Source organism: Humulus lupulus, chromosome 6, assembly GCF_963169125.1.
Source record: "Humulus lupulus chromosome 6, drHumLupu1.1, whole genome shotgun sequence".
In the NCBI taxonomy this organism is placed as follows: Eukaryota; Viridiplantae; Streptophyta; class Magnoliopsida; order Rosales; family Cannabaceae; genus Humulus; species Humulus lupulus.
In genome coordinates this window covers 191,033,801-191,105,889 of record NC_084798.1, presented here as the reverse complement: position 1 = coordinate 191,105,889, position 72,089 = coordinate 191,033,801, and the positions used below count along the sequence as shown (strand labels likewise).

General features: G+C 34.5%; 1 protein-coding gene across 1 annotated transcript; it reads right to left on the bottom strand.

Annotated features, from left to right (window-relative positions):
• Window positions 1-50,158: 50,158 nt before the first annotated feature.
• LOC133782867 (disease resistance protein RPM1-like) lies at window positions 50,159-53,799 on the bottom strand. Its single transcript, XM_062222288.1, has 2 exons — window positions 53,515-53,799; window positions 50,159-53,380 (listed from the first exon to the last, which is right to left on the bottom strand). Exon 2 carries the CDS (start codon window positions 52,761-52,763, stop codon window positions 50,631-50,633), a length of 2,133 nt encoding a protein of 710 aa, XP_062078272.1. The 5' UTR covers window positions 52,764-53,380; window positions 53,515-53,799; the 3' UTR covers window positions 50,159-50,630.
• Between the last annotated feature and the right edge of the window lie 18,290 nt (window positions 53,800-72,089).

Below are 72,089 nucleotides of genomic sequence, written 5' to 3'. Positions count from 1 at the left end.
CTCCATGGAAATTCAAATTGTTAAGGCTAATTTACCTAAGTTGGACTTAATTTTATTATGTTAATCTTTTTAGTTGAGCCTAATAATTGATTAGAAAAAATTAATTCTAATTTTTGGATTAATTTTCAATAGGTAATTTTAGAATTAATGGGAAAATTATAAACTATGGTTTATTGATTATTTTAATAATTTGGCAAACCTAAGTTGGTAATTTTCAAAAGAATAAAATACTAAATCGAGAAAAATTAAATAATGAGTTTTAAAAATTTGAATTCGATCTCCACCGTTGATTTAACAAGGTTAGAGTTCAGTGGGGCCAAATGGCACTTTCGTCTTCCTACGGAAGGTGTTCACTGAACTTTTAAACATGGTTAAATTTCTTAGTATAGATGGTTATAGATGGACCTTGTAACGCCCTACTACCTTAGAGTCATTACTAAGTGAGTTATAAATGTGTCATTAGCTCGCTAATCGAGGTTTTAGGTTGAAAGTGTGACTAAATAGAAATTAAACTTGTTTAACGACATAAATGAAAAATATTTAGGCATTCATTGAAATCATAAAAGTTATATAGTTGGGATCCCAATAAAAATAATGTTTAGAAAATGTATTACAACTCAAAATATACATACGGTCGACCTAAGCGACATAACAAACCAACACAGGACTTTTCCCAAAAATAACCCTGGTCGGGCAGCCAGGTAGGCCGAGCATGTACCGTCGCTCCACGCTCTCCGTACTCATGGTTGGTCGACCTTCCCTTTTCCCTTACTTGCACTATAGAGCACCCGTGAGCCGAAGCCCAGCAAGAAAACTCAACATATAGCATATAACATAACAATTCACAGTATTCAACAAAACAACCAACGAGCTAAACACATAGCGACCTACACTATCCCAGGCACTTTACCAGGCCTTGGTTCGTGGTCTTCACCGAGCGGGTGGATTCAACACCCTAGGAGGGTCTCGCCCTAGCGACCTACACTCATCGTGCTCAACACCGATCCCGGCCCCTTGCTGTACCCGGCTTCTTGTCGTTCCCGGCATTCATCGTTCACAAACAAACATGAATAACATAGCATAATAATCATAAATATCCACAAGTATATTAAGCATAAAAAATAGGGTTGCGCCCTGAAACACAAACAATAGGATCATGCCCCGCTCTACGAGTACAACCGTTTTCTTACTTGTGTCCCGAGCTATCTGAGTACCGTGATCCCGAGCACAGTCTTTTAGCCCGAGCCTCATTGAAAACCTACTCACAATGCATCATTAATAACCATCCATCAAGTCCTAAACCAATAAATAACTTCGGAATTTTAATCTAGCCTCCGAGACCTTGGATTCTACTAAACTGGGTAATAGAATCCTTCCGGAGCCTTAACATTCGAGTTCCCAACCTAAAAACCTCCATTTCCCCTTTCTTTCCATCTAGGGTCGCGGCATGCCCTTTAGGGCCGCGACTCGCTACTAGTCAGAGGGAAAAGCCTTCCTTCCTGGAGGACACGGGCCGCGACATGCCCTCTAGAGCCGAGACTCGCCTAGGCAACTTAGAGGCTTCTCCAGCCTCTTCGAGCACATGGGTCGTGGCCCGAGCCCCCAAACCCATAAATTCAACCTCTTTTTTGCATTTTTCCTCGAGCCTAAACCCCTAATTCACTCCCCAAACACCAATTAAACCCATAATTGAGCTTAGATTCCCTATCCATGCAGCCTAGGTACCATAACAAACCAGAAACACTTCCATAATATCATCAAACACCCAAAATCAACTAGACCTAAACCTAACCAATCATACCAAAAATTATAGCAGAAACTCAAACAATTCAGTACAAGATTTCTTACCTCTATTATAAATCTGGCCTGAGCTAATTCCCCAAGTTTTCAAGCTTTAATCCTCACAAATTTTAGCCTTGAATCCTCAAGTTTCTTCACCAAACTCCAAGCACCCAAATAGAGAGGAAGTGAGCCGAGTATGAGAGAGAGATCTGGGAATTTCCTTTTGTTTCCTTCTAACTCATTCTAGAGTTTCATCATCCTAAGCCATGTTTATCCCATTGCCAAAAATTCCAAAATACCCTTAAGCCCATTATAAATCCTTTAATGCCTCCAAGGGTAATCCCATCATTTTCCATGTCCCACTAATTCCTCGAGTGTTCCTATAAATCCCCACTTAATCCCAACATGCTCAAATAATTGTTAAATTACTACCCGTTACCTGTAATTCCTGAACACATTATATTCCCAAAATACCCCCAGGCTCCTCCCGAGCTGGGTATTCAACATCGTTGTGACTATTTAGCCAAACTGCTCCCTAGGACCGTCTCGGATCGTGCATCACAAATATATCACCATTCACTCGTAGTATCAATCACAATGTACACATATATCACATTTATCCCCTCAACAGGCTAAAATTATAGATATACTGTAATGACCCAACTACTCTAGACTTTTGGACCATTAACGAAAACTATACATACTAATCCTTAGTAAAACTTACAAGTAAAAATACCATAACTTTATTAAGAAACTTGTAAAAATAAGTGTTAAACTTACATAAAATTTAGGTTAGGATATGGGATCCCATTGTTTTAAAAACAAAACAAAACATAATTTAAAATAAAAAGGGATTACATAACAAGTGCGAAAAAATACATGTAAAACCATAAAAACAAGACTACGTCCTCGAATCGTAACGCTCGGCTCTTGAATCCATTCGACCTCAATACACATTCTCCAACCTTCCAAGAACCTTTCCCGCCACTAAGACTACTTTCCTACACATATAAACAAAAAGGAATGAGCCTAATGCCCAGCAAGGAAAATCTACCACATAGTTCATATACATAAATTTCATAAGAAACATAAAAACATAACATAACATACATTACACTTATATCATACACATACTATAATGGCCATTATTACTTGGGGTCCCATAGACTAAACAAGTCATATGCCCATTAGATTAGTGGGGTCCTACTAGCTAAGTAGGTCATATGCCCATAATCTATTTGGGGCTTGTTAGTCATATGGGTCATATGCCCAAGCCTACAAACATACATATCATAACACTTATCATAACATAAGAAACATAAGATAACATATAAAACATATAACATATGAATTTCTATCCTATTTTCCTTACCAAAATACCGGGATAAGAGGACAAAGGTGGGACTTTGGAACACTCCTAAGAAACATTTGAAAAAGAGTGAGTATAGAGAAGAAGAGAATTGAAAGGAATGGAAGGACTAAACCATTGAGGAAATACTTACCAAAAACCTTTTTGCTCAAGAACTTAGATTTCCTAACCAAAATAAAGATTAAGGTTAGAGGCTGAGTAGAAGACTATGAGAACTTAAAATAAAATAATACCAATGAACTAAGGTGTAGAAATACCTTGAAGACTTGTAGACCAATCTAAACCTCGAACCGAAATACTATGAAACCTTACTTCCCCAAGTGTTTGATAAGCTTATGATGATCAAGCTTATGATTTCCCCACCCAAGTGTTTACACTCTCACACTCACCTAGCAACTTGCAGCCTCTGAACTTAGAGTAAAAGGTGAATAGTGGCTAGGTACTAGGTCCTATTTATAGAGTTTAGGAATGAAAGGATCTTAATTTAACTTGAATAAAAATAATGGCTTTTTAGGTGAAAATGATTTGAATAATCGTTCAGCAGAGGCTGAAGACTCGTTCAGAAAGGTGCTGGACTTATCAAGAGGTTGAATGGTTGAATGGAAAACGAATTCAAAAGCATTCAAAATATGTTGAAGGAGGCAATATATCACCCCTTGTAGGCGATATATTGCCTGGGCCAGTATGCCCGAGGCAGTCGTGCATCGTTTCGTGTTTTCCGTATCTACGTGTTGCGATATATCGCCCCCTATAGCTGCGATATATCGGCATTCGCTGATTATTTAAACACAAAATTACACATTTTTAGCTTAATTCAAATTGAGTAAACAGCCTTGACTAAGCCCTTAAACGTATTCAAAGCTGCTGACTGACCTTAGAGCATTCAAACTTTACTCTTATTAAATTTAATCCTCAAAATACTTAATCCTTAATCACCCATACATAACATGTGCTTAAAATCCTATTGGTCCTTATCTAAACCTTATAGTATAATAAATATTATCCTTAATATCAGTCATATTAATCAAACCTTAAGTTAAAATTAATATTCTTCAACTATAGGTTAAACTTAGAAAATCTACAAGTACTACTATGAGTGTCCAAATAATTCCCGGTCTGAACCAAAAATCCACAGTCATAAAGATAATACTATAATTACTATAATACTACTATCTAACTAGCTAAGTAAAGTTCTTGGACTCTACATATACCCCTAACAACCAAATGGAGCCCACATGCATATTTAATTTACCTAAACATGCATTCTAATCACATAATCATTAAACTCACATATTAGCATAATTAAATCAATTATTGCCCTCCCGGCACACTAATCAAGGCCCTAAGCCTTATTAGCAAATTTGGGACACTACAGACCTTCTATAGAATCATCCCTAGGAGACTATACGAATTAAGTGTATAATAATCGAAACTGTGGGTCAAACTCATAAAGTAAGAAATATTTGTGACTCTCGCCTACCGAGACACGTGGGTTTTCATTACTTTGATTGGATGGATCGATAATTAATAAAAGTCTAGGATTTTTTATTAATTGAGTTGTTTCTATATTTAACTAAGTGAATATTTGTGACTCTCGCCTACCGGGACACATGGTAGTTAAAGTGTCTAAGAAATAGAACATAAGTGTTTTAGTATTTTGGTTATCTCAAAACATTTTATATGTTATGTTATTTCTAAAATTTTGATGAATAAATGTTTGTCAAACAACGCGTTAATTTATACTTCGTTGACAATCATAGCTCTAGGTATCCCACTCCATGCTCTCTCTAATCTCTAAAAAGTTACTCTATGGTGAGAACCTCACGAAATTTTTGTCCAACATCAACATGGTGTTGATTATGGACAACATCGAGTTTGTGATGATCAAAGATAATCCTATCTTTCCTATGCAACGATCACCAAATCGTTCAAAGAGGATTGTTGATGGTGGACTGAGCAAAAGAGTGAAGGCTAATACTACCATACATGCTCAAGGAGAAGTTGCCTTAAGTTTCTTCTTCGAAGAAAAAATGAGGAAGAAATTCAAACAAAAAGAATAAGAATTCCACTAGCAAGGCACCAAATGCTGCAAAACATCTTGGAGCAAGGCCTGATTATAAGTACACTAAAGGGGAGTGTTTCCAACTACAAGGAGACTAGGAATTGGCACAAGATTTCTCGGTACTCAAGGCATATGGAAACCAAGATAATAAAATATTTTTATTGGATGCATGTGATTTTAGAGGATGATTCTTTGGTTTTAGATCGATGAATCAGGATCTACTAAACATGCATGTATTTTTTTTACAACTCTTTAGCATTAAGAAAGCCATAAAGGATGAAAAAACTAAAGCTTGGAATCCGACTATGGTTGTTCGTATCAAACAAGACAAAATGATATGTTTGAATGAATTTTGGAAATAAATATATTGTTTTAAAACAGTGTTTATTTGATTCCGATTTTCAGTGGAAATTTTAATTTCAGTTTTCCTTATTACATCAACAACAATTTGTAGTTACTTTCATAAGTAATAAAATTTTGTTTCTCTAAATGGATGCGAATTGTGGGGTGGATGTATGGAAAACGGGCTACACCTATTGCAACCAAACGAACCCTATGTATTAAATAATGAATTTTTTTGTTTAACGTTAGAAATGACGTACCTTTGACATCTTCGCTTTTGTCATATTTGTTATGATAGGATTCAAAGACTAACAAAGGCTAGGCCTTTGAGGGAACTCACCTAGGGTGACCTGCCTGTTTGTGAATCTAGTCTCTTTGGCAAAATAACAAAGCGTCCATTCTCTCTGATAAGAGAAAGGGCCAAAGAACCACTAAGGCTAGTATATTCAGATGTCTGAGGACAAATGAATGTTCAAGTGAGGGATGGTTATGAGTATTTCGTCACCTTTATTGATGATTGCTCTAGAGACTCATGTAAGTACCTAAAGCATAGGAATTCTAAGAATTTGTTAAGAAGTTCAAAGAATTCATTGCTATGGATTTAAAACCAAATTAGGTAAAACATTAAAGATCTTGTGATCTAATAGGGGTGGAGGATATTTGGATAATCAAACTAGATCATTTAATTGAACTTGGAGAATTATCTAAAGCAACTTCCCTAGGGACTCCGCAACATAATGATGTTGTTGAGCGGCGTGAATCGAGCGTTTATGAATATATGTTTTCTATGATAAGCTATTCAACTCTACAGACTTCTTACCTAGATCTATTCTGGAGACATATTACCTAAAATGCATGTGACATTTTTTAAATGTTGTGTCGTCTCAAAGTTGTCTCCAAGACACCACTAGAATTATGGAATGGTTGTGAACCTAGTTTACGTCATTATGGAATTTGGGGGTGTCCTGCTTATGTCCTGAGGAAAAAGGTAGGAAATCTAGAACAAAAAACTAAGGGCTTCCTGTTTGTTGGCTATCCTATAGGTACTCAAGGTGATTTGTTTTATAGTCTAGTAGACAAGAAAGTGTTAGATGAATTTCAAGCCTCATAGAAAAATAGTGTTAGATGGAAAAAGGATAAACTTTTGTTCCATCCTCCCCGATGCATGAACATGGTAAAATTGAATTATTTGATGCGTTGAGTAGTTGGATGGATTTCATGTTTTTTTATGAAGCATATATAATTTTTATGTGATTATTAGAAAATTTGGGTTATTTTGTTGTGTTTTCTATGCAATTAATTTTTATAAATGCTTTATTTGGTGTAAAACATTGTAAAAATGATTTAGAAAACGTTTTTGGTTTGAAAAATTACACAAAAAAATTTGGCTGCAAGGGCCACAGAGAAGCTTGGTGGTCGCATCACACCGTTGGCGGTGGAGCTTCTACAAAGCATAAGCATGTCATTGTGCGAGATGACCTCTCACAGCTATGGGCACCTAGGGGAGACAATGAGGTTTCCCTCCTCGCCTCTTGCTACTACAACAGCGCCAAGTTAAGCCTTTGACTCTATATTAGTCTCTAGGAACACTTATGACTTTGGTATTAACTTAGTGTTCTTTGTTTTTAGGCTGATGCCCTGTGCAAATGCTTGAGGGATGTTGTGACAACATGGTCCTTTGAGCTGAGGCAGACTTAGGACGAGCTAGCTACGCTGAGGGCCCGTCAAGGGGTATCTCTCGAGGAGCTTGAGCATGTGAACGAAACCTTGGGCGATGAGAAGGCTTGCTCTCAAGAGCTAGAGAGGTCAGCAACAGAAGAGCGAACTCGGGTCCGAGCACAACATGAGACTTTGACCTTGGTGGTCGAAGACGAGAAGGCCTGCGCCCAAGCGGCTGAGGAGGCCTCAGCCAAAGTGGCTGAAAAAGCTAAGGTTGCTCGAGAAGAAACCAGAGTAGTTCGGGAGAAGGCCAGAGCAGCTTGGGAGGAGGCAGGTAATGCCTTGGGGACGCTTTATATTCGGCGGATGAGGCCGCTAGGGCCCAGGGGAAGGCCACCGAGGCAGCCGAGAAGGTTCAAGCAATTGCGTCTGAGGTGGAGACCTTGCAGCTTAAAGTGGATGAGTTCAATAAGAAGGTCGATATTTTGGCTAAGGACACCCTCTATGTTGCCTAGTTGAGCAACCAAGAGATGGACTTGGCCTTCACTGATGATCCCAACACGAGGGTGTTCTTCAAGGAGCGCCTTCGCACTGAGGAAGTTGCTACTGCCGCCACCAGATCCACCAAGGAGGTAGGCCAATTTTCAGAGGCCGACCCCATCATTGAGGTCATTGAGGAGGTTCCCTCTGGAAAAATCTGAGCTATTTTTGTAATTTTCTATTCTTTTTTTTGTTGTCTAAGTAAATAGGCATGCATGCTATCTTTTTTCCTTCTTTATTTAAGGTACAAACAATTGAATGTTGAGGCCCCCGAGCATAGTTTTGTATAATTATTTCATAATGGCTTTTGCTTGCACTAACTACTTGCCTTCTTTGCTTTTTCACTTGACATGTTTTGAACACTGTTTAGTAATTTCAAATTGGACTTAAAATGTACAAGATTTTTATCAAACTTTTAGCACAATGTTGTATCATGAGTTAATTAATTTATACAACCTTGTTTTATCCACCATGCGTGGACCTTAGTCTTAAGAGACTCAGGTCTTGAATGGCCCGAGTTAAGGCTTGGACCCGAGTACAAGAGACTCAAGTTTTATACCTCTTACCATTTTGGAAGTCGGGAATCCAGTCTTGCTTCGCGGGCACCTAGTCCACGGGAAGTAACTTGAGTTATTCGCGCTGAGGATAATTAGGTTTGTTCATGACACTAGGTTTACTCTTCCGTTTCTCGTTCAATCCTCTAAAATTGACTTCCCTAGGTCATTTCTCGTGAATTCTCGCAAGCCTTTGTTCAGAATTGTGCCCCTAAAACAATTGGAGTTGACAATGGTTTTAATGAAATAAATGAATGAATTGAATTATTGTATATATGTAGCTTATGTAATATATTATTGTTAATAATATTAAGTTAACATTAGAAAATTTCCAAGTTGAGCTATGTGGTCTCAATCTTATATTGGTATGAGAGGATCAAGATTGTGATAATGGACTTAAATAGTTCGCAGTAAAATAAAGTTATGGAATCTTTAGACTAATTACTGCTAGTACGGTCCACTGGTATTATGAATACATGTGACCTAGATCCGGGTTACTAGTGTAGTAGGACAATTTAGTGGAGGTACTTTGCAATAGGAGAGTATGTAGAACCGGACCAGATGTGATTTAATAATACTTGTTTGAATATCATTTCATAGTATTATAAAACACATCAACTAATGATCATATACAAACTGATCTTAATCCTGAAGTTACTATGAACTCTGTTGACCCTGATTTTAGCCAACTGACATGGAGTCAAATATGCTTGATATGGACAAACACGTTGGAAAGAATATGATGTCGAAACAATAAAGAACACAAGAATTTATAGTGGTTCGACCCCATAATCTGGTAATAACCTACGTCCACTTGAATTGTTATTGATATAGGATTCAAAGGAGTTATCAAAGAACTAGGGTTCAATGGGTTTCACAAACCTCTGAAGAACAAGACAATATATCAAATAGAATAACCCTAATCTCAAGTGATCAGAAAGCGTAAAAAAGAAGATCCCTTCCCTTGAGCTATCTTTCTCTATTTATAGGCTCAAGGAGGATTTACATTAATTTGTTACAGATATTATTTCCTAAATAATTGGATACTCAGGAAATCATGGGAGATAATTTCAGATACTATCATAACTGCATAAGATCTTTTCCACGTATAGCATTCGTACGACCAGGCTGGTCGTATGAAGAGATCGAACGTTGTGACAATAGATGCCTTCCTGGTCGATAGTCGAGCACGAATTCTGCCAGATGTCAGCCACATGTACTAAATTTTTGCCATGTCATTCATGCCTGTTTTTTGGATAACAAACTCCTATATATGTCATTTGATTTATGCATTACGGTTTGTCAGAATAATCAGGCTATGAACTATTGTTTTGGGGACTCAATGATGTATATGGCTAGGGGCATAACATAATAGATATGGAAACATATATGTGGCATTTGAGATTGGTTGGTCTAGGCAGAATTAACAGATTAACAAAGGACGATCCTTTAAGAGAACTATCTATTGGTTCTCTCCCAGTCTGTGAATACTGCCTAGAAGGCAAAATGACCAAGAGACCTTTCTCTGCTAAAGGTTCAAGAGCCACAGAACTAATTTAGCTTGTACAAACGGATGTCCATTGAATTTCCATGCTAGAGGAGGTTATGAATATTTCGTTACTTTCATTGATGATTATTCAAGATATGGTTACCTATACTTAATGCAAAGGAAATATGAAAATTTTGGTAAGTTTAAAGAATTATGAGCAGAAGCTGAAAAGCAATTAGGTAAATCACTAAAAGTACTTCGATCAGATCGAGGTGGAGAGTACTTAGATTATGAATTTGAGGACCATTTGCATGAGTATGGAATTCAATCCCAACTCACTATACCTGGAACGCCACAACAAAATGGTGTTTCTAAAAAATGGAATAGAACCTTATTGGATATGGTTATATTGATGAGTAGTTTCTCATCATTGCCTTTGACATTCTGGGGTTATGCAATAAAATGTGCTCTATACATACTCAATGTTGTTCCATCTAATTCTATTCAGAAAACACCATTAGAATTATGGAATGGTACTAAACCTAGTTTACGCCAATTCCATATATGGGTTTGTCCTGCACACGTGCTTAAAGGAAAGACTGGAAAGTTGGAATCACACACTAAAGTGTGCATGTTAGTAGGATATTCCAATGAAACAAAAGGTGTTATATTTTATAGTCCTAAAGATAACAAAATGTTTGTATCTACAAATGATACTTTTATAGAGCATGACTATATAAATAACAACAAAACTCAAATAAAGTCATACTTGAGGAAATTGTCTCAAATAAACAAGACCAATCACCAGCAGTGGCAAATGAAAAACGGCCAGAGGATATCACTAGTTTTAGTCAGAACAATGAAGAGCTTTGTCGTAGTGGGAAGTTTTGTAAACAACCAGTTTGCTATGAACATGAAGTTCAGATGCTTGTGTCTGACATAAACAAAGATGAAACATTTAATGAAACATTTACATATAGAGATGCAATGGAAGATTCTGACAAAGAAAAATGGCTAAACGCCATGGACCTTGAAATGGAATCGATGTATTCAAATTTTTTCTGGACTCTTGAAGATCCACCTGAGAATGTTAAACCTATTGGTTGCAAATGGATATTCAAGAAGAGAGGAGCAAATGGGAAAGTAGAGACTTTCAAAGCAAGGCTAGTGGCAAAAGGCTACACACAGAAAGAAGGAGTTGATTATGAAGAAACTTTTCCACTTGTGGCCAAGCTTAAATCTATCCGCATACTCTTATCCATAGCTGCTTGCATGGATTACGGGATTTGTTAAATGGATGTTAAAATAACTTTTCTGAATGACTATCTTGACGAAGCCATTTACATGTCTCAACCAGAAAGGTTCAAAGTTAAAGGTCAGGAGCAAAATGTTTGCAAGCTTCTTAAGTCGATTTATGGACTTAAACAAGCTTCGAGATCTTGGAATCTTAGATTTGATGAAACAATCAAAATGTTTGGTTTTGAACAAAACGTTGATGAACCTTGTGTTTACAAACAAATCAAAGATAAGATTGTGGTATTCCTCGTTCTTTACGTTGATGATATTCTACTCATTGGGAATGGCATAGAAACATTATCAAAAGTAAAGAAATGGTTAGTTGAAGGATTTGGGAGAAGCTAAATATTTTCTGGGAATTCAGATTTTTAGAGATCGAAAGAACAAAGTTTTGGCACTATCTCAAGCAACTTATATTGATAAAGCTCTTGAATTCTTTGGCATGAAAAACTCCAAGAAATGCACTAGGCCTACCCAGTCAGGAGTTAAATTTTCTAAAGAACAATGTCCACAAACACCTCAGGATGAGGAGGACATGAGACAATATCCCTATGCCTCTACGGTAAGTAGTCTAATGTATGCAATGTTATGCACTAGACCTAACATCTGTTATGAAGTAGGAATATTCATCCATTATCAATCCAATCCTGGATTGAGTCACTGGACAGTAGTAAAGAACATTCTCAAGTATCTGTGTATTCAGGTGGAGACCTGAACCCTAGTGGATATACTAATTCTAATTTTCAATTAGATAAAGATAGTCGAAAGTCGACATCTGGATCAGTTTTCACACTTAGAGGAGGTGTTGTAGTTAGGAGAAGTATTAAACAATCCAGTATTGCAGAATCCACCATGGAAGTCGAATACATTACAACTTGTGAAGCAACTAAGAGGTTGTGTGGCTTAGGAGGTTCTATATTGATCTAGAATTTGTTCCAGGCATGGATCAACCACTTGTTCTATACTGTGATAACGGTGGGGCAGTAGCTAATTCAAAGGAACCCAGAAGTCACAAGAGGGGAAAGTACATCGAGAGGAAATATCACTTGATCTGAGAGATAGTAAACCAAGGAGATGTTACTTTCTTAAAGATTGCCTCTGAAGATAATCTTGCAGATCCATTCACAAATACTTTATCTATCAAATATTTTCAGGGTCATGTAAGAAGCATGGGTTTAAGGGAAATGCCTCATTTGCTTTAGGGCAAGTGGGAGATTGTTGGGAATTGTGCCCTTAAAACAATTGTAGTTGACAATGGTTTTAATGAAATAAATGAATGAATTGAATTATTGTATATATGTAACTTATGTACTATATTATTGTTAATAATATTAAGTAAATATCATAAAATTCTCAAGTTCATCTATGTGGTCTCAATCTCATATTGGTATGAGAGGATCAAGATTGAGATAATGGACTTAAATAGTTCGCTGTAAAATAAATTTATGGAATCTTTAGATTAATTACTGCTAGTACGATCCACTAGTATTATAAATACATGTGACCTAGATCTAGGTTACTAGTGTAGTAGGACACTTTAGTGGAGGTACTTTGCATATTGAGAGTATATAGAACTGGACCAGATGTGATTTAATAATACTTGTATGAATACCGTTTCATAGTATTATAAAACACATCAAATGATGATCATATACAAACTAATCTTAATCCTGAAGTTACTATGAACTTTTATATATGTCATTTGATCATTTGATTCCTGTGTTACAGTTTGTCAGAATGATAAGGCTAAGAACTATTGTTTTGGGGACTCAAAGATGTATATGGCTGGGGACATAGCTTAACAGATATGAAATCTATACCTTCTTATAGATTGAATGATGGTTCCCTATTGGGTTGGCTTTTGGAACGGAAAAGGTTATTGACGTCAACTTCATAATCAGATTATGAATTAACCTTCACTAGTAAAATCAATGGTACACTAGGAATCAAGATATAATTAAAATGGTAAAATGATAATTGTATTCCCATTTAATTATGAATCATCAATAGAGGATTAATTTGTATGTAATGATTATATCAATGGACACTTTATGGTTACAATAAAGTACTTAATAAATATATGCCTTTAATTCTCAAGAGTGCAGTCTCATATTTATAGTGGAGTAATCATGAGACTAATAAATATGATTACTTTATTTATTGGAGCTTGGTATTATTGGTCCATAGGTCCCTAGGGCGGCTCTATCAACATTATTCAAAGTAAGAGTTTATACAAGGGTCAAACTGTGAATGGGCTATTTGAGAGAATATTTATTCTTCAGAATAAATATGTAATTATGTGATAATTGAAGTTACACAATTTATTGTTGCATTTATGCAATTTTAGAAATTGTGTAGAAGTAAAAGAAGTTGATTTTAATCAATTATTTTATTTATGTGTGGAATGATAAATATGGATAGTTAAAATTGGTTTTGAATATTATATTTATTCAATTAATAATATGATGATAATGGAAATTAAAATTTTGAATTTTGAAATTTAAGTTGCCATCTTTTCCTTACAAAGATGATACCTTATTTGAATTTCTAATTATTAATTAATTAAAATAAAAATGCATGAAAAATCAAATCCCCTTATTTTAGGGAAGTGTTACACGCATTGTAACGCCCTGCTAATTAGGGTATGTTACCCAGTGTGTTTAAAATTAGTGCAGGACTCACTAAACGAGTCATTTTGACTAAAACATGTGAATAAGCCACTATGGGTTCACGTATTTAAAATTTTGGTCAAGCCATAAACATTTTCATTAAACAAAACTTTAGTCTTTACATGGGATCCCAAAATACAAGTTTAAAAAGTCTGTTACAACTATGGGGTTACAAAACAAGTCAGCCTAAGTGGCAAAACAGGGTCAAACCCTAGTTCTCCTGCGATATCTCGGTCGTGGTGGCCAAGCGGGCTGCATATGTACACATCACCGCTATCGCTCTCCAACTCAAGGCTGGACAAACTTCTCCTTACCCTTAACTGCACCACAAAGAACACGTGACCCAAAAGACTCAGCAAGAAAACATATTGAAAAATCTAGATAGCTCACAAGACATAATAGCATGCTAAACAGTAATAACTGGGATTAAGCATATATTCAGTACAACTAAGTGTCAATCGCAGCTCATAAGTTGAGCCTTACAGATCCTCGACTTATAAGTCGAGCCTTACTGACCCTCGAGTTATAAGTTGCGACTTGGAGACCCTCTACTTATAAGTCGAGCCTTTTTAAAGCAAGTATATTCTCGACTAGCAAGTCGAGCCTTAATCAGGTGCAACCGATAGATTCTCGGCTTATAAACTGAGCTTCTTGGTCATAATGAACAATCACATAAGACATTCATCAAACACACAGATACAATGCATTATAGTATACTAAAACAGATATACACAGGCATAATCATAATCATGCGCATTTACCGGGGCCAGTGCCTAATCAAGACTACATTCAGCATTTGGGCCAAGCCTAATCATGTACATCACATAATGGGTGCAACTTTCTTACCTCAAGTCCGAGTGTACTATAAAATATGAACGACCCTTGAGCACGATCCTGATCTCGAGCCCCTAGCGATATCCAAGTCACAACCAAATAGGGAATCTCGTTAAAACGAGTAAATAAAGGCTTCCGGACCAAGTCCTAGCCTCCTGGACGACAAATCCTACTAAACTGGGTAATAGGATCGACCCCAAGCCCTTAGGTTTGAGTCCCCGTCATTAAAACCTCATTTTGGCAAATTTTCTATTTTGAGTCATAGCCTCAAGCTCTTGAGACGCGACCCCCTCAAGTCAAGGGCCTAAGACCCTCTTTGACTGCACTTAGCGTCACGACGCTCCTAATTGACGTCGTGGCTCAAATAGCTCAGCAGCCCCAGTTGCTTCTCCTTCGTCCAACCTGAGCCGCGGCACCCAAGAACGGGGTCGCGACTCGACCTGAAACCCATAATTTTCTCCAAATCCAACCCTTCCAAAATCATCCCAAGGCTTCCCCAAAGCCCCAATTAAGTCCCAAAAGCATTAACACACACCATATACATCACAAACAACCCAATAACCAACTTAAATTCAAACCAAAACTCAAAATCCATCAAAGCCTAAAATTCTAAAAAAACTTCAACTACAAGAAATTAAACTGAAAACAGAACGAATTATTTCCTCCAATGGCTGAATTATTGTCCCAAGTTGCTCCTAGTTTAATCCTAGACACCAAATCACAAAATCCGCAAGTCACCAAGGAGGGAGAGAGAGAGTTACGGAAGAGAAAGATAGTTTGGGAGTGTTCCTTTTGTTTTTCTGAATGTTTTCCTAATTCTCTACAGCCTCCCATATTGGCTAAGTGAAGCCAAAGCCTACCAAAAGACCCAATTGCCCTCAAACCCAAACTTGCCTCTCCAATACTCACAAGGGCACTTTTGTCAATTACCACCATCCCGTCTAGTTCCTAATAAATTCCACATATCCAAACGCATCCCAACTATTTTCAAGCAATAATCATTTAGTCTCCCATTACCCGACAAACCCTGATAATGTGCTAAATTACCAAAATACCCCTACGCTCACCATGAGCCGGGTATTTGACCCCGTTGTGACTTTTTTGTTAAACTACTCACTAGGATCGCCTCGTGCCGAATAACCCAAATATATCCACATAATAATGGGGTCTCAATCATAAAAAACACATATTTACAATTATACCCTCAATGAGTCAAAATTACAAAAATGTCATTCTAATAAGAAATGGGCCCACAAGCATATTTAATACTTCTAAACATGCAAGCATAATTATATTATATTATAATTCACATAATGACATGCTCATAACACATAAGCACACAATTAATACAATTATTGCCTCTTGGCCCCCTAATCCAGGCACTAAGCCACATTAGGGAATTTGGGGCTTTACAGTTATCCCCTCCTTACAGGAATTTCATCCTCGAAATTTTACCTGTACAGCTCGGGATACTAGTCCCGCATGGTTGATTCCAACTCCCAGGTTGCCTCCTTGACCTTACTGTTCCTCTATAATACCTTAACTAAAGGTATAGTTTTATTCCTCATGCATTGTCCTTCCTGTCTAATATTTGGATTGGTTGCTCCTCAAAGGATAAGTCTGTCTGCAACTCCAAATCTTCATAGCTCAGTACATGAGTCTCATCAGATACATTCTTCTGCATCATCGAGATATGGAACACATTATGCACGGCCGACAATGTCGGAGGTAAGGCCCATCTATAGGCCACTTGACCGATCCGCTCAAGGATCTCTAAAGGTCCTACAAACCTAGGGCTCATCTTGCCCTTCTTCCCAAACCTCCTCACCCCCTTCAGTGAGGAGACTCTAAGGAAGACATAGTCTCCCACTTGGAACTCCACGTTCCTACGCTTCAAATCCGCATAACTCCTCTGTCTACTCTGTGACGTGAGCATTCAAGCTCTAATCTTCTCGATAGCCTCATTGGTCCTCTGAACCGCCTTAGGACCCAAGTATCTATGTTCACCCATCTCATTCCAATCAATAGGTGATCTGCATTTCCTACCATACATCATCTCATAAGGAGCCACTCCTATGGTCGCCTAGTAGCAGTTTTTGTAAGAAAACTCTATCAGAGGCAAATATTTACTCCATGACCCCTCAAAGCCCAGTACACATGCTCTTAGCATGTCCTCCAATATATGGATAGTCCTCTCAGACTGACCATCGGTCTGAGGATGATAAATTGTACTAAACTTCAGCTGCGTACCCATTGCCTTCTGCAAACTTCCCCAAAACTTGGAAGTAAATGTGGGATCCTGATCTGACATGAATGACGCTCCATGAAGACGTACTATCTCTTTTACATAGAGATCTGCATATTGGTCAATAGTATAAGTTGTCTTCACTGGTAAAAAGTGAGCTGATTTGGGTACCTATCTACAATCACCACACCGAATCGTGCTGACCCACCATCCTGGGCAACCCCACCACAAAATCCATTGTGATGTCTTCCCATTTCCACTCAGCGATGTCTAAGGGTTGTTGCAGCCCCGCTGGTCTTTTATGTTCAACCTTGATTTGCTGACATGTTAGACACCTGACCACATACTCGGTTATATCCCTCTTCATCCCCGGCCACCAATATAAAGTTCTTAGGTCCTGGTACATCTTCGTGGTTCCGGGATGCAGTGAGTACGGGTTAGTATGAGATTCATCCAGAATCTACCATCTGATAACAGTATCAATCGGAACACAGATCCGAACTTTATATCTCAGCAAACCCATATCTGATACTATATAGTCCCTAGCCACTCTAGCTAGGACGTCCTCTCTAATCTTCACCATTTGTGGCTCTTATAGCTGTCTCTCCTTTATCCTTTCTAGAAGAGTAGAATGCAGGGCAATGTTGGCTAACTGGCCCACTACTAGCTCATTCCATGCCCTGGTCATATCCTCTACCAACTCCTTGGATATCTACCTCGAAATGTACAATTGCTCCGGACCTCTCCGACTTAGAGCATCTGCCACCACGTTGGCTTTCCCTGGATGATAAAGAATGTCATAATCATAGTCCTTCACCAATTCCAACCAACGCCTTTGTCTCATATTCAAATCCTTCTGTGTAATGAAGTACTTGAGGCTCTTGTGGTTAGTATATATTTCACACTTCTCTCCATAAAGGTGATGCCTCCATACCTTTAATGAAAATACAACTGCTACCAATTCCAGATCATGGGTAGGATACCTCTGCTCATAATCCTTCAACTGGCGTGATGCATAAGCAATCACCTTCTCTGCTTGCATAAGGACACAGCCTAACCTTTGTCTCGAAGCATCACAATAAACCATAAAATTCTCCTGATCTGTGGAAAGACTTAAGACTGGGGCAGTAATCAAACGCCACTTCAACTCCTGGAAGTTGTTTTTGCATCTGTCTGACCATGCAAACTTCTAACTCTTGCGTGTTAGTTCTGTCAGTGGAGTAGCTATCCTTGAGAACCCTTCCACAAACTTTCTATAATAACTTGCCAGCCTAAGGAAGCTTTTAATATCAAAGGCATTCCTTGGCCTCGGCCAATTCCTGATAGCCTCAATCTTAGCTAGGTCTACATTGATTCCATCTCTACTAACAATATGACCCAAGAAAGTCACCTGAGGTAACCAGAATGCACACTTCTTGAACTTCGCAAATAATTTGTGCTCTCTAAGCCTCTGTAAAACCAACCTGAGGTATTGCTCATGCTCTTCCTTTAACAGTGAAAATACTAGGATATCATCGATAAAGATGATCACAAATCAATCTAGATAGTCCTTGAACACCCTGTTCATTAAATCCATGAATGTTTTCGAGGCGTTAGTCAAACCAAATGACATTATGAGGAACTCATAGTGCCCATATCTGGTACGAAAGGCTGTCTTTGGTATGTCTTCCTCCTTGATCCTCAATTGGTGATAACCAGATCAAGATTTATCTTCAAGAACACCATTTTACCTTGCAATTGGTCAAATAAGTCATCTATCCTTGGTAGAGGCTACCTGTTCTTAATGGTCAGCTTATTCAGTTCCCTGTAGTCTATGCACATCCTTAGAGAACCGTCCTCTTCTTCTTCACAAATAGGACTGGCGAACCCCATGGCGAAAAATTGGGTCTGATAAAACCCAAGTCTAACAACTTCTGTAATTGTACCTTCAGTTCCCTCAACTCTGCTGGGGCCATTCTATAAGGTGCCCTAGACACTGGCTCTGTCCCTGGTGCCAGCTCAATAAAAAATTTTGTCTCCCTGTACGGCGACAACCCTGGTAACTCCTTTGGGAACACATCTAGGAATTCACAGACTAACCTAGTCTCTTTTAGTCCCACTGGCATGACCTGCGTGGTATTCACCACGCTAGCCAAGAATCCTATGCAACCTCCTCGCAATAGATCTCTAGCCCTCAATGCTGAAATCATAGGTACTCGGCGTCCAGGCACAGTGCCAACGAATACAGAGGGGTCCTCAGCCTCAGCCTCAAAGCTTACCATCTTCTTCTTACAATCAATGGTTTCCCCATATCTAGTTAGCCACTCCATCCCTAAAATCATATCAAATTCGGCATAACCAACTTTATCAAGTCAATTGACAACTCCCTGCCATCCACCATCACTGGCAGTGATCTGACCCATTTCCTAGAAACCACTAACTCCCCAGTGGGTAATAACGCCTCAAACCCCACAACATAGTAATCACATGGCCTACATAGTCTATCAATTATCCTACTAGAAACATAAGAATGTGTAGCACCATAGTCAATCAGCACAATATAAGAAATGTCAGCACTAAAAAGCTGACTTATGACCACTGAGGGCCTAGTCTCAGCCTCAGCCTCAGCCTCAACCTACGTCAATGCAAACACCCAAGCTGAAGTCGAGTTGTTTGCCTTCTTCGGTTCCTCCTTCTTCATTCTTCGGAAATTCTTCTTGAGATGCCTCACAATCCCACATAAGAAGCAAGCCTTCGCTCGACACTCTCTCAAATGACATCTTCTACATCTGGCACACTCTGGATATGTCCTCCAGTTCTCATTGCCACCCTGGCGGCCAATCTGTACACCTCGTGGCCTTCTATCAGTGGCCTCCTATAAGGACCGGAAGCCAAAATAGTATCTGGGGTTTTTCTTTTCTGGTCACTGGGGCCTCCACCCCTACTTGATCCTGTGTAGGGAGGTCCCGTCCTCATCATATCCCTTCTGGTCGTGTTCTCGCGCTAGATCTTGTTCTCAGCGCCTTCTGCAGTAAGGTCTCTCTCTACTACCTGAGCGTATGTCGTCACTCCAGATACTGTGGTAATTCTGACATCCTGGGCTATCATAGGTTGTAGCCCCTAAAGGAACCTTTCCTTCCTCCTCCCATCAGTGGGTACCAAGTCTGCAGCAAACTTGGCTAATCTGTCGAACTTCAGAGTGTATTATGTCACTGACATACTCCCTTGCAACAGTCTACTAAATTCTTCCTCGGCATTCACAGCTTTAATGGCCTCATTATAATACTTCTCATTGAATAGAGTTCTAAACTCTTCCCAGTTCATTGTGGTTACATCCTAAGTCTAGGACACCACCTCCCACCAAATTCGGGCATCCTCCTAAAACATGTATGTGGCACAGGCCACTCTCTCATTGCCCACCACCCTCATAAATTCTAGGATGGATGTAATCATAGCCATCAAATGCTCTGCCTTGAGTGGATCTACGCTACCCTCGAAAACCAGAGGGATCTGTTTCCTGAACCATTCATACACTAACTCCCAACGGTTCTCTAACTCTGTCTGCTGCTGTACGACCGATACTTGAGCAGCAGATGGGGCCTCTGATGTAGCGTTCCCTGCCAGAACCTACTGTTGCCTCAACTGGCGAATCTCTTCATCCTATCTCTGCAGCCTAGCTTTCATATCAGCAAGCATCTATTGCTAGTTTTTAGGAGCTGGCAGAGGATTCTGACCCTGGTCATAACTTCCGACCTGATTCTTAGCGCCGGCTGGCTCATTAGATTGCCCTGGAAGCATACTTCCAAGTTTATCTGCAATCAATGACTCGGCTTATCAGGCAGTAATAACAATATCCCATGTCAATCCATGGTTCAAAACCGATCAAATAAGCATTCACATGCATTGACAATGCTTATAAGAATCCCACTAATTCACACATATGCAATCATGCTATTAAGCATAGTGATTCATGATCATACCCAAACAAGATGCTGATAAACATGTTCTTAACATTTACAAACATTAGAAATGCTAATAAGCACGTTCTTGGCGTGCATATACATAACATAATGTTATTAAGCATTTCTAACATCCAAGGGCAAGAAGGATGCTAATAAGCATTTTCTAGCACGCATAGACAATTGGCAATGTTAAGCATTCCTTTTAACATTCAACGGTGCTAATAAGCTTCTCCTGGCATACATGCACATATAGTAGTGCTAATAAGCATTTCTGACATAAAAAAAAACAATAACGATGCTTATAAGCAATCCTACTGTATTTACAAGCAAATATTTTGCTAATAAGCACATCCTTAACATACATACAACAGTCAAGGGCCAAGCCCTATCAGAATAGCTCATGCTTTCTATTTAAACAAGCACGTAAGGCATATATATTCCATTTAAGCAATTGCACATATAACTATATTAGTAGTTACCCAACCCTGAGTCGAGCTTGTCTTTAGCAGTAAGTGTACATGCCCAATCCATCATCAGGAACCCTTAAACCTTGGCAGCTTTGATACCAAGTTATAACGCCCTGCTAATTAGGTTCCATCACCCAGTGTGTTTAAAATTAGTGCAGGACTCGCTAAACGAGTCATTTGGATTAAAACATGTGAATAAGCCACTAAGGGTTCAATTATTTAAAATTTTGGTCAAGACATAAACATTTTCATTAAACAAAACTTTTGTCTTTACATGGGATCCCAAAATACAAGTTTAAAAAGTCTGTTACAACTCAGGGATTACAAAACGAGTCGACCTAAGAGACAAAACAGGGTCCAACCCTAGTTCCCGTGCAATATCTCGGCCGTGGTGGCCGAGCAGACTGCATATGTACACATCACTGCTATCGCTCTCCAAGTCATGGCTGGCCAAGCTTCTCCTTACCCTTACCTGCATCACAAAGCACCTGTGAGCCAAGAGACTCAACAAGAAAACATATTGACAAATTCAGATAGCTCACAAGACATGAAAGCATGATAAACAGTAATAACTAGGATCAAGCATATATTATGTACAAGTAAGTGACCATAGGGTCACACGAGTGCATGTTGCACTCCCATTTATTCATATGGCATCTGAGCTAGTCAAGTGCATAGCGCACTCCTGGGGTGGCCTAGCCATAGCGGCATGCGCTCAACGTGCACAATGCCAATCACAACTCATAAGTCCAGCCTTATTGACCCTCGACTTATAAGTCGAGCCTTGGAGACCCTCAACTTATAAGTCGGGCCTTTTTAAACCAAATATATTCTCGACTAGCAGGTCGAGCCTTAATCAGGTGCAGCCGATAGATTCTTGGCTTATAAACTGAGCTTCTTGGTCATAATAAACAATCACATTATACATTCATCATACACACAGATATAGTGCATTATAGTATACTAAAACAGATATACACATGCATAATCATAATCATGTGCATTTACCGGGGCCAATGCCCAATTAAGACTACATTCAGCATTCGAGCCAAGCCCTAATCATGTACATCACATAATGGGTGAAACTTTCTTACCTAAAGTCCAAGCGTACTGTAAAATAAGAACGACCCTCGAGCACGATCCTGATCCCGAGCCCCTCGTGATAACCTAGTCACAACCAAATAGGGAATCCCATCAAAATGTGTAAATAAAGGCTTCTAGACCGAGTCCTAGCCTCCGGGATGTTGAATCCTACTAAACCAGGTAGTAGGATCGACCTCGAGCCCTTAGGTTTGAGTCCTCGTCATTAAAACCATGTTTTGACCAATTTTCTATTTTGAGACACGGCCCCAAGCTCTTGAGCTGTGGCCCCCCTCAAGTCAGGGGCCTAAAACCCTCTCTGACTGCACTTAGCATCGCAATGCTCCTAACTGGCATCCCGGCTCAAATACCCGAGTTTCTTCTCCTTCGTCCAACCTAAGCCGCGACACCCGAGAGTAGGGCCGCGACTCGACCTAAAACCTAGATTTTTCTCAGAATCCAACCCTTCCAAAATCATCCTAAGGCTTTCCCAAAGCCCCAATTAAGTCCCAAAAACATTACCGCACACCATATATAATACAAACAACCCAATAACCAACTTAAATTCAAACCAAAACTCAAAATCCATCAAAGCCTAAAATTCTAAAAAAAACCTTCAACCACAGGAAATCAAACTCAAAACAGAACAAATTCTTACCTGCAATGGATGAATTATGGTCCCAAGTTTCTCCTAGCTTAATCCTAGACACCAAACCTTCAATCCCCAAGCTTGTTTCCTCAAAAATCACAAAATCCACAAGTCACCAAGGAGGGAGAAAAAGAGTTTCGGGAGAGAGAGAGAGATTTAGGGAGTGGTCCTTCTGTTTTTCTGAGTGTTTTCCTAATTCTCTACAACCTTCCAAATTGGCTAATTGAAGCCAAAGCCTACCAAAAGACCCAATTGCCCTTAAACCTAAACTTACCTCTCCAATATTCACAAGGGCACTTTCGTCAATTACCACCATTTCCTCTAGTTCCTAATAAATTCCACATATACAAATAAATCCCAACTATTTTCAAGTAATAATAATTCAATCTCCCGTTAACCCCAATTATGTGCTAAATTACCAAAATACCCCTGGGCTCACCACCCCGAGCCGGGTATTTGATCCCATTGTGACTTTTTCGTTAACTTGCTCACAAGGATCGCCTCGTGCTGAATAACCCAAATATATCCACATAATAATGTGGTCTCAATCATAAAACACACATATTTACAATTATACCCTCAACGAGTCAAAATTACAAAAATACCCTTCTAATAAGAAATGGGCCCACATGTATAATTAATACTTCTAAAAATGCAAGCATAATTATATTGTATTATAAATCACATAATTCACATAATGACATGCTCATAACACATAAGCACACAATTAATACAATTATTGCCTCCCGGCTCCCTAATCCAAGGACTAAGCCACATTAGGGAATTTGGGGCGTTACATGCATAGGGCTTCCTGGATTGCCCTATGTGTATACCACTACTGATAGTGATCAATTATTGGTTTTTTATTTTATTTAATTTATTAATAAAATATTTTGAAAATGGTTTTTAAAATGGAATGTAAAACTTTGTCTTTAATTAGCATTTATTTATTATTATTATTAAGATGATCAATTTTATTTATTTATTATGATAATGATATCTATATATTCTACATAATAGAAAATAGAGAAATAACAGTTTTTACAAGAGAAATCAGAAAAATTGATCACCTTTTTCTTACAAAAGATAAACCTTTCTCTCTAGCCTATAATCAAGAGTTTCATGTGTTGAGAATACTTTTGATTAAGAAATTTGATTCTTGTTTTCTATGTGCCCACCTACATCTTGAGGTGTAGAGAACATCTTGGATGATCTTGGTGTGAATACTCTGGTGGGGATAGGAAGATCGAAATATATATGAAAAGATTCAAGGATTCTTGATAGGCTACAAGAGGTAAATCATATCATGTTATTTTTACATATACATATTATGTTGATTAACATATTGCATTGTAATGACCCACTAATCTAGACTATTTGGACCATTAATGAAACTATACATAAACTTACATTTTTACGAAAATACCATAATTTTATTGAGTAACTTTTAAAATAAGAGTTACTTTCAAATAAATAAAATACTAAGAAGGATATGGGATCCCATTGTCTTTAAAAACAAAACATGATTTAAAATAAAAGGACATTACATAAGAAATGCGGAAAATACATAGAAAACCATAAAAAGGTAAAATGAGACTACATCCTCGAATCGAATAACGCTCGGCCCCTTGACTCCATTCACCATCGATACACATCCTCTAAGCGTCACGAATCTTTCCGCCTCTAAAGCTTATTTCCTGCACATAAACAGAAAGGAATGAGCCTAATGCCCAGCAAGGAAAAATCTAACACATAGTCATAAACATAATTTCATAAGAAACATAAAGACATATCATAACACATAATACACTTATTATAATGGCCATTATTACTTGGGGTCCCATAAACTAAACAAGCTTATGCCCATGAGATTAGTGGGGTCCTACCAGCTAAATAGGCATATGCCCACAATCTGTTTGGGGTCTTGTTAGTCAAATAGGGCATAAGCCCAAGCCTACAAACAAACACATTTATAACATATTCATAACATATTATAACATAACACATAAGATAACATAAACATAAACATATAGATTCTAGCCTATTTTCCTTACCAAAGTTACCGGGATATGTGGACTGAGTTGGGACTTTTTGGAACACTCCTAAAACCATAATGAACAAGAGTGAGTTGAAAGAAGAAAGGAGATGAAATGAAAGGGATGGAAAGACTAAACCATTTGAGAAACATGCTTACCGAAACTTATGTGCTCAAGAACTTAGATTCCCTAACCAAAATGAAGATTAAGGTTAGAGATTGAGTAGAAGACTATGAGAAAGAAAATAACATAATACAGAAAGGAACTAGAGTTTTGGTTACCTCAAAGACTTGAAAGACCAATCTACACCTCAACCGAAATACTATAGAACCTCACTTCCCAAAGTGTTTGATAAGCTTATGATTTTCCCAAACCAGATGTTTACACTCTCACACTCACTTAACACTAGCAGCTTCTGAACTTAGAGCAAAAGGTGAATAATGGCTGGGTACTAGGTCCTATTTATAGAGTTTGGAGATGAAAGGATCTTGATTTTACTTGAATAAAAATAATGGCTTTTTAGGACAAAATTATTTGAATAATCGTTCAGCAGAGGCTGAAGACTCGTTCAAAAGATGATGGACTGTTGAAGGAGTTGAATGGCTGAAAGGAAATGAATTCAAAAGAGTTTGAATTTATGCTGAAGGAGGCGATATATCGCCCCCTGTAGGCGATATATCGCCTGGGCCAGTATGCCCGAGGCGACCGTGCATCGTCTCGTGTTTTTCGTATCTACGTGTTGCGATATATCGGCACACGCTGAATATTTAAACACGAAATTACACATTTTTAGCTAAGTTTGAATGGAGTAAACAGCCTTGACTAAGCCTTCAACGTATTCAAAGCTGCTGACTGACCCTACATCATTCAAACTTTACCCTTATTTAATTTAATCCTCAAAAATACTTAATCCTTAATTACCATTCATAACATGTGCTTAAAATCCTATTGGTTGATATCTAAACCTTATAATATAACAAATACTATCCTTAATATCAGTCATATAATCAAACCTTAGGTTATACTTAATATTCTTAAACTATAGGTTAAACTTAGAAAATCTATAAGTACTACTATGAGTGTCCAAATAATTCCCGGTCTAAACCAAAAATCCATAGTAACAAAGATAATACTATACATACTATAATACTACTAAACAATTAGCTAAGTAAAGTTCTTGGACTCTACATGCATATTAAAGGATCCACATATAAAGTTGTTTATATGATTTTTTTTATATATATACAATGCTACTATTACCGCAATTTCCACTACGCACTAGGAACTATTTCTAACAACCTTGACACTAGGTTTACTCTGCTCTAAATAGGCTTAGCTCCCTAGGTCATGCTTTTTGAGCGAATACCTCTCAAGTTGACCCAGCTATGCCCCCAAGTGATCGGATACTAGTATGCGCTCACTTGTCTAAGCCAGCGAGTGGATACTCATCGGGTAGTAAAATGTAACTAAATAAAAAACTTTAAAATACAAGAAAATTCTTTGAATTTTATCTATTGTGTTTTGTACACACGATTTCCATTAAGGTTTCTAGAGGCTACATAATATACAAAATTTAGAAAATATAAATGCTCACCTCACTGGTAATACCGGCAAAAAAGAAGCTCAGCATTCCAGACATGAGGCACCAGCTCCATGTTCAGTCAAGCATATTTGTATGTTTCGGGACACACGATGCTCTCGACTTGGTATGGGCATTCTCAGTTAGGGCCTAACACTCCAGCACTTGGGTCTCGGGTTTCCAGGAAGACTATTCGCAACACCAAGTCTCTGACCCCGAACATTCTATCCCTTACTTAGGAATTGAAGTATTTGGATGCTTTCTATTGGTAGGATGCAACACATAGCTATGAAGCTTCTCGGAGCTACTCAAAAAGGTCCAGTGATCCTTGGAGTAAAGCATGATTCGTGGTCAGGTCATAAGTATCTCATCGGTGCGTGGAGATTGCTGCCTTAACTGGGAGCATGGCGTTATACCCGTAGGCCATGGAGAATGGCGAATGGCTAGTGGAAGTCCTAACAGTGAGTTCTTTGAGTTCTCCGCCTTTAGGCACTACCTGTATGGGAAGAAGTGTGAGATATACACTGACCTTAAGAGTTTGAAGTACTTTTCCACACCCAAAGATCTAAATATGAGACAGAGACATTGGTTGGAACTTGTAAAAGATTATGACTGTGAAATCCTCTACCATCCAGAAAAGGTCAACGTGGTGGCGGATGCCTTGAGTTGAAAAGGTTCGGGGCAATTGTTTGGTTCAATAAAGACGTTAGGGAAGTTGGTAGATGATATGACAAGAGCGGTGATAGAATTTTCGGTGGGCCAATTAGCCAATATTATTCTGCAATCTACACTTCTTGAGAGGATAAATGAGGCTTAGATGGGTGATTCACAATTAGTGAAGCATAGGGAGGACGTCCTAGCTAGAGTGGCTAAGGACTTTATAGTTTTTTAGATGGGTATACTGAGGTACAAGGATCAGATTTGTATTTTGATGGATGATAGTATCAGGCAAGAGATTCTGGATGAGTCACATACCACTCCATACTCATTACACCCAGGAACCACGAAGATGTATCATGATTTGAAATCTTTATACTGGTGGCCAGGGATGAAGAAAGATGTGGTTGAGTACGTGGCTAAGTGCCTGACCTATCAGCAAGTGAAGGCTGAACACCAGAGGCCAGCAGGGTTATTACAGGCGTTGAGTATTCCTGAGTGGAAATGGGAGGACATCACCATGGACTTTGTGGTTGGGTTGCCTAGGATGGTGGGACAACACGACTCGGTATGGGTGATCGTGGATCAATATACTAAGTTAGCTCACTTCTTGCACGTGAGAATGAATTTCACCATGGATAAATATGTTGAATTGTATGTGAGAGAGATTGTATGTCTCTATGGGGCTCCGAAGTCTATATTGTTAGATCGAGATCCCACTTTTATCTCCATGTTTTGGGGAGGATTACAAAGGGCTATGGCTACATAGTTGAAATTCAGTACAACCTATCATCCTCAGATAGATGGGAAATCTAAGAGGAAGATTCAAATATTGGAGGATATGTTACGGGCTTGTGTAATGGATTTTGAGGGATCCTGAAGTAAGTATTTACCTTTGATTGAGTTTTCCTACAACAACAATTACCAGTCAACAATTGGAATGGCTCCATATAAGATGTTGTATGGTAGGAAGTGCAGATTATCCATCCATTGAGATTAAATGGGTGAAAATAAGTATCTTGGTCCTAAGGAAGTTCAGAGGACTAGTGAGGCCATTGAGAAGATTAGAGCTTGAATGCTCACCTCACAAAGTAAACAGAGAAGATACGCTAATCCTAAGCGTAGGAACCGTGGAGTTCCAAGATGGAGACTACATTTTTCTCTAAGTTTCACCATTAAAAGGAGTAAAACAGTTGGGAAGGAAGGTGTAACACCCTACTACCTTAGATCCGTTACTAAGTGATTTTAAAATGTGCAATTAACTCGCTAAGCGAGGTTTTTAGAACAAAAGTGTGATTAAACAAAAAGTCAAGGCTGTAATCTTTAAAAAGTACTCTATTTCATTAAAAGTTCAAGAGTTTAACATTCGAGATCCCAAAATGAGGTTTATAAAATATTTACAATTCAAAATAGGTTTACAAATGACTAATTATCAAAAACATAGTTTAATACAGCCATTTCTCAAAATGCCCCCAACCAAAGCAGTCGAGCAGGCCAAACATGTACGTGTAATGACCCAACTACTCTAGACTTTGGACCATTAACGAAAACTATACATAGACCCTAATCTTTAATAGAACTTACAAGTGAAAAAGATCATACTTTATTAAAAACTTGTAAAAACCAATGTTTAAACTTACATAAACTCAAAGCAGGATATGGGATCCCATTGTTTTAAAAAGAAAACATATCTTAATTGAAATGAAAAGAGATTACATAAATAGGTGCGAAAAAATACACATAAACGATAAATAAAGACTACATCCTCGAAACCGAACTCTCGACTCCTTGAATCCATTCATCACCGATACACATTCCCCAAGCATCCACGAATCTTACCCGCCACTATAGCTATTTTCCTGCACATATAAACAAAAAGGAATGAGCCTAATGCCCAGCAAGGAAAATCTACCACATAGTTCATATACATAAATTCCATAAGAAACATAAAAAAACATAACATAACACTTATATCATACAGATACTATAATGGCCATCATTACTTGGGGTCCCATAGACTAAACAAGTCATATGCCCATTAGATTACTGGGGTCCTACTAGCTAAGTAGGTCATATGCCCATAATCTGTTTGGGGCTTGTTAGTCATATGGGTCATATGCTCAAGCCTACATACATACATATCATAACACATTTCATAACATAAAAACATAAGATAACACATATAAAACATATAACATATGAATTCTATCCTATTTTCCTTACCAAAATATCAGGATAAGAGGACAGAGGTGGGACTTTGGAGCACTCCTAAGAACCATTTGAAAAAGAGTGAGTATAGTGAAGAAGAGAAATGAAAGGAATGGAAGGACTAAACCATTGAGAAAATACTTACCAAAAACTTATGTGCAAGTTCTTAGATTTCCTAACCAAAATAAAGATTAAGGTTAGAAGGCTGAGTAGAAGACTATGAGAACTTAAAATAAAATAATACCAATGAACTAAAGTGTGGAAATACCTTGAAGACTTGTAAGACCAATCTAATCCTCGAACCGAAATACTATAAAACCTTACTTCCCCAAGTGTTTGATAAGCTTATGATGATCAAGCTTATCATTTCCAACCCAAGTGTTTACACTCTCACACTCACCTAGCAACTTGTAGCCTCTGAACTTAGAGCAAAAGATGAATAATGGCTGGGTACTAGGTCCTATTTATAGAGTTTAGGAATGAAAGGATCTTAATTTTTCTTGAATAAAAATAATGGCTTTTTAGGTGAAAATAATTTGAATTGTTGTTCAGCAGAGGCTGAAGACTCGTTCAGAAAGGTGCTGGACTTATCAAGAGGTTGAAGGGTTGAATGGAAAATGATTTCAAAAACATTCAAAATATGCTGAAGGAGGCGATATATCGCCCCCTATAGGTGATATATCGCCTGGACCATTATGCCTGAGGCAAACGTGCATCGTTTCGTGTTTTCCGTATCTACGTGCTGCGATATATCGCCCCCTATAGCTGTGATAAATCGGCATACGCTGATTATTTAAACACGAAATTACACATTTTTAGCTTAATTTAAATGGAGTAAACAGCCTTGACTAAGCCCTCAAACGTATTCAAAGCTGCTGACTGACCTTAGAGCATTCAAATTTTACCCTTATTAAATTTAATCCTCTAAATACTTAATCCTTAATCACCCATACATAACATGTGCTTAAAATCCTATTGGTTCTTATCTAAACCTTATAGTATAATAAATATTATCCTCAATATCAGCCATATTAATCAAACCTTAGGTTAACATCAATATTCTTAAACTATAGGTTAAACTTAGAAAATCTACAAGTACTACTATGAGTGTCTAAATAAATCCCGGTCTGAACCAAAAATCCACAGTCATAAAGATAATATTATTACTAATATTATACTACTATCTAACCTAGCTAAGTAAAGTTCTTGGACTCTACAGTACGTGCTGATGGTTGGTTGACTTTCTCCTTGCCCTTACCTGTAACACAGAGCACCCGTGACCCGAAGCCCAGCAAGAAAACTTAAACAGCACATAACATATGCATATCATACAATCACTATAGCAGATAACTCACAGATAAACAGACAGTCCATAAGATTTAAACACATGTACGGCCATGCCGTCCCAGAAGCGTTACCAAAGCCTGTGTTCACGGTCCACACCGTAAGGATATCCCATGTATCCATTGGGGTCTCACCCTAACCATAAGCAGTCCATGTGATAAGTGGTATTCCCAGCCCCACTGCCGTTCGAGGCCTTCGCCGTTCGAGGCCCCTCGCTGCTCGAGGCTCCTTTGCCGTTCATTCTACTATATCCACACATATAGCATACTTAAACAGCATTCAAGCATATAACAATTCATTCAAGCTACACCCTAACAATAATGCAATATAGGTCTGTGCCCTGCAACAACACTATGGGCCCAAGCCCTGCTCTACGAGTGCTACAGTTTTCTTACCTGTATCCCGAGCTTCACAATGCACCAAAGTCACGAGTACGGTCCTCTATCCCGAGCCTCTCCGAAGACCTAGTCACAACACATATAAAACATCCTTTAATACTAACCAATCCAAAACCACTTCCCGGGACCAATCCCACACCCTCGGAATCCCCAAATTCCTAAAACAATGCATCGGAAACATCCCCCGAACCCCCGGAGCAAAAGCCCAAAAATGCAAAATTCCTTGTTCTGAAAATAGCCTAGCGCCGCAGCGCTGCCCTTGAGGGCCGCGGCGCCCAGCAATTCATAGAGTATCCCCCAGCCCTGAAGCAACCTCGCGCTGCGGCTCCAAAGAACAGGGCCGCGGCGCCCCTTCGCGAACCCAGAAATCTGGGTTTTCCCCTGCGTTTTTCCCGAGCCAAAACACCTCCAACTCAACTCAAACACATACCTAAACCCCAAAATCAATTTAAAACCCCCAAATAAACCATCTAACAACCTTTAAACACCATCCACAAGTATAGATACATAATCACTTCCATAAATCACACTTTGATTCCAAATCTTAGTGGTTCAAACCAGTAAGTTAGAAACTTAGACCAATGCCTACAAAAACCCAAACCATACTTCAAATTCCTTAAACCACTAGAGAATTAAACCCCATAATTGCACAGAATCCTTACCTCAAGTGGAGAATTCAACCTTAAACTCCCTTGATTCCAACTCCAAGCTAAGCCCTCTGATTTCACAAGCTGAATTCCCAAGCAAACCAGCCACAAACCATCTTTCAATTCCAACCTAAATTCTATAGAAACTTGCTAAAACACAGAAATTTCAGAGATACAACTTACCTCTGACCAATCTTGACTTCTTCTTGGCTTTAATTTCTTCAAACCACCTTGATTCCTCCTCCTAGGTTTCAAATTCAGCTTTCTTCTTTTTCTTCTCTTTTCTTCTAGCTTTCACTTCCAAATTCCAGTATAAACCATCTATGACCAAGTGTAATACGTAATTCCCTTTTCCTTCAGCTGAAGCTTATCTACCCTTAGCCAAATGACCATTCTACCCTTTCATAAAAATTCTTTCCTAACTAACCTCAAGTGCACTTTTGTCATTTCATCTCTAATACTATTCTACCATTTTCCCATCACAACTTGTTACTCCCAGCAGTTACTAATGGTTACTCAGGTTACTCAATCACCAATAACCATTAACCACTAATTCTCAACTCAACTTACGAAATTCCCAAAGTACCCCTAGGCTCCTCCCCAGCCGGGTATAAAATCCCGTTGTGACTTTTAAGTTAACTAGCTCCCTAGGACCGTCTCGGCACGTGCATCACATAAATATCACCACACTCACGTGGTACAAATCACATAATACAATTATCACATTTATGCCCTCAGAGGGCTAAAATTACCAGTTTACCCCTAACATACAAACGGGGCCCACATGCATATTTATACCACCTAAACATGCATTATAATTACATATTCATCAAATTCATATATTATCATGTTAGTTCACTTATTGCCCTCTAGGCACGCTAATCAAGGTCCTAAACCTTATTAGCAACTTGGGGTGTTACAAAAGGCAAGTTGAGCCCTAGGTTTATGGGACCTTTTGAGATCGTGGAGAGGACTGGGCAGGTAGCTTACAAGTTGGCTCTGCCTCCAGATCTATCGGGAGTTCATGACGTGTTTCATGTATCGATGCTTCGTGTAATGACCCAACTATTTCTAAGACCTTGGACCATTAAAACTATTAGACGTAGCTATTATTATTTTGATACAAACATATGAAATAACATAACTTTATTAAAAACCCAAAACATATATTATATCAATAGCATAAAAGTATAAAATAAAATATGATATGGTATGGTATGGGATCCCATTGTTTATAAAACATAAACTGTAATTCAATTGTTTAAATACTATTTGTGGAATTACAAAAGAAACATAATTCAAAAGACTAAATGACGTTGTCCTTGATCAACATGCAGTCCATTCATTCCATTCATCCTCAACACACAAGCCAAGCTACCAAGAATCCTTCCGCCTTCCATAATCATTTTCTTGCATCACACTAAAAATAAAGGAGTGAGCCTAATGCCCAGCAAGGAAAATCTACTAACACAATAATCATAAGCATAAAACTATATCATAAACATATGCTAGAAAACATATATCGTATAGGACTACAATATTAATGGCCATCATAAATTCTTGGGGCTTGTTAGCTAAGCAAGTCATATGCCCATAAATTTGTGGGGCTTGCTAGCTAAGCAAGTCATATGCCCATAAACTCTTGGGGCTTGCTAGCTAAACAAGTCATATGCCAAAGGACTATAAAACATATAACATAACATATATCATATCATAGCATAAAACATATCATAACATATAAACGCATATATCTAGCCTATTTTCCTTACCAAAAGCCAGGATATTTGGGAACAAGAACGGGATTAGAATACTTCTATAAACCAATAGTAAAAATGGTGAGAATCTAAAGAAAAAGAGATGAAAAGAACACTAAACCATCCAAGAAGAACCTTAAGTTTCAAGAACTTAAATACCTAATCAAGAATCATAAACAAGAGTTAGGTGTCGAATAAAAGAAAACTAAAGAACTGAACTTAGGGTAAATAATACCTTGAATGATCTTATGGGTTGATCTAAACCTCAATACCGAAATCACACTAAATCTCACTTCCCAAGTGTTTAGAAAAGCTTAGAATAATAAAGCTTTTATCCCAAACCCAAGTGTATCTCTCTATAGTAACACTAGCACATTGGAGGCTTTGATCAAATGCTTGAAGAATGAAGAAAATGGCTGAGTACTAGGTCCTATTTATAGAGTTCAAGTAGTGAAACTCCCCTTTTAATTTGAATAAATAAATGAATATAAAATGAAAAAGATTTGAATTTTCGTTCAAATGACGCCGAATTCTCGGTCAAAATCGTTCAAAGGCAGGTCTAAGTGGTTAAGGCTATTTTTAAAATTGAAAAACCAAACTTTTTAAAAAACTCACATGGAGGCGATACCCCATAGGCAATATATCGCCTCCCCCTGTATTCCCAAGCCTCGATTGATCGTTCGTGCAAATTCGACGTATTTTCCGTATCTTCCGTAGGCGATATATCGGCCCCTACAGCTGCGATATATCGGCATACGTTGATATATCAAACAAGTATTTGCACTTTTTTAGCATATTTTTAATTGAGTAAACAGCTTTGACTGAGTCATAATACGATCCTAACAGTTTCTGGAAGGTTCTAGAGCTTCTAGATCTTTCTTTTATTAAAACTATCCATCAAAAATACTTAATTCCTCAATAATCATGATTATGACAAGTGTCATGCTCTTAGTGGCTCTATCTAAACCTTAGGTTATAATAAATAAATATATATATTTATGACCAGCAATATTAATCAAACCTTATGTTATAATTAATATTTTTGAACTATAGGTTAAACTTATAAAATCCATAACTGTTGCTATGAGTGTCCAACTAATTCCCGGCTTGAACCAAAATCCACGGAATCTAACATACTACAAACTACTACTATCTAAATAGCTAATTAAATATTCTTGAACACTACAATTCGGAAGTATGTATCGGATCCAACACACGTGCTGATTCATGAGAACCTAGAGCTACAACATGACTTGTCTTATGAGGAGAAACAGGTTCAGATTCTAGATAGGAAGGACAAAGTCTTGAGGAACAAGACTATTCCTTTCATCAAGGTGTTATGAAGGAACAACAAAGTTGAAGAAACGACTTAGGAGTTAGAGTCGAACATGTGGGATCAATATCCCGAGCTATTCAGATAAATTTCGATGACGAAATTTCCATTAGGAAGGGATAGTTGAAGAGTCCTAAAACTCCTAAATGTAATTAAGTATCTTGGTTAGCATGTAGGGAGGGCACGTGGGACAAGTATGTGATTTATTATGTGAATTAATTGATTTATATTATTATATGAGTGAGTATGCATGATTAGGTGTCTTAAATGTGTTTAAAACCTCGCTTATGATAAAAAAGGGAGCATTTTCATAAATTTGACACGTTGAGGGTATATTTGTAATTTTTATGTGTTATGTGCTTGGGAACACATTATTATATGGATATTTGTAATTTTCGGCATGAGTGGATCCCTTCGAGCGGTTTAAGCGAAAAAGTCACAATGAGAAAAAATACCAGGCTCGGGTCGAGCCTAGGGGTATTTTGAGAATTTTCACACCTCGAGGATATTGGTGAAATGAAATTTAATTAGTGCAATAATTATGTTTGATGGATTAGTTGATAAGTTTGGGGATTAGTGGTATAATTATGTGCTTAGGCAAAAGACTGAAATTCCCTTGAAGTTAGCTTTGAGGTTAAGTAAAGACAAAAGGCAAAATGGTCATTTGACCAATTATTAGACAATATGACTAAGTCTTGGGCAGCATCCTTCCTTACACATGAAGGTCTCTCTCTCTCTCTCTCTCTCTCTCTCTCTCTCTCTCTCTCTCTCTCTCTCTCTCTCTCTCTCTCTCTCTCTCTCTCTCTCTCTCTCTCTCTCTCTCTCTCTCTCTCTCTCTCTCTCTCTCTCCTTGTTTTCTTTTTCAAACTTATCACACACACACATTTAAGTGACAAACTAGATAACCATCTTTTGGATTTTGGAGGATTCTAGGAAAGGATTAGGATTTAGAGAAGGATTGGCAGCAGTGAGGACAACCTTCAGCTTGAGGAAATTTGAATTTGCAAGCAGAGGTAAGCTTACTTTCTTGCTCTTTCTTTTAGTTCATAGTGTTTCTTTGGAAATTTGGGGGCTTAGTTCTCAAATTTAAAATTTGATGGTGATGGATTGTTTGAATGCTAGATTAAGATTTGGAACAATTGTATCATTGTTTTAACCTTGGATGTTTGCTACTGAAATGTGTAATTTAGGATTGAATTGTGGAAATTGGGGTTATTTGGGTGTTAGAACCCTAAATCCCCAATTCATGTCCATAAAGGAGTAATTTGGTGTTTTAATGATGTTATATTATGGATATGAAGTGTTATGTTAAGTTTGGGGCATGAATATGAGTTTGGTACTTGTTTGGGATTGATTTTGGGTCACTTTGGGTCGAAATGGGGTTGAGAAATCGCAAGAAAACGCATAAAATTTTGGGTTTTTTCGCAGTGGCACCGCGACTTAAGTGGGTGAGCGCCACAGCGCAAATGTGCCTCATTTAGGCTTAGAAAAGCTCTCTAACTTCAGTGGTGCCGCAGTCCTTTGGGAGGGCATCACGGCTCAAAATAGGTTTTCTTTAGGTTGCGATTTTTTGGTTTCGTATTTTGACCATAACTTTTGACCCCAATGTCAGATTTGGATGTTCTTTATATGGTTGGAAAGCTTGTGAAAATATCTACAGTCTTAGAGCCTAAGACAAGTTTAAATGTGATTATTTAGGAGTCATAATTATGAACTAAACTTGGTGTTAATTGATTTCGATCGATTTTGTTTAGGTTTGACTAAAGATGCTTGAAGGGGATCACACTTGGGTCGTTTAGGCGCTAATACTGGAATCTAGGTAACAAAACTGGCACACGCACCAAGAGTAGGTCATTGGCCTCGACCTATGAACGCGGTTACAACCGTGCAAGGAATATATTTAGGGTTATGAACCCATGCTTCATAATTATATCTGTTTCATCTATTGCATTATGAATTTGTCTCTGATTGATCGGAATGGACCGTACTCAGCGATAATCATGCAAAATGTAGGCCGTGTTGGCAAGGCCACTATGAGAGTGTTGTACACATCGCTCAACATAAGTCGTGTGAATGATTTACTTGTTGAATGAACTATTTATTATTTGTGAAGCCTGTAGTTTGTTGTTTATGTTCTACTTGATATTTATTATGCCAGGAGGTTTCAGGACAAGGTGCCAAATGGAGTTGTGCTGAAGAGCTTGTAGTTCATGTACCATGGCCAATTTCCAATGAGGATGCAAAAGAGCTTACTTGTAACTTTTAGGTGGCAGGTGAGGATCAGAAACCTGCTTAGAAATAAAAGCTTTGGGCTTATGAATGCCACATTTAGCTTTGGTTAGCATAGGATGAGTATTAGCAAGTTGATTGTCATGCACAATAACAATGTTAGTAACTTCTTAATTCATAGTAGGCTTAGGAATAAGTGACTCAGGAATAGAGGGTGGCGAAAATGAGGCTTGTGGGGAGGGGGATAAACTATGTATGGGTGGTGAAATGGAGTACGGATTAGCGAAAGCTATGGGAGATGGCAATGAGGGTGAATTGATTAGAAAGTGGACAAGTAGAATGGCTGGAGTGCAAAATTAATTAAAGTTGGAGTGAGAGGGACTTATAGTAGAAAAAGAAGGAAAAACACTCTCATCAAAGATAACATGCCTTGTAGTGTATATGTGATGAGAAGAGGTGTCCAAGCACAAGTAACCTTTATGACAGGTGTTGTAACCAATGAAGATGCAGAGAAAGGACTTGCACTGAAGTTTATTGGCATTATAGGGTCTTAAACAAGGAAAACATAGACAACCAAACACACACATAAGAGAGTTATCAAGTGCTTTGTTATATAAAACTTGAAAGGGTGATTTGGAGTGAAGGACTTTGGTAGGAAGTCTGTTGATGGTGTACACGGCTGCACGAAAGACACATAGTCAGTAGTGCATGGAGAAAGTTTCATGAGCTTAAAGAGCTAGACCGATCTCAACAACGTGTCTATGCTTGCGTTTAACTCTCCCATGTTGAGCAAAGGTGTAAGGACATGAGAACTTATGGTGTATGCCTCAAGAGTTGAGGTATGGTGTATGAATTGCTAATGTTGTACAGTGAGAGCTGAGAAGGAGGATGTGACTGAGCAGACGAAGTGGTGGAATCATCAAAGGTGGGGATGCCATTGTAAAGAAAGTATCGAACTAAAGAAAGTAAAGAACTAAAGATAGTGAAGAACCTTGAATCTTTGATCTTGAAGGCCTGATACCATGTGTAAACAATCACAGAATTTGAGAGAAAATACTCAGACGAAGTTAATGATTGAGCTGAGTAACACTATTATTTATATCAGTAACCAAGATACAACATAAGCCACGTGTTACAATCAAGAGTCTAAAGAGACTATTACAATTGAATATAACAAACTTAACTAACATAGCTAAGAACCTAACAGAGTGACAAGTGTGAAGTCTAATATTGTAGACTTCCAACGTCGCTGCCATTGCCTCCATCGACACCAACTAAAGCCATTGTCGTTCGTCGCTACAAGCCTTTCATATTTATACTTCAAGTGTTGGTCTTTCTTTATTTTGGGTTTCTTCAATTTTGGCTATTTCACATCATTTTCGTACTTTGGGTGTTTGGTCAATTGGGTCGAGATAATGTACATGGCAACACTTGGCTTCAAGATAATATACTGACAACTTTCATTTCAGGTGACCACTTATTGTTCTTCTGTGGGGATGGTTTTGGTCGAGAAGAAGAATAATCTCCTGGACTGGTTTTTGGTAGTGGAGAAGATCAAAGAATTGGAGGCTTTCAAAAGATGTTTAAAGTTTTTCCATTTATTTAGAGAGACTAATCGTGGCTCATTCCTTATCTAAATTTGTTTGAATTTCTATAATCTTTGTTAGTTGGGTCTCCTCATTTTAGCATAGTTACCTAAAATTAGACCACGAGACAATTCATATGATGGAAACAACAAATACAAAAACTGTGAAAGCGTTCACCCAAAATCAGCTATCTTTGCAAAGAGATACTTTCCAAATGTATCCACCGCAACATGTTGAGAGAGTAGATCAGGAATGAATAAATAAATGTAGAGATATGCTGCAACACAATTGGAATGCTATGTAAATAATTAGAGAGTAACGATATGGGTACTCAAAATACGTACCTAAATATTACATGTATTGACGTGACAATTTAGGTTAGTCAATCACATTTATCAAAAATAGAACTCATCATTTTCAAAAGCTGTGACACTGTGTATAATGATTTATAGTATATTTTGGTTACACATATTTTGGATACACATATCATCACTTAAAATTAAATACAAAGAACTAATAATATAGTTATTGTTAACAAATGATATAAATGCATATGGCTTTCTTAAAGATTCTTTTGACAACCTTTGATTTAAATAAAAGAAAGAAAAAAAAAAGACAAATTTAGACAATAAACAAAGAAATGAAATTAACAAGGAAAACATTTGCAGCAGTCTTTGTACTTTTCCAGAGAAAAAACTTGTATTTTTCTAAACAGAGTAAAGAAAAGAACAAAATCAAAGACGATTGTTAGGGTGGATGAAGGCAGGGATTATAGGTGACAATGACGGAGGTGTTAGCGGCGGTGATGAAAATCCAAAGACGGCGGCAGGTCTATGTGTCATTGACGACAAATGAGAATCCGGAGGCAGAGTTGATGAAGATGGTAGAACATAAATAAGGATGGCAAAATGGGGCGGCGGGGCGGGGCGAGGCGGGGCGGGGCTCCGACCCGACGGGGCAGAATTCGGGGTGGGGCGCCGCCCCGCCCCGCTATGAATTTAAGCTGGGCGGGGCAGCCCCGACCCGCTAGGAATTTGAACGGGGCGGGGCCGCCCCGCCTCAATTTTTTTTTTTTTTTTATACTCTAACTCAATTCTCTCATGCTACTTATATACATAGTACGTAAAATTGACATTTTATATGTGGTTTAGAATATTTTAATTCTATATAGACTAGAAAGAATTATAAATATTGAAAAATATGTTTTATATAATTCATCCTTATTCTTGTATTTATTTTGTAAATGTTAAAATAAAAAAACAAAATATAATATTTGATGGTGTAGTTGATACCAAGTGTAAAATATAAAGATTACAATAAAAAATAATATTTAGACTTGGGGAAAATTCTAAAATTATAATTTAATGTTTCTTAAAAAAAAAAAAAGTTAAATGAGGCGGGGCGGGGCAAAATTTTCGCGGGGTGGGGCGGGGCAGACCCGCCCCATTTACATCGTAGTGTTTTTTAATTTATGTTTTCTTTTATTTATGTTCTAATTGTGATCATTGGATTTTATTTAATCTAAGGACCTAAAATTAACATAAAATATAATGTATAAAATGATGTCTAGGGAACATGTCTCTAAAAACATTAACAAGTTGAAATTCCCATTAAAATAATAAAATGGCTAAGCCGTAAGGAATATAATTTATACTAAATTTTAAGTTAATTAATACCTTAATATAGTATATATTATCTTTAAGGTTTTTTTTATACTATTTTTTTTACAATAATCATCTCATAGTTTGATGCACCACATATTAGGGGTATTCGTGGTGCAGGTGGTGCAGTTTTTCTCTAATTTTTGGATCGCACCGCATATGCGGTTTGAACAATTTTCCAAACCGCAACTCACACCACAAAAATGCAGTATGGTGTGGTGCGGTGTGGGCGATTTATACCTATCGCCAAATAATTTAACAATTAAATATTATAATTAAGAAAGATTCATAATAAATCTCATAACCATACATAAAGTGTTTAACAAAATAATTAAATGTACAACAAGCTAATAAACTTTAAGCAAAACAATAAAAATATAACAGACTAATAACAAAGAAAAAATGTAATATAAAAGTAAATATTATTTTAATTAAGGAGGAACATCTTTATATTAAAGTAGAATATGTGTTAACATCTTATGAAACATTGTATATTTTTTCTATACATTGTGTATATTATATTATACTATATAAATATTTATGCATTAACTTAAATGTAGTAAAATTGAAAAAAATAATATAAAAAATTAATATATATATATATAATGATGTGGTGCGGTGTGATTTGAACAGCATTTATAAAATTTAAAATCGCAAACCACACCGCACTGATCGGTTTGACAAAAATACAAACCGCAACCGTACCTCGAAGAGTTCTAAACCGCAAATTACGGTGCGGTGCAGGCGGTTTGTGCGATATGGGCGGTTTTATGAACACCCCTGCCACATATGATTTACTCATTAGCTTTTTATATTATATTTTTATATGTTTTTTCCCTATGATTTATTTACTCAACCACCATCGTTCTGTTTATACTTTTTAATTTATAATATATGATTTTATTATCATATATTTTATTAATATATGCATTTTTTTTTTGGGTTATTAATATATGCATTTGATATATCTTATGGGAAATTTTAGTGTATATCCCTGAAAAGAAGTGCATCAGTATACTCCCTCATTTTTTCAGTATTCGGGTAGTTATAATCTTACTTTTCTTTGTTTGGCAAAGTGCATTTTAGTTATTTGAGACATTTTGCAAATTTTTAAGAAAATTTGAATAATTTTCAATGCCAAAAATAAGGTTCAAAGAGTCAATTGTACGCAGTTTTTAAATATATATATATATATACTAGTGTAAAACATGTTGTTTGAACCTTGTTTATGACATTATATGTTGAATAAACTTATACAAATTCTTAATTTATTTTTATGTAGATCTAATATTAAACAAGTTAATATGAGACAACCTAGAACATGTTTCTAAAATTGAATTCAAAGAGAAATAATGATAAGAATACTTACATTATACGCAACGGAATGAATGAGTCATTTATTCAGTTTCTCTAACCCTTGTATTTTTTCTGTCGCAGAGTATTACCAAGAAACTGAACTGATCTTCAATTTTCTTCACAGTCTTCCAAAGTATCCTTAGAATCACCTAGACTAGGGTGAGCAATTCTCAACACATGAGATACATACAGAGATAAGAAGAGAAAGAATAATGAGGCTTAGAAAATGACTTAAGTTTATAGAGATAATCTATCAGAAAACCAGTGATTAAACTTGTGTCCGTCTTATTTTTTCAACTCTCACTAGTGTAAAACATGTTGTTTGAACCTTGTTTATGACACTATATGTTGGAAAAACTTATACAAAATCTTAATTTATTTTTATGTAGATCTAATATTAAACAAGTTAATATGAGACAACCTAGAACATGTTTCTAAAATTGAATTCAAAGAGAAATAATGATAAGAATACTTACATTATACGCAGCGGAATGAATGAGTCATTCATTCAGTTTCTATAACCTTTGTATTCTTTCTGTCGCAGAGTATTACCAAGAAACTGAACTGATCTTCAATTTTCTTCACAGTCTTCCAAAGTATCCTTAGAATCACCTAGACTAGGGTGGGCAATTCTCAACACATGAGATACATACAGAGATAAGAAGAGAAAGAATAATGAGGCTTAGAAAATGACTTAAGTTTATAGAGAGAATCTATCAGAAAACCAGTAATTAAACTTGTGTCTGTCTTATTTTTTCAACTCTCACTAAACATTCCTTTTATAAACTTAATTAGGGCATTTATTTAATTAAAAAATCAATAAAATAATAGTCAATTAGCAGCCCTAGGTTGAAATTATTATGGGCTTTAGACCTGTGAAATTTCTCATTTGATTATAAGCACGTTGGACTTAAAATCAAGACCTGTATTATTTTCTATTGATTTAATTAATTAAATAATTATTTAAATCATTTATCAAATTAATTATTTATAATTTGAACCTTGATTTAAACTTATCTATTAATTTAGATACTAATTTATCTTAATTAATAAATCTTCTATAATTTCTATTTTCTTCTCTAAATTACATAATTCTTTGAAGCTATCAAAAATTGACCTAGTCAACTTTGATAATTCTAATTGATAATTAAATCAATTAAGTAAGACTATCTAGATGATTTTATCCAAGGTATAGTGGGGCCTATGAAATCAAGCTCCAATAAGTTATCATAAATCTGACAAATAAATATACTAACTTATTAATTCATCGTGACTCCACTAAAGACTCGTAATTGCACTCTTGAATTCATAGAACGCACTATAACAAATATAGATACGTTATTAATTATTCATTGTTACAACCATAATTGTCACTCAATTCTCTATAGACGGGCTACAATGAGATGGGACTAAAATACCATTTTACCCCTCATTGTATTTTATCCTTAAAACACTTAGTTCCTTGTAAATGATATTTTTATAAACTAATATTAATTACTGAAATGAGATCTCTATCATTTAGCACCTTGAACCAAACTAAAAGAAAATCATTGTTTCACTTATTCATCAGAAACTATAGATGTTCATATCTATGATTAACACTCCTACTCAATTATACTACCGAGTTCCCAAGATGCAAGTATGGGCTAGTCCGTAGGATAAGCTGGTAACGAACAAGTCCAAGAACTCAAATAATATATTCAGTTAGAATACTAACCACTCATAATTGAGATTGAATTGACCTATGGTCAACTATATGATATGACTATAATAGATAATAACGGTATGTTTACTTATCCTATCTACTGTCAATATCGGTCCAGTCCGATGTAACAAATACATCCGATCTTGTCTACTTTGCTAATGTTCTAGAAAGAACATAACACTGCAATGTGTAAGTAGATCATATCGTAGATTGGCAAGTCAATGTGAATCCTATGCACTGACTAATCTTAGGACTAACTTATTTTGAACACATAATCATATTTATATTCTATTGTGATTACGTCACTATAAATACGATTAGCTATATGATCGGGATTTAATAGAAGTTTATATTAAATAAATAATCATGAAAATAAAATATGTGAGCAAAGTTATTGACTAAGTCAACAAAATGATTTCTATTTTTTTATTGATAATAAAATGATATTACAAACAAATTGAGTTTTAATTAGGGCATAAAACCTCAACACTATAAATTATTAAAAAATTCGCTGAATATCCTAATAACTATAATGTACACTATTATATAAAAAATATAAATTGTATCTGTACGCCCTAATTTTCCACGGGCTATTAGTGAGCTGAGATATGGCATAATTATATCAGCCACGTGGATGTCACGTGGCCAGAGCTGCTGTTTTCAGGTCTTACCTCTTTAGCTCGAGGTAGCCAAAAGTTTATTAAGATTACTAAGGAGCCGAGTCAGAGGTATGAAGACCGCGGGTTAAGAAGGCATCCAGCTCGAGGCATGAGCCTGAGTTGGAAGCTGTGACCCTTTATAAAGTCAACCACGCAATGTAAACGTGCATATATCAGACATCACGTGTCTAATATATCCCTGAATTCTCGGACACGCAGCATAAACGTGCGTGTTCAGGCACCCACAACTGGGTTGGGCCGTGCGGCCCATTATCCCCCTTACCTATTGATTAGACCACACTTCATTTGTCAGGTTTTAGGAATTAATCATGAATGTCACAGAAGTAACATGATGGGTAAGAAGGTCACGGGATGACCCCCCTTGCCAACCCCCAGGTGTCCTCTCCTATAAATATGGAGACCCTGGGAATTGCAAAGGGTTGGATTCTATTGTGTAAAGAAATACCTTGTAAAGAATACCAGAAATATAGCAATAATATTGGCTGGTGGAGTAGAAGGATTTTAACCTTTGAACCACCTAAAAAAGTATTCATATCATCAATTCATTTTAAGATCATTCACCTGTTTCAGTTCATTACTTAGCACTAATCGCATTCTCTTATTTTCTTAATTACCTGTTGGCGAAGAACAGCGTCAACAGTATCTATTCACGTGCCAAAAACAAAGGGGTATATCGCATAAATTCTCTTTATTTATATATTACATTACAAATTATTATGTTTATAATTTAATTCAAACAAAATGAGAACCAAGTTGTGTGCCCATCTCTTAGCACGATGTTTCACTACTTGAAACTTGTATTGTATTGTAGCCTTTTGTAGATATTTACTTTAATCATATCATTGAATAAAAGACAAGCGAGTGTGGTTTTTTTTCTTCATATTTTTGTTTATTTTTATAAAAAATTATTGTTAATATTGATAGTGAATATAAATTTTATGTATTTAACTAATTGTATTACATTGTCTCGTTAATAATAAAAGTGATTCATACTGAGCCAATTTTTTTCAATTGGGGGCAAATGAAGCCTACAAATATGTTGAGGGGCAAAAACATAATTTTTCATTTTTAGCACTAAATTCATATTTTTTAAACTTAAATAATTATAAAACTAAATGTTAGTGGGTTGCTTGAGCCCTCCCAAGCCACCGAGTGGCTCCGTTTAATACATTTTATATGTGATCATCATAGTTTGGTACACCACAATTTCATGAATCTACACAAAATTTTCATTGACAGAGACCAAAAAAAGATTAAGTTAGATAATGCAAATCCTAAGTGTAGAACAATCTTCTTCAGCCTTGATGATGCTTCAAAACTCTTGATGAACGACTCCTCCTCGTTCTTATCTCTAGAACAGGATTCATCCTCAATCCTTAAGTGTTTGAGAATTTCCTCCAAGGAAATCTCTTTATTCTCATGAATAATTTTCTTTCTATAACCCCTCCAAGGTGGAGGTAACTTGGCTATTATGGAAAAAAAAAATAAGGAATTGCTCTCGCAACACAATATTGAGGGTTGATAGCTTATTCACAATTATTTCCAACTCATGTATTTGGGGAAGAAGGGGTTCCATACCATAAAACTTAAATTCCATGTATTGAGTAATAATGAATTTTGTTGTACCTTATTCTTCCGCTTTGTATTTTTTCTCTAAAGCTTCCCAAATCTCCTTGGCAATCTTGGTGTTGGTGTAGAGATCATACAACCGACCTAATAGCGCATTGAGAATGTGACCCCTACAAATCAATTCTTCTTCTTCGTGCCTCTTCCTTTCTTTGATGACTTCTTATTGGGTGTCATCTTCCTTGGTGGGTTCTATGGGCTTAGGTCTTTGTCCAAGACATGGAAGACCTTGAGAGTGGTTAGCAAGAACCTAATCTTATCTTGCCAACGAACAAAGTTAGTCCCATCAAATCTATCAAATCTCACAAATTCTTGTGTCATGTATACCAAAGCTAAAAATGAAGTAGACTCTTCCATGATGTTGTATTTCAAATATTATAGAATTAGAATGTTGGGGTAGAGTGAGATTACACCACCACAATATTATGAATCTACACAAAAATATCCTTGACAGAGACCAGAGAAAGATTGAGTTAAATGATGCAAACCCTAGTTGTAGAACAATCTTCTTCAACCTTGATGAAGCTTCAAAATCCTTGATGAACCACCACTTAGAACTTCATATTCTTCAATGAAAAACACAACTAAAATACTTATACACGAGATGTATCGTTGTCCTAATTCTCTATTTACTAGCCCTCCATAAATGCTTGAGGCTTTTTCAAAGAGGAAATGAGAATTTGGATTAAACACCCTTTAAACTCACAAAGCTAAGCATTCTATATATGAGTTTCTAGGAGAAAAATTGAGATTCTTGAGAGAGAGATTTAAGATGAGTGATCAAGTTTTCCAAAACTCGATGTGTAAAGACCTGAAAATATCAGACCAAAAACAATGCGAAAAATAAAATTTTCATTATAAACATGTCAACAAAATTTACATAAAAAAAACTTTAAAAAGAAAAGTTATGTGTGCACACTTAACCAGTTACAATTGTTCTTAAACGTTTAAAGTAAACATAACTGATAAAACAGTGTTAGCCCCAAAAGACATTTTTCCAAAATATTTCCCAAAGGTCGAGCCACATGTACACTCCCCCAAGCATAATCCAATGCTCACTGCTCTGCTTTGCCCTTGCACTTACCTACGTCATGAAACAACTAGGTAAGTGAAAATGCTTAGTAAGTTCAACCTTACATCATGAAATCATCAAACACAAGCAGATGTCAATGACCAAGTCATTGACCAGAAATCAAACAACTTACAGAATTAGGGTACTGGATAAATCCGGACCCTAAACAGATAATTTAAGAATGTCTAAGCGTCTGGCAAACTTGTGGTTATGTCCGATAACCAAAAATAATCATATCAATCATGCACACAGAAAATCCCAGAGTAAGCAGATATATAGGAACAATATAAAAAAAAACTCCTAGAAGCCAACTTGGGAGTTTCCAATAAAGTCGGGGCGTTTGGGCGCCCCCTTAAAACAAACAATAGTTGAGACCCAGCTCTCAGCACTATTAACCCTGCCCTAAATCCCCATCCAGGGTAACCTTCGTGTTACCTAGGGCATAAGTACTATTAAGAGTGTAACCAGAGTTACACCAGATCATTAAGATTTCTAGGTTTTACCAGTATGCTTAATCCACAGACAGATGTCACAAACTTGAACCGGATTGGAGGTCACAGAGTTGAACCAGACAAAGGGTCATGGACTTGAACCGAACTTATTAGTATTTGTCACGAACTTGAACCAGACCGATAATAATTGTCACAGACTTGAACTGGACTATAAGAATGTCAAAGGCAGAAACCGTCTGCACTTTGCCAACATAGGTGGGGTACCTACCCCACCATCTCTGAAAGGATATATGCATCCCCTTAGTCATTGTCTCTAATTGAGCCCATTCCCATAACTCGTGTAATATCTTATTTCTAGCAATCAATATACTAGTATGTTTCATGTTGTAGCGAGAGAAGTAAAAGGTTGACTTACTTGGATTCCTTCACTTCGAACGTAAATCCTTAAACCACAGCTACACGCTCCTCTTAGCCAATACTGTAATTCCTACATTATACTCTGATTAATTATGGCAATTAAGTTATTAATAAACTATTGGGCATTTTAGTCATTATAGTTTACTAAGTAAGGGTATTATCGTCCTTTCTTAGTTTAGCCACTAAACGACTAATTCAAACTCTTAAACCTCATTATCTAAGTATTAACCAATAAGCATACTCTACGACATTGTTACAACTATCGGTCCTAGCCAGGTTGGTAAATTTTCGAACAACATGCTAAATTATGGGATTGCCCTTAATGAAATAATTTGTTAAGAAATGATTATTTTAAGGAAATAAATAATAATTAGAGAAAAGTAGATTGTACTTTTATTTAGAATAATATTAAAAAGTTAATTTAATTAAAGGCCCTTGAAAAAGATTTTATGTTGCTAAAAGGTCCTTTACTTAGTTTCTTTAAAATTAGGGCTTTGGACCCTTTTTAAATTTTACAAGTAAAATCCATTAATCTTGTAAAAATAGTATTTCTTGATTCAATTTAACATTAACAATTAGTTAATATGAATTTTAAATCTATTAATTGATAATGGTAGGATTTTGGTGAAATGGGACACTTTTAATGGTTACTACCCATGATGGTTACTTTAATATTAATCATTGAATTAAGATCAATAGTCCATATTTATAACTGTTAATTAATATTTCTAAAAATAAATTTTGACTTTTTCAAATTTTTGGAAGAACTACATGTTGATGTGACAGCCACATATTTATTAATTAAAGAATAAAAAAAATCTTATTTAATATTTATTATTCATTCTTGATTCATTCTATGAGAAAAAAAATCATCTTGAAATTAATAAGAATAATTAATGTGGCCATTATCTTTTAACTAATGTTATTTATTACCAAATTAATTTAAAAAATATGATTTTTTTCCTTAAATGATAATGTTATCCAGGTTATTAATGGATATAACAGATTATTGGAAGCAATTCAATACACAAAAACAACTCTAAGAACCATGAGTTAAATTCTTTTTCATATACAATAAAACAATGAGTTAAATTACAACCAAAGAAACAACAAAGAAGAATCTATTCTTCCATTTAACTGATTTTTGGAAGCAATTCGATACACAAAAACAACTCTAAAAACCATGAGTTAAATTCTTTTTCAGATACAATAACAATTCTTTTTTGAGATACAATAAAACCTTGAGTTAAACTCTTTTAATCACCCAAATTAAGACAACCATAGAAACCACAAAGAAGAATCTATTCTTCCATTTATTTTTTGATTTCTATACATATTGTCCACCTACATAACTCTCACTTTCCCCATCTTCAGCAAAGCCACTTAGGAATGGCAATGGTGTGGATTAGAGACGGTTTTTCAATTACCATTCCCATTCCCATATGTTGATTATATAGCCATACCTGCCCAATTAACCATCGGGGACGGTGCGGGTATTAACCAATAAATAACGAGAATAACTATGGTTACTCGTACCTATTAATAATAATAAAATGAAAAGAAAAAACACTTCTTGATTAGATGAAATGATTATTAATTTAGTTTTATATTTTTATAATTTAGATACGAAAATAAAATAACATCCTAAATAGTATTAAACTTAAAACTAATAACAATTTCTTTTAGTAATTAAAATCTAATAATCTTAAAATATCATATTTTAAGTAAAATATAGTAAAACATTGAAAAATTATTTTAGTTTTTATTAATATTTCTATAAGTATATTATATATTTAATAATATATATAAACACAAAGAAAGAGAAGAAGATTTTTTGGTATTTCCAAACCTTTTTTTTAAGAGTTTGGGTCTTTCTTTTCATCGTATCATTTCATTTCTGGGTTTTAATTAGTTATTAGTTTATTTTATTATTTCTGAAAATTTTATTTTAGTTATTATTATTTTTAAAAAGAAAATTAAATTTAAATAAAAACAAAAGTTTAGTATGACGTGACATTATTTATATGTCGTGACCGCGAACCAAGTGTACTCATGTTCCTTCATTAATTGCGGGTACAAACAATTGCACCGATTTTTGGATATAATGTATTATTATTACAAAAAAAAAAATAGATATTAAAGTGCAAGTTTTTAAAAAATTTAGATATTATCGCCTCAATATCTCTTTATTTATTTATTTTTTTTGTAAAATATGTGTTTTTGAAATTGAGATCTAATATATTATTATTGTTCCAGATTTGGATTTGCCTTTAGTTGGTAGACCACTCAAGTATTCTAAGTTTCATTAAAATACCAATAAAATAAATCTTTCTATTCTTTCTATAGTACCAATAACATTCAAAAATCAAAGATTAAGCAATAAAAAAAATCTGAAATTACTTCATAGCAACAAATTAGCTACTTCAAAGTGTAGTAAAACTAGAACAATAGAATGATATAATTTAATGGAAAAAGACACAACAAAACCATCAATTCCTAGATGCAAATCCCAACAAGAAAAGTGATGAAAATTCAACTCAAATCAATCTCCGTAAGTGAAACTCAGCTGACCCTTGAGAGATAATGAAAGCAAGCAAGAATGAAGGATGTTATAATCCTGACGACCCAATTGCGGATCCCAAAATAAGTATCAGAATTTCTCACAAAGGGGGCATTCGAGACAGGGCCACCTGAAGTTAAACCACCAAGGCAGATATGAAATAATAAATCATTCATAGATGCTCAAAAATTCATGGTTGCGGAATAAGCTCCAAATTGTATTAACTAAACTACCTCACATGTATGCACTGACTTCTTTTAGGATATTTCATCATTCTTCTAATATCTATTACAGGAAAATGTTGAATTTTGGAACAATTTGAGTATCCACTTGACTGCACTCTATCAAGAAATTATTTGGGCATGTCCCAAATGCAAAGTCTTTTTAGCATTGTTAGGTCCTTGATGCCACAGGGAACCTCCTCCAACTGGGAGCAAGATTGAATAATTAGTTTTCTAAGGACAGGCAATGTTCCTCTATCTATCCTTATCAACTTCAACTCTTGCAAGTGTGATAAGTGGAGCTCGATGAGCTTTGAAAAGCTACCTTCCTCAAAGTGTAGATGCTCTCCTTCATATGAGTTGTCATACATTCGAAGACTCATCAGATTAGGCAAGTCCTTGAGATATTTTAGTGGATTCTCTGACAATTTTGAAAAACTTAATACCAGTACCTCCAAATTGGCGAGCTCTGAAATCCAGCAAGGGAATTTGTTTAATCGACCGTACAAGGAAAGTGAAAGCAACAGAGGAGGAGAAGATGATGAAATCAATTCCAGATCTAGAATCTCATCAACATCGCTAGTATGCAAAAGCAAATGTCTAAGGCGATTCAGCTTTTTAACGATCATACAAATAACACTAGAAGTTTCTTTACTCAGTTTGGAAATGCCCAAACTCTTCAAATTACTCAAACTCTCCACCTCCTTTGTGAAACCAATAACGTCCTGAGGCATTTCCACACGAAGTAGTGTTTCTAAATTCTCCAAATGTCTGAAACCTTCTTGTATATTCAACCCTAACTCTTCTTTAGTCCAAGCAAGAATGTGTCGGAGATTGCAAAGCTTATTTATCTCCATTGGCAACTCCCGTACTAATGTATACATGAGATTCAAAGTATAAAGATTATAAAGCTTGCCGATGGATTTTGGAAGCTTATACACTTGGGTGCTCTCCAGATTCAAATGTTGTAGATTGTGAAGCCTACCAATAGACTCGGGAAGAATTTTAATATTTGTACCTTTCAAATTCAAGTACCTCAGGTGGAACAAATTTCCCACTTCTTTTGGAAGATATTCAAGAAGTGCATCTTCAAAGTCCAAAACTTTCAAAAGCTTCAACTTTTTAAACAAAGCCATCAGAAAGGTCCTATTAATAATTAAATGTTCATCATCATTGAAGTTTACAAATAAAATTGAGCGAATAGTTGTACATTGTTGCATTGTTTTCACAACAGATTCTGGCAAACTTCCGTGGATTGACAAGCGCCGATGTCTGTATTCCCCAAATTCAGATTTCCTTTTGCTCAAAATTTGAGAAAAACATAAATCATTTGACATTGATGTGATGAACTCATGCATCAAGTCATGCACTTTGTACCTTTTATGCAGTCCATCAATTTCAAATGAAACTAAGCTTCTTTCCACAAGCTCATTCAAGTATCCTTTACTCTCTTCCATCAATGATTTGCCTTCCCTTACTTGAACAAAACCCTCAGAATTCCATAATTGATATAACATGAAATCCCAAATTAAAAAATCTTCAGGAAACATGCCAAAATACAATAAGCAAAGTTTAAGGTGATAAGGCAAGACATGATAACTGAGTGAAAGAATTTTGTAAATTCCTGCAAGTTGAGGATTTGTTTTTAATTTAAAATTAATGTCATCAAGCACTTTTTGCCATTCAAATTGAACCTTCCTTTTCCTTGACAGTAAACCAGCTATGACCCCAATAGCTAGTGGCAATCCTTGACATTTTTGGACAATCTCATGAGACAATTTCTCTAATTTTTCAGGGCAACGACCTTCAAACTCATGTTGAAATATTTTTTTACAAAATAACTCATAAGCCATGTTAAAAGACCAAGTTTCCAACCTAAGGATAAAATCATATGGAACTACTACTTCATTGCGTGTTGTGATAATAACCCTGCTACCATTATTGTTACTAGACAAAGCATGTTTCATCATTTCCCAAAAGTTTGCATCCCAAACATCATCAAAAATAATTACGTACCTTTTTTTCTGCAAATGTTGCCTGAGAGGTGTAATTAACTCTTGGATCATCATATCATAATGTGAAGTAGTACACTCTGATATGGGGCCCATCTGTTTTATCGCGTTCCTCAATATAATTTTCATATCATACGATTGAGACACAGTGATCCAAGCATGACAATCAAATCTATGTTTCACCTCATCGTAGACTTTCTTAACAAGAGTAGTTTTGCCAATCCCTCCTTGGCCTACCAATGATATAACCATACGTGCTGATACTCCTTCCACCAAAGAGCTTTTCAATTGACTCTGAATCAAAGGAACATCCAAGTATTCGTCATCTTGCTCAACAAAATGAGAACCAAGTCGTGTGCCCTGCTCTTCCGTGCACGATGTTTTACTACTTGAACATTCTACTCTTTGTAAAGATTAACTCAGTCCAAATCCTTGGCTCGATTCTTTGATTCTCTGCAGAGATTGGTTAATTTCTTGAATTTGAGAAGATATAGGACAACGTGAATTTAAAGATTTGATTCGACCACCTATTTTACAGAAAAAGCCAATGAAACCACGCTTGTCAGTAGTGCCCTGCGCCACATGCCACCGGTACTCATCAACAACATAATCTATATGATCAGCTACTTCTCTCAGATGTTTCATCCAAGTTTTCATAGCATCACTAATCAAACCTTCTTTGTTTATCACTGCATCTGCATCTTTGAGAAGAGACTGAATAATCTCCAGTTCTTTTTTTAGGCTTTGGACTTCTTTATGAATACCCTGTAAGGATCTAAGTTCATCACTAAGTAGCTGAATCAAACTCTGAATGACCGGAGTTAAGAACGTTTCAGCCATTTTTCTTTCTCGCTTTTAGATATATATCTCTTTTGGAAGACAAACATCCCATAATAACCAATTGTTTCGTCACAAAAAAAGAAAAAGAAAAGGAATTTAGTTTTTACATATATCAATTATTTTTTAAAAAGCTGAAAAAAAATATTCAAGAAACAAACAATACCTGGAAAACAAGAAAAGGAAATTCTGTGTTTTGCTATGATTATCGAAGAAATTGCTGAGCAAAGATCAAGATAGTTGCACCTAGGATTTTTGAGATATGAAATAAAAATTTGGTAGATTCTAGAATAGGAAGATGGTGAAGAGTTAGAGAAGTAAACGAAGGTAGGCGTTTCAACAAGTCAATGAAGAAATGCTTGGGAAAAGATGTGCTTGAACAGAGTGGGAAAATCTCCCAAAAAATTCCACAACATTTATTACTAACCAAACCAGAGTAGTGTGAAAAAAGGACTTAATGGAGCTTTCATACATGATCATGCGACAGTGTGGAATTAGAGAGATACAACAACAATCACGGGTCACTATTTAATTTTGCATGAACAAAAAAATAATTAAGCAAAATATGGTAATACAAGCTTAAAACAAAATATAAAATATAGAATTTCCATAAAACTAAGAAACCAGGTTCCCATTATATTCCTAATTTTTTCTATAGACTGCCGCCTACAAGATTCCAATCAATAAACCAAGTCGCCAATCAATAACTCTCACTTCTCCAACCATTGCAATTCGTCCTCCATTGTTTACGATCGTAACATCATCTTCTCCGGTAACAACACTCTTCTTCTCCGATCAAGTAATAAAATTCTTGATCGCCTGCTTTTGCCTCTCGGAAGTGTTTGCTTCAAATCTACCTCGCGAATCAAACATTTTCGCAGTCTTTCTCTCCGACCTTCTACAGTCATCAAATTAAACATAGAATTCAATTTTCGATCAATTGCTCTTCTTCTCCAGCAACTGAAATTGGTTTTGGATTCTTTTCCAATAATCACATCTACTTCTCCGATAACACTATTTGCTTTTAGCTATGTTCACATCAGCAAAGGCACAAATCCATCAACTTCTCCGATTTCTCATAGAGGTAAGCAAAACTTTTTTGAAATATACAATATGCAAAATAATTACACAAAGAACCTGGAAATTACTTCTTGATTTACTTATGAAACCAGTTACATGACATAATTTGAACATTTTCATAGTTCAAATATTACAAAAAAAAACACAACATTTCAATAACGCAACCAGTTACACATGCAAAAAAAAACACTCTGCAAAATAATTTATCATGGAACCTGGAAATTAGATCTTGATTTACATAAATGAAACCAGTTACATGATATATTTTGAACATTTGTTAAAATGCATTCACTAACGTAACCAGTTACATATGAATATTAATAAAGAAACAACACTAAAAATTATGTTGTGCTATATTGCAGATATGGAATCCATAATGACATTGATTCGTTTTGGAGGAAAATGGTGAGATAGATATCAATATGATGACTACACCATGACTGGACTAATAATACCAACAAATTATTCTCTAAAAAATTTGGTTCATTTAGTGAAAACTAAGATAAAATACAATATTCAAAATATTAAGCTGAGTTACCAGTTATCACCAGGTATGCCACCAATGAAATCACTCACTGACAATTCAGTCCTATTCTACATTGAGCTGAAAAAGAAGCAAAATGCAATAACAGAGCTACCACTATGCATCACCACTTTTGATCAAACAATAGCTGAAACTATTGAACACAATACATATGAAAAAGAAACACAAATATAGAACACAGATCTAGAAATGCTAGTTCTTCAACTAAACAACCAGCAATCAGTTACAGAGTTATAATATGACGAAGCAACCTGCACGAAAAATAACCAGGTACAAACCTTCCCAAACATTACAGACATAGCTGATAATGTAGCAGATTTTATCATAGAGAGAATAGAAGAAAACAAAAGAAAAAGAGAAGAAGATACAGAAATTATAACTGATCATAAAGTTTTCAAAGTTGAAGAAGGCCAGATTTATAAGGACAAAATGCTCTTGAAATATACTCTATGTTATTATGCTATGATCCACAACATCCAATTCAAGACAAAAAGATCCAAATCAAGAGAGTACCTAGTAACTTGTGTGGATGACAATTGTAACTGGTTACTTAGAGCTTCAAAGTTCAGGAAAACAGAAACATTTAAAATCAGAAAGTATGTAAAAACTCACACCTGCTCCTTGGACATCATTATAGAAGACCACAGGAAGGCAAATTGCAATGTGATTGGAGAACTAATAAAAACAAAAATACATGTCATAAAGAGAGTACACACACCAAATGACATAATCAGCGACATGCTAGATGATTATGGTGTTTCAATGGGGTATCAAAAAGCCTAGAGAGCAAGAGAAAAAGCTTTAGAATTGGCAAGAGGAAACCAAGATGATTCATACCAAAAACTTCTCATCTACCTTCACATGCTAAAAGTCTCGAACCCTGGTACAATAACGCACCTGGTTACAGACAATAAGGATCACTTCAAATATGTGTACCTAGCATTTACAAATTCCATCAAAGGATGGAAACACTGTAGGCCAGTCATTGTGATAGATGGAACTTACTTGAATACATCATTTGGAGGAACTTTATTCACTGCTTCAACAATGGATGCTAACAACAACATGTTTCCATTAGCCTTTGGAATAGGAGACTTTGAAAATGATTCATCATGGTTATGGTTTTTCACAAAGCTAAATGAGACATATGGAGAAAGAGAAGGTATTGTTTTCTTTCTTTTTTATTCTTATTCAAACAAATTAAACACATAAAATAAATTGTTTAATAATAATTCAGCAATATAATAGTAAAAACAGTGTAAAAAAATAATAGTCATATAAATTAATGAAACCAGTTACTTAATTTGGACATAATAACCAGTTGCTTCATCGTGATTTTACAAACAGGCATAACAATCATTTCAGACAGGCACAAAAGCATAGAAAATGCTATAGACAATATATACCCTAAAGCTTTCCATGGAGCATGCATATTCCACCTGCTAAACAACATCAAAGTCAATTTCGGTGTCCATGGGGAGGACCTAAACATAAACTTTGTGAAAGCAACAAAGGCATACATGGTACAATCATTTGAGCACTACATGCATGAAATAGACAAGATTGACACTCGCATAAGACCGTATTTACAAAAAATTGGATATCGTACTTGGTCTAGATGTCATACTCCAACAAGAAGATATATAATGATGACATCAAATATAGCTGAATCGATAAATGCTGCATTGAAAGCTGCAAGAATGCTACCAATCACTATAATGATGGAAGGCCTTCGAAATTTAGTTCAAAAATGGGTATGGAAAAATGGTAACGAAGAAAATGGAACATTCACACAAGTAACAACAAATACTGAAACTGTGCTTAGAGAAAACTTTATTCGAGCCATTAAATTTCAACATATATTATGCACTGAATATTATTTACCAAAACATTCGGTAACAAGTTACTAATAATTACCACAGTAACCAGTTCCTAACATGTATTCCTCTACTAAGGACAGAACTCACCAGACAAACGACGGGTATTAAAGGAATTCAGAAGTCCGGAGATCCAAAACCCATTAAATTTATTTCGCAAATCCAATGAATGGATAATCACCACCCACAACCAGGGTTAGAGAAGGATTTTCAACTCGGCGGATCCAATACCCATAAAATATCTCTCTCAAGTGTTTACTTTTATAAATGAACCCACCGATTAATAAGGACTTTAAAATCGGGAGCAAACTATTTTTTTGAAATAAAACAACTATTAAAGGAATGATATGGAGTGGGAGGATGTACAATTAATAACGTGTTCCACCTTTCGATTTATATAAACTAGAGTCAACAAGTACGCGTGTAAGGCCAGATATAGACACACCGGTGTTGAAAAGAAAAGTGGAGCACTGAAGCCTTTCCCTATAATTATATATTTACGTAAAATCCAGCAAAAGGGGAAAACTTTGATTAGAACGTGTTTATTTCCACATGCTAAAGAAAAATTTCACTGACGGCACTTTGATTGGAACGCATGATGTTTTAAGTTGTCTGACTGTCAAAGAGCATTGTTTTGGTGAAAGATGTTAGGAGTGTGTCCTAAAAGCATGTAAAGACATTTTTTTTTCTGTGAATAAATAAATACAATGGTTTATTATTATTGTTATATTTAGATTGTTAAATTATTGTTTAAATAATTATGTAAATATCAGAAAAATTCCATATTCATTATTGAGGATGTGATCTTGTATTAGTACGAGAGAATTAAGATCACATGAATGAATAAAAATAGTCAACAACAACAAATTAAAGTTATGGAATTCTTTAATTGGAGTTGTAAGTACGGTTTACTGAGTATCATAATGATACAAATAATCTAGATTCGGATTATTGATGTGGAAAGACATCTCGGTAAATGTGCTTTATATAATATGATTATATATGACATGGACCGATACGAATTAAAGTCTTTATCCAAAAACCATTTAACAATAAAGACTTGTAATTCCTATCACAACTGATGATCATTTATAGATCAACCTAAATCCTAAGTGTTCATGAACTCCTGTTCATGTTTATTAAATCTTTTGATTCATTCGTTAAGGTCTCTTCAAAGAATGGTGCTAATGACTTTTGTTTTAGAGATTTAATATCATGGATGGCTGGAACATGTATCAACAATACGAAATCTAATCTTTCCTAATGGATCGTATATTAGTTCCCTTAAGGGTTAATTCTGGAACTGAATGATTTTGAGCTCAAATCTATAATTAGATTATAGATTAATTATTCACTAGTGAATTAATGGTACTTAAGGAATAAGAAGTAAATTAGAAAGGTAAAGTGGTAATTCTTCCATTCTAATTTATGAACTAATTAATTAGAGGGTTGAACTATTGTAAGATGGTTATATCAATGGACGACTTAAGAAAAGATTTATGTAAAAGTATATCTATAACATAAAGAGTGCAATTCTGAATTTATAGTGGAGTAATATCATAATTAATAAATTAACTATTATAATTAAAGAGTTTAATTATTTAGTTTATTTATTGGAGCTTAATGTTATAGGTCCATGGTCCTCGAAATGGCTCAAACAATCACTGACAAAGGTAAACACAAAAATGGGCAAAAAATGACTTATGTGATAAGTAAAATATTTTTCTATGTATCAAACATAATTATTAATTAATTATGTGTAATTAATTAATTATTTGATTTAACAAAAATATAATTAATTTTGAATTAATTTATTTTTGGGATTTTTGGTATTTAAATAATAATAAAAATTGGGAAAAATCACATGCCATCACAGGCATGTGGTACACGTGTGGCACAGTGCACAGGCACCGTGCTACATGCATAAGAGAGTGTACTCAGTCTCTTGATTCCACAATTTTAGTTATTTAAATATTAAATAAATAATGAGATATTTTAATATGATTAAAATATTATTATTTAAACAAAACTCTGATAACTGATCAGTTATTTTGAATTTGTTTAAAATAACAAATATTTTAATATATAGGATATATTAAATATAGGATATCAGTTTTTTCACAGAACGTAACTTTTCAGGGATAGAAAAATATCTAGAAATCTCTCTCAGAGAAAGAGAACAGTGACATAAACAAAAGTCATAGTTCTTCACAAAACCTAGGTCCAAACTTTATCAGATCTCATGTGTTGAGAACATCTGATAAATAGTTTTTTGCCTATTGTTTGTATAGCAAGCCCACACTCGTTCTTTGTGTGCTGAGAACATTTTGGAAGATCTTGGTGTGAGATCTCAAGGATTTAGCCATAGAAAAAGATAGCAGCAAGGAAGGACCTGAGGTAATTTTTCTATTCTTGTCCTTGATTCAATATATATATGCATGTGAAGAAGTAGATCTAGAAATCTTTTGGGATTAAACTGACAATTTGATTGTTGTTCCGCTGCGTATAATCTCTGATTTGATCAATAAAAACCAACAAAAGAGGCAACAACAGAGCAATGTCAGTCACTCCAATTATCCTGGTTTTCAACAGGTCCTTCATCCTGCATTTCGATCCCAAAACCAACAAATTGTATGATACTCACTAAGCAGTTAACAAGAATGATAAAGCTATGATACAGAACTCAAACACTATACTGTACCTAGTTGTGGTAGAAGACAAATGAAATTTTCTGGTCAACCTAACGGAGAAAACATGTGAGTGCAAAAAGTTCCAACAAGATGAAATACCGTGTGCGCATGCAATAGCAGTATTTGCCAAAACACGGCTGAAAACATATGATTATGTTGCTGATTACTACAAAAATAAAACTATGAAAGCAACATATGAGTCAACTGTTCATCCATTGACAAATGAAAGCGAATGGACACTACCAGAGACTTTAAACAAAATTGTCCTGCCACTAAAAACAAGAAAACTACCAGCCGCCCTAGAAGGAAAATAATCAAATCTAGAGGGGAACCAAAAGTGCAGATTAAATGTGGAAGATGCGCGCGACTAGGACATAATAGAAAAAACATGCAGCAATGAACCAATCCTAAAGCAGCGAAATCCAACAAAGCCAAAGAAATTAGACAAATAAATTTGTAAAAGAGTAGATAGACTACAATTTCACTTAATTCAATTGATATAATAAAATTGTATCCTAGTGTTTTCTACTTCAATAAAAGTACAGACTTTTTAAGCATTTAACATTTTATAAACTTGATACTCAATTTCTTGGTTACAACACAAGTTATTCAAATCTGAAGACTCAAGTACCTGGTTACAACACATGTTAAAAAAAAAACCAGTTACTATAAATAAATTTAACAAACGACTATATATACATGTAACAAACGACTTAAAAAAACTAGTTACATAATCACAAATCTTTCAAAAAAATTACATAAATATATCAAAAAAAAATTAAAATAATAAAATAAAAACTAAAGAAACAGTAACCAATTACCTGAAACATATGGCTTTCACTATCAAAAACAGAAGTAACCGGTTACACTATCCTCATACAAACCTATTTACAAAAAAATTAACATTTACAAACCAGTTACATAATGAAGTATCTCTTTAAAAAAAAACATTAAAAATTCATGAATAAAAAATTATTATAATTTAAGAAAAAATAATTCATAAATTAAAAATAAAAATAAAAAATTGTACCCAGTTACTGTAACGTATGACTGATCTTTTCAAACAATACAATAATCAGTTATCCATTAGCACACAAACTTCTCCAAAAATAATTGAAACCTATATGAAAAAAAAACATGAACATAGTAATATCTTCAAACTTTTAAAAAAATCACCAACTCTATTGAAAAAAAAAATACACATTAATATAAAATACAAATAAAAAACTTTATATTAAGCCAAAATATGAAACCAGTTCTTTACATTGACAAAAAAAAAAATACCCAGAAACAAGTACAGTACTAAACTAGTATCTAGTTACAAACCACAACTTCACTTTAAAAAAAAGACAGTCATTAATACAACTTAAAAAAAACTACAAAAATTTCTACTTATAATTCCTCCTCCTCTTTGATTTCTTTAATGGAGCATCATCTTCTGTCTTGTACCCACCAATCTGCTTCTTTTTCCCATGACTATACAAGTTAATGGCAAGCTAATCGAGATAGGTAGCAACTTTGGCAGTCATGTTCTTTGGGATGTCATCAATCTTCCCATGGATAAAAAAATCAGCATACTTGATAACAAATACTCCACAATCACTGGAAAATAAACAAAAAACAACAAATGAAATTATTAGAAACAAACATAATAAAAAAAATAAACAACAAATTACAAAAACCAATTACTCACTTGTCCTCTTGAGAAGGCAAGTCTTTGGCAAAGTTAAAATCAATTGGATCATTCTTCCCGACAGAATATGGACCAACATTCAAGTCCAGATCTTTCCTAGAACCATAAAAATCAAGAAAGTCTAGAAAATATGGTAAAACAACAGAATAGGCTTTCACATATGGCAAAGCAATACTCTCATTCTTCTTCCTCGCCAAAGAGTTCTAGACAGTTAACATCCTACTCTTTATGGAAAAGTGAATAAAAACCCAATGCAACTGAACCTTCACATGCACAAGAAAAAGAACATGATCCACATCCACCCAAGAAGTGTTACAAAACAAATATTCACCAATAATATAATCTGAAATGAGGTTATCAAAACGAATGCTGCTTGGTTCACATTTGGCTGCCAAAAAGTTATCATACAAATCCTTGATAGTTGCGTCAAACCAGGAGTCTGTAGTTGTAACCCTCTTGTTCAAACTATCACTCAACTTAATTTTCTTCCTCAATTAATAAAAACAAACATTGATATGCTACAAAAAATAAATAAACAAACAAAAGTTAGGAACCTGATTACTAGCCAATAAATAATAATAAAAACAAGTTACACACAATACTATAAGAACCTGGTTACTTACAGTGTCCATAAGCTACTCCCCAAGTTTGAAGCTTGTAAAACCACATCTTCTCAAAAATTTTAACAAAAGAATAATCCATTGGTGGATTGATAATGTTATTAACATCAGAAAATTTCTTCTTCCTTCAAACAAAAACAATATATATATATATATATATATATATTAAGAGACATTTACGTATCAAGAAAAATAATATTAAACAAAATAAAAAAAACATACTTATTTTTAAAAATCATTTTATCCTCAATCCATGTAATATAATCCATGCATTCATTCTTTGAAACATTCTGTCTAATTTCATCTTTAAATGGAAGCAACCCTCTAACAATCAACACTTCTTCGACCTTCCTTTTCACATTTTCTTTTACTTCAGATGAACCAAACTCAGTAACAAAAGGAGATTTAACATGAGTACTAGGTTTAGGCTCCCTCTTTTTAATAGCAACAGGAACTTCATCAACATCACCAACCATCATAATTTTCCAATCATCATTACTCCCACTAAATCTTTTTTCTCCTTCTGCATACTCAACAATTTTATCAATAACCTTCAAAAACTCTGGATCCAAATATATATCTTCAAAACTTAAACCAACTGAACTGAACTCAGGCTTCTTTGAATAATCCTATAATGAAGAACAATAAAATCAGTTACAACAAATTCAATTTTAAATACAATAATACAAAGAAACAAAAATAAAAATAAATTTTAAAACCTTATTTCCACCCACAACATTTGACAACTCCAACCCAGCATAAACAACATCAAAATTTTCACTTAAATCCTTCCCAACACCCTAAAATAATAAATGAAATTGGTTACACCAATAACCGGTTACAATAACAAACTAACAAACAACAACATACTACTTAGAAACAGAAACCAGTTACCTTACTATTATCAAAATCTTCACCTAAATCTATCCCACAAGCCTGGACAAAAAAAAACAAAAAAGAATCTGGTTACAACAAAAAATGGTTAAAAAAATAAAAATAAAAATAAAACATAGAACAAACAAGTTACCTTAGAATCATGAGAAATAGGGCTAGAAACTTTACCAAAATCAGCTGGCTTTTTCACTTCATTATATCCAGCAGTTTCATCACTAGAACGTCCAACTTTTTCTGAATTTTTTTCAATAATTCTTCCAATCATTTCAGACAAATCACTGAGTTTTCCCATGAACTCAGGCCTCATAATTGCAATATCACTAATAATAGATTGTTGGCTCTCTTTTATTGAAGATATTGATTCACAAATCAATGTCAATTTTTCACTATCAACTTGAAAAAACATAATAAAATAATTTACAAAACAACAAAAAATATAAATAAAAATAAAAACAAACCTATAAATTTCAAACAAAATAGTATATTTTTTTAACTAAAACAAACACAAACACTAACAAATACCTGGGTACCCGAACCATTATCTTCATTGTCAGCACACTCCTTGGGCAAATATATATGCTCAAATTAAACTTCTTCACAGCTGGTTTCTTCCTCTCCCCAGAATTCGGATAAACATCCAAGATAGTCAACTGAATAAAAAAAATATATAAAAAAAATAAGAAACTGGTTACCATGATCTATAACCAGCTACACAAACAAAAATCCTAAATGATTAAAATAAATTTACATAGTAACCAGTTACAAAACAAAATATTATACATTTTTGTTGTTAAAAATCTTTGTCACCAAGTTTGAATAGAAGACATTATCAGAACTCTTCCAATTCATCAAACATGTATACTTTTTCCCAACCTTCTGACAAAACTCAGGATTCAATTCAGATATAGTTTTATATATCCAAACCAGAGAAGCAATTAGAAAACCAAGAAGTTTATAAGGATGAAGCCCAACCTTCCCATCAACAAAAACTCCATCAAAAATTTTATTATCACCCTTCAAAGCAATTTTCATATAATGAAAAGTCCTATCCCAAAGAAACTTCTCAAAACCAATATTTTCCAATTAAGATAAATCACGATCAACCATCTAAAAAAAAAGCCATCAACCAACTTCTCACTAGTATACCCATACAAATAGTTTACTAAAATATGAATTATCCCCAATTTCACAACACCATCATCATCTACCAAATCCTTACTAATGAAAGAATTTTGCAATTCTCCCTTTGACACTTTACCAACAAAACGACCAAATATTTTTTTTCTTAAAATGACATTTAAAAAAAAAAAAAAGACTTAAATAAAAAAGACCATCACATTTAAGACATGTAACAAGAGCAAACTTCTCAATAGAAAATCTACAAACCCTATGACCCAACTTAAACCACATCTCATCATCCTCCCTCTCATGAGACACCTCTCTCAACAAGACCAGTTGGGCAAGTTGGGTTCGGAAATGAATATCAGAAACTTCTAAGAAGTGCCCAAATGGTGTATTCTTAAACAATGTTTTTTTACTTTTGGTGAACTTAGCTTTCAAGTCTTTAATGACATTCTTCTCATTGAAATGTTGAACCTTACTTCCAAACCTCTCAGAGGGATTGATCTTTAAATGAGCTTGCAGAAGAAACAAACAAACCAATTACACAACATGTAACCAGTTTCATAAAATATAAATATGGAAAATAGATCTTTATTTACGTTTATAAAACCAGTTATATATCTTTAACTTTTGCATATTTGAAATATATATAAAAAAAGTCAATACATTCACTAAGGAAACCAGTTACACACTCAAAACAAAACATTAAGCAAAATACACTACTTATCTACAAGTAACCAGGTACAAAGAAACAAAAAACTTTAAGAACAAAAAAGCACAACCATAAAAATAAAACAAACACAATAAAAAATGAACATTATGCAAAATAAACTACATATATACAAGAAACCAGTTACACATATAACTAGGTACATAGAAACAAAACACTTTAAGAAAGAAAAAAACACAACCATAAAAAAAACAAACACAATCAAAACTCGACATTATGCAAAATAAACTACTTATCTGCAAGAAACCAGTTACACATGTAACCAGGTACAGAGAATCAAAACACTTTAAGAACAAAAAAACACAACCATAAAAATAAAACAAACACAATCCCCCGAATGTGAAACCAATTACAGTAACATCAACATATTGACATTTTTTTTTATTATTATACTTAAGAAAATAAAAACATACCACAATATGCTTAGTCTCAAGAGAATCATCTACAACATCCTTACTACCAGATGCATAGGATTCCCTCGTCTGTTTAACAGCGAGAGGGGATTTACTCTTCTTCCTTGCAACAGACTTCAAACGAGTAATGTTACTCCTTCGAGGAAGAATCTCGCCAATATCATCCCCTACACAGCGAATCTTTGAATCATCCTCTACTACTTCAGAAAATTTCTTCTCAGAACCAATAACACCACCAACTTCACCAGAGTGATCCATCAGAAATCTTTGAAATTAAAATACACAATGCACTACATAAAATAAAAAAAAACAACACAAATGAAAATGAATAACACACACATATATATATAAATATATAGAGCACAAATTACAAATAACTACCCATAAACTTTCCCAAAATAACTGATCAAAAATTGTCAAAACCCCCACTAAAAATCTAATCATCAAATCGTGCACCAAAAACAAAAACCACCATTAACACCGATTAAAAAAAACCATCCACGACCAAAAATAGATAATCCAAAGAAAAATTAACAAAAATATACATTAAAAAAATTAAAACATAAACCCCTATAACCAAGTACTCACCGAGTCAAAACAACACAATAGCCACAAATCCACAAACAGAAAACTTATATAACTCTAAAAACAAAACGAAAGAGAAGAACAAAAAACAGATTATCAAATGCTGAAGGAGAAAGACGAAATGAGGGTTATACAAAAACGTGATAACCTACAAAAAATAGAAGATATAGGTACTCGAGTACCTGCATGCAGAAGAAATAACAATGAAGACTGATTTTTGTTAAAAAATTGTTTTCCAAAAAAACATTAATAATAATACATAAAATTACTGAAATGTCCTCAGAAGAAAAAACACTAAAGACTGATTTTTGTTAAAAAATTGTTTTCCAAAAAAACTGAAAAAAAAAATAATACATAAAATTAGTGAAATGTCCTCACAAAAATTCAAATTTAGTATAAATAATCTTATACAATAATTTATTGTATAAATATGGGAAACCAAATAATTTATTTGATAAATATGGAAAAACAAACCCCATAAAAAAGTTAAACAACAAAAAATACCATAAAAATGCACACACAAAAATAGCCATATATATCAAAATTTATTTCATTTTCTCATATTTCATGTAAATTCCTCTTCTGCGGCAGTATAATCTCAACAATGACCTTACTTTTTTTTTAAGAATAAAGTGAGTAGTATGCTTAGCATGCTTAGTCTTTTTTACCCATAACTAATTTTCTTAATATAAATCTACCCCCAATTTTTTTGTTAACCAAATATCACATAGATGATAAAAATATTTTAGTTTTATCCTAAAATTTTGTTTTTATTATAAATTTGACCATACAATTAAATTTTTTATTAAATTATTATGTAAATTAAAACAAAAAAATTATTCATCTTTTTCCTATTATTTATAGAAGTTGATTGTGATTTTTTTGTTGGATTATATAATTGATTAAATAGTTAGAAATATTTAATAAAGATAATTTTTTATAGGGAAAATGCCAATTTGGCCCCTGTGTTTTGTTTGAATACTCGCTCGCCCCTATGTATTGTTAAATGACAAAACCGACTATGTTTTGCAAAATGGAACAAAATGATGCCGTGAACCCAATTTTAGTAAAATAATATTTCAATGTGACTAAAATTCCCTTAACTTTTTTAATTAATGAATTAAATTATATGAAATAAAATAATATTGAATTGAAAATAAATATATAATTACAATAATAATAATAATAATAATAATAAAATTCATATTTTAATTAATTAAATTACAATAAATATTTTTTTCATTAAATAAAAATTTAAACAAAATCAATAACCTAAATTACATTAAAACAAAATTTAATAATTAACATGTCATAATAACTAAATCAATCAAAATCTAACTAAAAAAACAAAAAACAAAAATTAAAATCAAACCAAGTGTTTTGTGCTCATCATTGAAACCCAGATTCATATCCAAAAATAAAATACAAATTGGACTTTTGTTCTTCAATTCATTCTTGTTGAACCCAAATTTGAAAACAAAAAATTTCACCATCATCACAAATTAAGATCCAAACCTGTAATAGAAATCGAACCATTTCTTTTCTTCATACACAAATTTCCACCTGAACAAAAACCCAACAAAAGTATAAGCAAAACCCAACAAAAACAAGAAGAAAATATGAGCAAAACTCATAAACACAACCCGGAAAACACATGAAAAAAAAACCTAAAAAACAAAGGGCAAGAACGACCAATCACTATCATGCCTCAAACCTCAAGCAACCCCATCCCCATCTCGCCTCCTCCATTCTTGTCGTGCCTCCTACCTCAACCCAACCTCATTTGATGCCATCGCACCTTAGATCAATTGACCCGTCTTCATCAACCCATTGACCCACGTCGTGCCTCACCCAAATCTAAGCCTTCAACCCCTTCATACTAACCCAGATCTGAGCTTAGTGGCGTCTCCAGCCTAGTCCTTTGACCCTTGTCTCGCCATTTTGCTGGAAACCATACCTTTCTTGCCTGAAACCCAGTCACCATCAACTCTGAGACCCACATCCTACCTCACCCAAATTGGAGCCCAAGGTCGTCGCCGAACCCTTCCTCTACCCATGCGCATGTCCCCCAGCCACCGAAAGAAGAAGAAGGACTAGACAATTGGGGCTTACGGGAAGAGAAAAAAGAAATGGCTTAGGGTGTGATTGGTATAGAATTCCAATCAAATTTTATGTTTTTAAAATTTAAAAATTGTGGGACCTACACAAAATTCTTGTTTGGTTTATCATTTTTGAAAACTATTTTTAAAAAAAAATTCTAATTTATAAAAGGATTTAGGAAATGATGTTTTCACGTTTTTGTTTTTGTTTTCTGTTTTTTTTTTTTTTTCCTGACCACTTGTTTCAAGGACTCATAATGTTCCTCTCTCTCTCATAACATCTTATCTAAGGCTCATCTCACGGATCTTGCTTCTCTATCTCTCTCTTTATATTATTTTCTAATAAATAATATTAATTTATATATTAATAGACTTTTTACTTTTTTTTTTAAGGTGCTATGTTGTACAATAATTTTTCTTTACTGACAATTTTTTTTCTTCTTTCTACAATTCTAGTGTAAAAATATTTACTCTATTTTTTTTTAATAAAAAGGGTATTTTCTTCAATTTAAAATTCTTATTCATCTCCATAACTATATATATTTGTTAAAATATTTCATTGTAAAATTATACAAAGGGATGCAATTGATTCTAATTTATAATATATTTTTTAAAATAAAATTCAGCTAATGATAAAATATTTTATAAAATAAAGATTACAAAAAAAAATTACTATTAATAAATAAATATAAATTTATCATTTCAATTCTATACTAAAAGTTAAATATTATAAAATAAAAATAGCTAACAAAGTAAAATATTTTTCTAAGTTCACAAATTGTAAATTGAGTTTAAAAAAAAAAAAAAAATTCTTACTAATTTTCTTTTATTTTTCTTACAGTCTTGATTTTTTTTTCTTTTGTCAATTTTACAAGTCAATCTACTTTTTAAAATTTTTATCCATATAAATTTAGTAAAATAATTAATTATAAAATCATATAACAGAATATAATTTAATTCTAATTTACAATATATTTTCTAAAAAAATTCATTGATCAAATAAAAATTACAACAAATAAATAAAAAAAATATTTTCACTTCAATTATTATTATATCAAAAATAAAAAATATATATTACATATTCAATTTTTAGATTTTCTACCAAAAAATTATTCAATTTTATAAAACTAAAAAATAGTTAACGGACAATACATTCAATTACATTTTCATAAACATATTTTCAAACACTAAATCTAGATTCTTTTTTCAGAATCATACTTTTTCAAAATACAATTTTTAAATCACTAATCAATCATGCCCTAAAAAAATATAACTTTAATTTATAAAAAAAATCAAAGTTAATTACAATGCAATATTGTTATGAATTTAATTAATGCACTATTATTAAATTTTAATTTATCAATATAATTAAATTTTACTTTCAGCTAATCCAATCACGTATTCAGTATCTGTTATATTTTCAAATTTAATCCCAATCACAGATTCAGTTTTTTAAAACTAAAAAACAGTTTACTGACATTGAACCAATCGCATTTTCAGAAACATGTTTTCAGTCACTAAATTCAGATTTTCATTTTAGAATCCCACTTTTCAAAAATACAGTTTTCTAATCGCGAACCAATCAGACCCTTAGTTTTTTAACTTTTAACGTGTTTTAGTTTTTAGTTTATTAGTTTTTATTTAAATCAAATTTATTTTAAAATATATTTTAATTATTTAATTAATTCAATATATTAAAAGACCTGATGGAATTTTAGTCATATTGAAAAATTATTTTACCAAAATCGAGTTCAGGGTATCATTTTGCAAAACACGGGTATGTTTTGTCATTTAACAAAACATAGGGGCCGATCAAGTATTCGAGCAAAATACAGGGGCCAAATTGATATTTTTCATTTTTTATAATGTTATTAATGTATCTATTAGCTACAAGTAAAAAAAAAAGGGAAAATATTGATTCGGTAAAAACTAAAAAAAAATTCTAAACTTATATAATTTTGTTATTCATTTATTTATTAATAAAATTAGATGTGAGTTTGTTAAAAGATTTATTAAAAAAAATGTATATAATAGCATATAAAAATAATATATATTGTAACATAAATTAATAGATATTCACTTAACTAATTTTATATATTTTTTCTAATAGCATGTGTTAGAAGTAAAAAAAATAAATGATCTTAATATTTAAATAAAAACTAAAAAATTAAATTAATAAGAAAAGTCAAATTTAAGGGTAAACGTGAAACAATTTTATCAATTTGGGCAGTAATTGATAATAGATAATTTTTTTTAAGTAAATTCATATTAAAAGAGCTAATTAGGGGTAGAAGAAAACTAATTTTACCATCTAGGGGCATTTGAAGACAATGTCATAAGTGAGGGGGCAAAAACATATTACTAACAAAAAGTGAGGGAGTAAATTGACTAATTATTATTTTTTTAATCACTTTTTGTTTTCATTTGTATTTTTTTTATGGGTTTATATTTTTTTGGACCCTATGTATTGTCTCATTACCTGTTTGGATCATGTGTTTTGACAAATTAATTTTTGGATCATGTGTTTTGTAAAATAATTTAAATGAACACCTAAACTCGATTTTGATCGAAGTTTTTTGAACTAAAATTAAAAATAATCTCTCAAACTAACAACTCAGAACAAAAATACAACCATGATGCCTAAGAACTGTGTTACTATATTCAATTTTTTTGTTAATTAAAATCATGTTTAGGAGTCTATTTGAATCATTCTACAAAACACAGAGTCTAAACAGATAACGAGACAAAACACAGAATCCAAAAATATATAAAACATTTTTTTCATTTTCATTTTATTCTTTATTTTAATTTCAGTGTTATTGATATGTTAGTATTTATGATTAACTAAAATAACACTAATAAAATTAATATACAAATAAATTTAATACGGAAGAATTACAAAAATAATTTATACTAACTCAAAAATAGTAAAATTATTATTGTTTTTTTAATATAAAAATTATTAAAATAAATATCCCATAATAACCAATTGTTTCGTCACAAAAAAGAAAAAGAAAAGGAATTTAGGTTTTACATATATCAATTATTTTTTTAAAAAGCTAAAAAAAATATTCAAGAAACAAACAATACCTGGAGAACAAACAAAAGAAATTCTGTGTTTTGCTCTGATTATCGAAGAAATTGCTGAGTAAAGATCAAGATAGTTGCACCTAGTATTTTTGAGATATGAAATAAAAATTTGGTAGAGTCTGTCATTTTTTTAGAGCCTTTATTATCTAATTACATGCTTGGAAATTGTATTTTGAAAAATTATTTTTTGGATCATGTGTTTTGTAAAATATTTCAAATAAACGCATAAACCCAATTTTGATCGAAGTATTTTGAACTAAAATTAAAAATAATTTATCAAACTAACAACTCAGAACAAAAATACAATTATTCTACCTAAGAACTATGTTGTTATATTCAATGTTTTATTAATTAAAATCAAGTTTAAGGATTTTATTTGAATCATTTTATAAAACACAGGGTCCAAAAAATAATTTGTTAAAACACAAGATCCAAATAAGTAATGAGACAAAACACATGGTCCAAAAAATATAATTTTTTTTATATATATTGTTATCCCCAAACATTTAAATATGATGACGTGGCAATCAAAAGTGACAAGTGTCAATGCATGGTATTGAGTGACACATTAATAGTCAATAAATATGTTGACCAAGGAAGACAAAGGTTTGAGATTAATCTTCGGACTTGTGATATTACTGGTCATGAAAATTATTTATCTGGTTTGGAAGTGATTTGACTGACCGGGTAAAAATTTTGTCCGACCAGTAAGGTTTTTTGACTGACCAGTAAAATGTTTTGGCCGACTAGTAGAATGTTTTGCCCGACTAGTAAAGAGTTTTGGCTGACCAGTCACTTTAGGAATCAGGTTTATCCGGCCAGTCAGTTAATGAAGATGTTTTTCCTGACTAGTAAAGTGATATAGCCGATTAGTCTCACTTCAGGGAGTGGAGTTGGCCGACCGGACAGATCAGAAACTCAGCCCAGTGATTCTTCAACAAAGTTTCAGTAACGACTTCAGTTAGAATCATCCGTAGCTACAGTGAGAATCTCTCAATATCCTGAAGAAATCACTTATCGTTATATCTTAAATTTGATTATTAGTTAGAATTGGATAGAGCAACCCAATTATCCTGGGGGGTTTTGATTGTACGACCCATGAGCCTATAAATAAAGAGCTCATGGCATCATTGAAGAGATTCAGATTCTGATTTTTCTAAGAGAAACTTGTGGGAACTTAAGCATTCTTGGGGTATTTTTCTGAGAGAAAATTTGTATTCTTGAGAGAGAAATCCTGTACTTTTTCACTTATATTAAAGAAACTCAGTTGACACAGGTTCATCTGATCTTAAGTGTAGGTTCTA

What these genes read in the sequence shown, in the direction of transcription:
- LOC133782867 (XM_062222288.1), bottom strand. Translation starts at nt 52,763, where the DNA reads ATGGTTATATCATTGGTAGGCCAAGGAGGGATTGGCAAAACTACTCTT.